We start from the raw sequence: 72,089 nt of genomic DNA, 5'->3' as shown, positions 1-72,089 counted from the left end.
AAAGCATACCGTAGCGTACCCCAGGGTACAGTACAGCTATGCCATAGAAAGCATACCGTAGCGTACCCCAGGGTACGGTACACCTGCCCAGAGGAGATGTTGTACTTATGAGTTCTGAATGTTAGAGCCCCGCTGTGCCTTGCTGCCATAATCTGTCTCTGAGACATTTTGCCAGTTCTGATGACAGACAACGTGTGTGTGCTGCCTGTCTGTCCCTCTCCTGTCTGTCCCTCTCCAGTTCTGATGACAGACAACGTGTGTGTGCTGCCTGTCTGTCCCTCTCCTGTCTGTCCCTCTCCAGTTCTGATGACAGACAACGTGTGTGTGCTGCCTGTCTGTCCCTCTCCTGTCTGTCCCTCTCCAGTTCTGATGACAGACAACGTGTGTGTGCTGCCTGTCTGTCCCTCTCCGTTCATTAATTGCCATCTGTGTTTGCAGTCGCTCAAAGAAGGATTATCCTCAGCCAAAACTGCACACATCGCGGACAGATTGCGAAACATAAAACAATAGAAATCACCAGTGCATCAAAGGGGGGGGGGGTCTGATCAATCACATACACAATGTTCTTGCACCTCCAAGATTATTTTCAAACTAGCCGATCAAAATTCGGAAAAATCTTACGAGGATTTAGACAAGACATTTTTTTAAATTTCGACGTGCAGGCCTAAATGGGTTAATCACAGTTCAAGTGGCGCTGGCAGCAGAACACCTTCAACATCAGAACAGAACAGAACAGAACAGGACAGGACAGGGCAGGGCAGGGCAGAGCAGAACAGAACAGAACAGAACAGAACAGAGCAGAGCAGAGCAGAGCAGAACAGAGCAGAGCAGAGCAGAGCAGAGCAGAGCAGAGCAGAGCAGAGCAGAGCAGAGCAGAGCAGAACAGAGCAGAGCAGAGCAGAGCAGAACAGAACAGAACAGAGCAGAGCAGAGCAGAGCAGAGCAGAACAGAGCAGAGCAGAGCAGAGCAGAGCAGAGCAGAGCAGAGCAGAGCAGAGCAGAGCAGAACAGAGCAGAGCAGAGCAGAACAGAACAGAACAGAACAGAACAGAGCAGAGCAGAGCAGAGCAGAGCAGAACAGAGCAGAGCAGAGCAGAGCAGAGCAGAACAGAACAGAACAGAGCAGAGCAGAGCAGAACAGAACAGAACAGAACAGAACAGAACAGAACAGAACAGAACATACTTTTTACACATGGTGCAGCTCTTCTTGGGGGCGGGTTTGTGTGAGAAGGCGGAGAGGCAGGTGGTGGAGCAGAACAGGTGAGTTGACCCTTTACGCTGGTACGCCGTCTGCCCCTTCTTCAGAGGCTTCTTACAGTTGGCACAGGTGACCTGATGGAGACAGGGACGGACAGAGAGTGTTATAGAGACACAGGTGACCTGGAGACAGGGACGGACAGAGTGTTATAGAGACACAGGTGACCTGAAGACAGGGACGGGCAGAGAGTGTTATACAGACACAGGTGACCTGGAGACAGGGACGGACAGAGAGTGTTACAGAGACACAGGTGACCTGAAGAAGACAGGGACGGGCAGAGAGTGTTATAGAGACACAGGTGACCTGAAGACAGGGACGGGCAGAGAGTGTTATAGAGACACAGGTGACCTGGAGACAGGGACGGGCAGAGAGTGTTATAGAGACACAGGTGACCTGGAGACAGGGACGGGCAGAGAGTGTTATAGAGACACAGGTGACCTGGAGACAGGGACGGGCAGAGAGTGTTAAGGCCTATTCATAGTCTGGATTTTCGGTGGTGAGGTGACCACCGCTCCGGTGGTGAGGTGACCACCGCTCCGGTGGTGAGGTGACCACCGCTCCGGTGGTGAGCTGACCACCGGAGCTGAAATAACATTGAGCGGTGGTGGTGAGTAAAAACTGAGAGAAGGGCTGGAGCGGTGGCGGTGGTCTGCTCTTCACCGCGGCTCAGTGATGTCATGTTGTAGTTCGGTGGTCACCTCAGTGACGTCATGTTGTAGTTCGGTGGTCACCTCACCACCGAAAATCCAGACTATGAATGAGCCTTTAATAATAATAATAATAATAATACATTTTATTTATAAGGCGCCTTTCAGGGCACTCAAGGTCGCCGTACAGTCAGTCCCTGAAACTAAGAGGAAATGCCCCCCAGCTTGGAGTGAATTGGGTTTCCCTTTCGCTGACCAAAGCAAAGGAAGCCAGAAATATAAAGAAGAAAGCATGATTGAGCAACAGGGAAAAAAAGAGACATGAAGCCGTGGGACGCGTTTCAAATACGTGAGCCACCGATTCTCAAAGTGGGGTCCGTCCGGGGAGACCATTTGGTTCGGTTCCATTTGGTTCCATTTATACACTCGGAGTCAAATGAACACGGAGGATTATAATTAGATGATATCAAATGGGGGGGGGGGGGGGGCAGTGGCCTAACGCATATCAAACCGGGGGTACTTTTGAAATGAAAACATTAGTAGAAACACAGAGTGATTAACGAGAGGGTTTACAGATAACGATGTCCCGATACTGTATAGGTATCAGCCCTTATTTGTCATATTGGTATCTGTGAATATGCCAGTCTAACCACCGATCCGACACAGGAGGAAGGGGTTGACTCTATGGCAGGTAAATAAAATGTTGGGACATGTGGGGTTTGCTTTGGAGTTGCCCCAAACTGCAAGTGCACATTTGAGTGAGGAGTCTGCTATAAACACAACACGAGATATTATAGCTAGATAGCTATAAACACAACACGAGATATTATATCTAGATAGCTATAAACACAACACCAGATATTATAGCTATAAACACAATACCAGATATATAGCTATAATCACAACACGAGATCACACTTGGAACACTTGGAACACTGGTATCGGTATTCAGTATTCGGTATCGGCGAACACAGAAATTGTGGTATTGGGATCGGATACGAAAAAAGTGTACGAGGACATCCCTAGTTAACAGAGGACCGTAGCAATCACAGCGAGGGGAGGTGGGGGGTACCTTGACTGTCCTGGGCTGCTGCTGAGCCCCTGAGGAAGAGGAGGAGGAGGAAGAGGCCGACTGGCCGGGAGGCTTGGTGAGGGAGGTGGCGGGAGACGGAGAGTCCACCCCGGGCTGCTTCTGGTTGCGAGGGAACGAGGCCGACTGGGAGATCCAGGAGTCTGCAGGGATCAATACATACAGGAGGTACAGTACAGGTGCAAATCAGTGTGATGGGAAATCTGACAAGAACTCTGATGAATGAATGCGTGTGTCTGTGTGTACGCACGCACGTGCATGAGAGTGATCTTTGTGTGCGTGCGTGTGTGTGTGTGTGTGTGTGTGTGTGACTGCACCTGTCAGTTCCTTGAGAACTGCAAGAAACTGACAGGTGTCTCTAATTGTGTTCGTGTCAAGCCCGGTGCGTGCGCGATAAAGGGGTGCACTGGTTTACGGTTTCAAAAACCCAGACGTACGGTCATGTGCGCCCTGCCCGGTTCAATATGCCTTCATGGACTCCCCAATTTTTTCGGGTTTTTTGCAAAGACAGAAAGAAAAAGTATAATTGCAGAGTTCACTGCGACCCGAAAGGTTGTCGTCGCGATCCTAAAAGCATCACGACATCAAGGAGGGGGTATAGGAATAAATAACACTTTACTTCTTACTGCTTTTTGAACTTCAGGTGGAACAAGATCAATGATCACATTGATGTCGTTATATTTTGTGTGCGTGTGTGTGTGTGTGTGTGTGCACACACACTGTATATATATATATACAGTGTTTTTTATTATTATTATTTTACATGAAGGTTCAAAATAAAGATGATCAAAACAAATCAAATCACATCACATTGGGAGCCTGTAGATCAGGGGTGCCCAAAAAGGTAGATCGTGATCTACCAGTAGATCACATGACATGCCCCTAATAAAGAATATTTAATTTAAAATCTAAAAACTATTTTTGGCATGAATTAAGCTCATAATGCAATGCTTTGTTTGAGTGTATGTTTAAGATGGGTGTAGGAGTAAATCAGTTTTTACTTCTTCCTACTCCTTTTTGAACTTCAGGTGCAAGACCAATGATCACATTGTTGTCATTATAATTTTCTTATTTCATTCAAAAAAGAAATATACATGCATTGTGGTTATATATATATATATTGTTTTTTTCTTATTTGACTGTCTTACCTGAAGGTTTCAAAATAAAGATAATCAAATCAAATCAAAAGTGTTGCTGCGCACAAATGTTGGTAGATCAAATTATTATTATTATTATTAATTAAATACAAAGAAAACTCTACCTATTCCATTTCAGCAACGGTATATTTTCAGGTGGGTAGATCTGGTTGAGCTGGTCATTTTGAAGGTAACTCTCAAGTCAAAAAAAGTGTGGGCACCCCCCTGCTGTAGATTGTCTATATTCGGATTATTAAATAAGCATATTCATATTCATTAGCCCAGTGATTCCCAAAGTGGGGTCCGGGGACCCCCAGGGGTACCTGAGGGAGTTCCATGGGGGTCCCCAGCTAAATTATAGTTTGGAACCAAATGGACCCTTATGGGTCTGTAACTCAGAGTCTGAGTTAAATTAACATTGATTTTACAATATAAATTGGGGGTCCCAGAGATAGAAATGGGGTGTCCGTAGACTAATGCATGTCAAACTGGGGGAGTCCTTGAAATTAAAGGGGTTGAGAATCACTGGCTTTCACTGCTAGAGCAGTCAAAATCTTCTCTTATGGGGGTTCCCTAGGCTGGCATATATTTTTTCAAATGGGGGTCCACGGGCTCATCAGTTTCAATGTGGGGGTCCCTGACATGAAAAGGTTTGGGAACCACTGCATTAGCTTATACCTGATGTTGCTCTCCACCCAAACCCAACCAAAAAGCAGAGAGTCGGAAATCGAACCGTGGGCTAACTTAACCCGCTGCACCCCATAGTGCCCCACCATGACACGCATATTATTTCGAGAGCGTTCGTTTGGTTTACCGGTCCTGGCGTGCGTCCCCGTGTCCCCGTTCTGAACGGGCTGTCCTCCCGCGGCGGTGGAGACGACCCGTCCCGGGTTGAAGGAGGCCGTGGGTCGGCCGGGCGACGCGTCGGTGTTCAGGCTGAAGGCGCCGCTGATCTGGAGGTCGGTGGGGCCGAACGTCCCGCTGATCTGCAGACCGTTCTCCTCCACTTGACCGTCAGCACCCTGGGGTTACACAGAACAGGACTAGTTAACCCTGGGGTTACACAGAACAGGACTAGTTAACCCTGGGGTTACAGAGAACAGGACTAGTTAACCCTGGGGTTACAGAGAACAGGACTAGTTAACCCTGGGTTTACACAGAACAGGACTAGTTAACCCTGGGGTTACAGAGAACAGGACTAGTTAACCCTGGGGTTACAAAGGACAGACTACTGCCTCCCCCTGGCCAGCCGGGGCGCCTGATGGAGGGGAAAGGAACTGGTTGGAATAACGTGTTCCTTCCACGCGCTATACGTCCGACCAGGGAAACTCCCCCCTGTCAGGTGTAAAGGAGCAACTTGGACACTCAGGCATGAAGGAAGCATGAGTTCAAGTCCGTTGCTCTCCCCTTGTCCCCCATACGTATATGGGGACTATAGGTTGGTGGAGGGTGTGTAGAGCCCAGGATCACATTAGATGATTGACACAGGGGTGAAAAATGGGTTACAATTACAAAATTGTGGGATAAAAAATATATAAAAGAAAAAACAAAGAACAGACTAGTTAACCCTGGGGTTATAAAGAACAGACTAGTTAACCCTGGGGTTATAAAGAACAGACTAGTTAATCCTGGGGTTACACAGAACAGGACTAGTTAACCCTGGGGTTATAAAGAACAGGACTAGTTAACCCTGGGGTTATAAAGAACAGGACTAGTTAACCCTGGGGTTATAAAGAACAGGACTAGTTAACCCTGGGGTTATAAAGAACAGGACTAGTTAACCCTGGGGTTATAAAGAACAGGACTAGTTAACCCTGGGGTTACACAGAACAGGACTAGTTAACCCTGGGGTTATAAAGAACAGGACTAGTTAACCCTGGGGTTACACAGAACAGGACTAGTTAACCCTGGGGTTATAAAGAACAGGACTAGTTAACCCTGGGGTTACACAGAACAGGACTAGTTAACCCTGGGGTTATAAAGAACAGGACTAGTTAACCCTGGGGTTACACAGAACAGGACTAGTTAACCCTGGGGTTATAAAGAACAGGACTAGTTAACCCTGGGGTTATAAAGAACAGGATTAGTTAACCCTGGGGTTATAAAGAACAGACTAGTTAACCCTGGGGTTATAAAGAACAGGATTAGTTAACCCTGGGGTTATAAAGAACAGGACTAGTTAACCCTGGGGTTATAAAGAACAGGATTAGTTAACCCTGGGGTTATAAAGAACAGACTAGTTAACCCTGGGGTTATAAAGAACAGACTAGTTAACCCTGGGGTTACAAAGAACAGGACTAGCTAACCCTTGGGTTATAAAGAACATGACTAGTTAACCCTGGGGTTATAAAGAACAGACTAGTTAACCCTGCATAATTATTGTTTATACCGTATTATATCGGTCGATACATACAAACCCCATTCTTTAGGGATGCACAATTAATTGGTCATCATATCGGTCGATGTTGGCTTAAAATACAATATTGGCATCGAACCGATGTCAAAATAATATATATTTTATTTTGTTTGATATATGAATATATATTATTTCAGAGCGAAGGTTTTTAACTCAAATCTTTGCTTCCATTCTGGGGGGGGGGGTCCCTGGCTGGAACAATATATTTTCAGATGGGATAGGGGGGTCCATGGCCAAATACAGATAGTTCTGGGGGTCCTTGACATGAAAAAGGTTGAGCACCAGCGCTACTCTATGCCCAATTGAAGTGGACTCGGTTGCAGACTTTTTTTTTCTTTTTTCCTCCCTGGAAATAAAAAGTCTGTGTTTCCGAGGCTATAGTGGACTCAGTGATATAATGCTGTACAAGACTATACAAGTCTATAAATATAGTATAAGTAATAGTATAAGTATATATGCATCTGTCTGTATATGTGGACCGGTACCGGGCACAGTACTGAGACCGGTCCTTACAGGTCGACTGTATATGTGGACTGGTACCGGGCACAGTACTGAGACCGGTCCTTACAGGTTGACTTCCAGAGTAAAGCCAAGTCCACAACGACTCCATACCGACTCCATGGCATCACGTGACTCGCAAAGAACTGCACATTTCTTTCCGCCCGTTTACGCTCTTTTTCCACCTCAGCAGGAGTTTAACCCATTCTGACCTGAGATCAGATTCTAACGCACAGAAGAATGGTGGTTCTTTAATGCATTTTGACCTGAGATCAGATTCTAAAATAATGTCTTTATAAAAAATAGCAGACCTACAAGCTCGTAGCGCGCCACCGAGTGGCGCGCTACGAGCTTGTAGATCTGCTATTTTTCCAATATGGGTTCCCGCCCCCAAAATGGGTTAAGAAACAAAGCACCCAGGTTGGTCTGAAAGGCAGGGCTTTACTCAATAAGCTCTCTCAGACTCAAAGTACAACAGGAACAGCTTAGTGTGCTTTTCTCCTGCCGTGGTAGCATTGTTCATTGTTCACCTGGGGAGCCTGTGTAGCTCTGGTCCATAGCCTTCTACTGCTTCTATGGTTCTGTTCACCTGGGGAGCCTGTAGAGCTCTGGTCCATAGCCTTCTACTGCTGCTATGGTTCTGTTCACCTGGGGAGCCTGTAAAGCTCTGGTCCATAGCCTTCTACTGCTTCTATGGTTCTGCCCTGCATTAAGGCTATGCTACTTTCGCTTTTAAATCTCACATGGAACTCAGACCAGCCTCTCCTTTTTAGCGTATTAAAAAAACGTTTTTGCTACTCACCAAAACAAAAGGCGGGTCGTGTCATTAGAAAGCCTACTTTCCTTAGTGGACGCACTCTGAGCATGCACACGTATGAACGGTACTTTTTGGCCAGAAATGGATTTTTCTTTCACCGGATGAAAAATATTCTCGATGAAGAAGTTATCTGGGCAATATCGGTATTGGAGTATTGGAGTAAACTAAAAGTATTTTTTTTCCCGGTGGAAACAAAATCCCTTTTTGGCCAAAAAGTACCGTTTATACGTGTGGTGGGGGGGGCTCAGAGTGCGCCCGCCTTTGTTTTGGTGAGTATCAAAAACCTTCTTATTAAAGAAATATATGAACAACCGTTGTGATTAATGACATGTCACTGTTCATGCGAATATGAAGGGACATAGAGCACCGAAGTCTGACGTCACTTTCAGTAGAGGGCGTCAGTCCCATGGTTCATGTATTTTTGTTGTTGTATTGTAATCCCCATAGGGGGGATTTTAGATTGCTTCATATAAGAACTGTGTTAAACATGTCATCCCGGCCGTTTCACTCATATGGATATGAAGAATCAACTGACTGAGAGAAAACGCTAATGTTACTGCTGCTGAATTAGTTAGATTTTCGCTAGAAGCAGACTGTATCATATATGAGTGACTGACTGTTGCAAACGATACAGAGACACCTCCCTGACAATAACGCTGAGACAGCTTGTTTATTTTTGGACCACAACGCTTCTAGTAGACGATATTAAGATCACCCCATGTTATTCTCCATAGAGAAATTACTTCCGCGAACCAGGGGAATGAGCGAGTTACATCAGGACTTCGGTGCTCTATACTCGAGCGTTACTCACCGCTACGATGGCCGAAGCTCCGCCCTGCAGCGACGTCACCGAGGTGATCTTCAGGTTCATGTCCACCTGCTGAGGCTCCGCCTCCTCCACGTCCGCCGCCGTGGCGAACACAGAGGAGGAAGAGGGGGCCGGGGGGGAGGAGGAGGAGGAGGCTTTCTGTGGCCTGTTGGTGGTGGTCTCCAGAGTGGTGACGCTGGCGATGCGGATCTCAGAGTCCGGCTCCGTGCTGCTCAGCGCCGCGGCCGCTCCCGCTGCCGCGCCGTGTGAGGACGACGAAGGAGAAGAGGACGACGAAGACGAGGAGGACGGCGCCGCTCCAGACGGCGGCGGTGGTGCCGCCGCGGCCGCGGCCGAGGGAGAGCAGGAAGAGGAGGAGTCTCTGTTGTGCTCCGAGGCGGCAGCGGTGTCCTCCTCGTCGTCTATGACGATGGGCTCCGTGGTGGTGATGGAGGTGGAGGTGGAGGTTGGGGCAGCTTTAGGGGCAGCTTTAAGGGCTGCTTTAGGGGCAGCTTTAGGGGCTGCTTTAGGGGCAGCTTTAGGGGCAGCTTTAGGGGCTGCTTTAGGGGACAGTGACGGTGGTGGTGGTGGTGGTGATGCTGTGGAGGAGGAGGAGGTACTACTGGGGGTCTTGGACGCCGCCGTTGTTGTTGTGACACCCGTTGTTGGCGTGGTGGTGGCGGGGGTAGAGGAGGGGGGGGGCTGGGTGGTGCTGCCGCCGGGCGTGTCTTGGTTGGAGGTGGCGGTCCTTGGGGGGGCCTCCCCCTCCCCCTCCTCCTCCTCCTCGACAAGCATCACCACGTCATCATCGTTATCCTCCTCCTCTCCTCCATCTTTGGCTTCTCCTCCGTCCCCCGTTGCCATGGGAACCGCCTCTCCCAGGGCCTCCTCCTCCTCCTCCTCTCCCTCCGCGGGGGCCTGCTGCTGCTGGGAGGAGGGGGGGGAGGAGGAGGGGGAGGAGGGGGGAGGGGTGGCGCCGGCGGTGGTGGCGTCCGGCGGCTCCACCGCCACCCCCCGCGGCCCCCCTTCCTCTTCGGCTGCCGCCGCAGGCTTGGGTTCCGACTCCTCGTCCATCGCTAAGGCAAGCACCTGGACGACAATTAGGACCGACACAAAGGGACCACAATTAGGAGGAGGAGGAGGCATATGGGAGGAGGGGGGGGGGGGGGTTAAGGGGTGTGACACAGTGCTTACAGGGAGCTGGAACAGCCCTCCATAGGGATCAGATGTCTGTCTACCTCCACCAAATTACCTTACCTGTCTTAAAACCCATTCTGACCCGAGATCAGATTCTATAAAATGTCTTCTACATCCTGACAGTTTTCTGAAAAAAGCTATGTTTCTATGTCAGTCGTTTTTCAAAAATCACACCTGTGTGAACCGAGTGGTGCAACTCCCCTCTCTCTCTCCCTCCCTCGTCTATGCCTTACTCATAAAGAATTCCTGGCTCCGCGCCTGGCTAAGACACACCTACTGTAAATACATTTTTAATCTTTCTACAAACCATGTCAATGATAGGAAACCTGCACAATATCACAGACATAGGGTAGGATTCATAAATGATACAATATGCCAATATGTAAATGATATGGATTCATATTATAGCGCCTTTCTCCAAAGCACCTTACATTACAATGTACTGTAGCCTACTTCACATTCACCCATTCACCAACCTGCTCATCGGGAGCACTTAGGGCAGGGTTCCCCAAATAATTTTCCTCAAGGGCCATATTTTGACTATAAATAGGGCTGGGGGCCGAGTCGGCACGCGCGAGGTCGAGGTCTTGCCCTGAAAATTAATTTTCAGGGCAAGACCCCATTTGAAAAGGACCCCCAGTTTGACATGCAGAGGCTACTGACCCCCATTTAATGCCATTTATATCTGGGACCTCCCCCCCCCCCAGAAGGCGGGCACTCTACCTCCTGAGGCACTCACATCTGGCTGAACTCACACACAACTGTCTGAACTCACACACAACTGGCTGAACTCACACACACACACACCTGGCTGAACAAGTCAATATGGCCAAAAGATTATGACTCGCCGCTTCACTTCACTCGCTGACAAGAACTGATTTCAAGCTAACGACGTGTTGCATGAGGACATGAAAATCAATTATTTTATTTTTTTCATATCATTTTTATCCCACAATTTCGCCCAGTGTCACTTTATATAATGTAATCATGGGCGCTACACTTCCTCTACCAACCTGGGGGCTGCTTCCTTCTATGCATGAGGAGTCCAAGCTGCTTCTTTTCACCTGACAGGGGGGGGGGGACACGGAGAGAACATGTGAGGGTACCTACCCTAGGGGACACGGAGAGAACATGTGAGGGTACCTACCCTAGGGGACACAGGGAGAACATGTGAGGGTACCTACCCTAGGGGACACGGGGAGAACATGTGAGGGTACCTACCCTAGGGGACACGGAGAGAACATGTGAGGGTACCTACCCTAGGGGACACGGGGAGAACATGTGAGGGTACCTACCCTAGGGGACACAGGGAGAACATGCAAACTCCACACAGAAAGACCCTTTCGCTAACCCCACCTGTCCTCGGGTATGGGCACTGATGAGATAAAATCAATTATTGTTGGTAATGACTGTGGGATTCATGCACCTGACCTTTGCCATCAACTGCTAGCGGTGGCACCTACAAAATAGCACCACCTACAGTGCAGGTGAGGCGATACAGGCTCAGTTTGTCACCTACATCATCAAGAATATTCCTGCAAACTTTCATGGGTTTCTGAATATGGGAACATGCATGGTCAAAATGTAGCAAATGCCAGAGAGCTAAATAATAAATGTAAACAATATACAGTAGGAGACCTGCTACTGTAGCACCTGCAATGCTTAGCCGGCATACTTAAAACCTCACTCTGCCGTGCTAACAGCTAAGTCAACGGTAAGCTAACATGAGCCCAGAGTGTAGCATACTGCAGCCAAGAGGCGAACTGAAACTGTTGGACAAGGCATTGAACCCCTACCATGAAATGTTCTATATGAGCAGGGCCTGGCTGTAAACAAGTTCTTGAGCTTAGTCCAGTTACCCTGGGTAAACAACATAGTACCTTTCCTTTCCTTATAGTCCAGTTACCCTGCAGGTAAACATAGTACCTTTCCTTTCCTTAGTCCAGTTACCCTGGGTAAACATAGTACCTTTCCTTTCCTTAGTCCAGTTACCCTGGGTAAACATAGTACCTTTCCTTTCCTTAGTCCAGTTACCCTGCAGGTAAACATAGTACCTTTCCTTTCCTTAGTCCAGTTACCCTGGGTAAACATAGTACCTTTCCTTCCCTTAGTCCAGTTACCCTGGGTAAACATAGTACCTTTCCTTTCCAACGCCCAGTTCTCCTTCCTCTCACCTGCTGAATACACCTTCCTCGTCCTCTCGTACCACCACCACCACCTTCCCCCTGTGGATGAGCGCCTCTCTCTCGTACCACCACCACCACCACCACCTTCCCCCTGTGGCTGAGCGCCTCTCTTTACCCATTTGGTCTAACCCAACAGTTTGGTCTCTGTTGCCACGGGTGACGGCTGAAGCTACACCTTGGTTGCCGGGGCAACCATCAGCCTGATGGCCACAGGGACGTGTATACTAGTACTCTGTCTGCGCCGCGTTGGTGCTGCTGCTCAATTAACCCATTTTGGGGGGGAATTAACCCCTTTTGGTGTTTTAAGCATTATGTTATGCTTTAGCTATTGAAAAATAGCAGATCTACAAGCTCGTAGCGCGCCACTTAAATCTTGAAAATGTGGCGCACACCTTTGAATATATATATTCTTTCAGAGCGAACGTTTTTAACTCAAATCTTTGCTTCTGAGGGGGGGGGGTCCCTGGAACAACATATTTTCAGATGGGGGTCGGCGGCCAAATACAGATAATTCTGGGGGTCCTTGACGTGAAAAAGGTTCAGCACCACTGACATAGAAACATGGGGTATTTCAGAAAACTGTCAGGATTTAGAAGACGTTTTTTTGATTTCGACGTCAGGCCTAAATGGGTTAAGTTGTTTGGAATCGTGCATAACACCATCTTGGTCTCCACAATTATTAATAATGACTAATGACGGGATGTTTGCATGTTGATGATGATGCTCCCCCCCCACCCCCCCCCCACCCCCCTCTTCTTCCCACTGCACAAAAAAAAGATTCACCCACTTTTTTACTTGTGGCAAATTAATAAATGCTTTAATTCTAAAGCAATTGATTTCATTCAGAGTCTGCTTGCAGGGTAAACATATCAAAACATGTTGATATGAGATGATATTTTTGCCCCCAAATCAATGCTAATAATTGTGATTACCAATCAATAGAAATTAAATAAATAATAAAACTAAAAGCCATTGTGTAAGCTGTTGGTTTGTGATAATATGGAAATGTCCTGCATCAGATCTTAGAAAGCTGTGACCTGACTGACCTTTAGTATTTAGACTGTACCTAAAGACTCATTTATAATTCATCTCACAACCCTTTGGATAAGCGGTTAGTTTTTTTTTTCCCCAGTTGAAAATGTTTTTTGTTGCATGAAAATGCTAAAAAACTAATCACACCCGTGTGAAGTGAGGGGCGCTAATATATTATTAACCCATTCTGACCTGAGATCAGATTCTAAAAATGTCTTCTACATCCTGACGGTTTTCTGAAAAAGCTATGTTGCTATGTCAGTCGTTCTTCGATTTTTCAAAAATAGCAGGGGGGGGGGGGGGGGGGGTTCATTCATTGGGAGGAAAGGGAGACACTTTATTGTGAAGGGCCCTTCACGGCACAGGCAGGGAATAGAGTGTTTAAACTGGGCTGCTTGGCTGCACGTTAAGGGTTTGCTCCGGTTTGTCTGGTGGCTGTATATATATATATATACAGTCGTTAGCCCTGCTCTGCAATCGCCTGATAAAAGGCGAGTTTTGATTCTTTGAACAGTCACTCAAAACAAGACGTAAAATGACCACAGGCACTTTCAAAAGAGGGCAAGATAGATGGAGTAAAGGTGGAATACAAAGAAACACAACAGCACTGAGTGGAGGTGAGTGAGGTCGCATGAAAGGAATACCAATTAGACAACAACAGTATAGCCTAATCAGGAAGACGGACGGACATGCCCACGTGAACTTTCAATACCACTTGAATTTGAAACGTTAAGAGACTATTTAATCAACTTTCCCGAATCCCGAAGCCGTCCCATTCATCACAGCCATGTACAGACGGCAGGCGGCACAACTATGTGCGAGTACGTAGCAGCCTTACACCCTCCAGTATTTGATTGTAATGAATTGCATTTTTATAGCGCTTTTCCCCCAAGTGCTCAAAGCGCTTTCACAATGGTTCAGTCGACGCCTGCAGCGTCCTCACTTCCCACATTCTCACACCGACGGTGGCGAGCTCACACAGACCGACTCACTGGAGGCAGTGTGTGGGGTTCAGTGTCTTCCTGCCCAAGGACACTTCCACATGTGGACAGGAGGAGGAGGAGCCGGGATTCGAACCGCCGCCGACCCAGGGATCATTGGACGACCTGCTTTACCTCCTGAGCCACAAGTCGCCCGATTTAAGCTCCGTTAGGAATGAATGGTTATGGATATTTCCACAATAATGTAACGTGATTTTCGATATGCTACATTATGTGTATTCATTGCCTCAGGTATTAAACCCATTCTGAACAGGAACCTCAATTTGGTGTTAGCATCATGTTATGCTTTAGCTATTGAAAAATAGCAGATCTACAAGCTCATAGCGCGCCACCGAGTGGCGCGCTACGAGCTTGTAGGTCTGCTATTTTTGAAAAATCGAAGAACGACTGACATTTTTTAGAATCTGATCTCAGGTCAGAATGGGTTAATCAGACCAGTGTGTGTGTGTCCAGTGGAAACCTCGTATGAATCTGATCTCAGGTCAGACATTAAACCGGTGTATAGCAGGGGCTAGCGTCCCTCAAAGGGTTTATCAAGCCGCAACACAACACAAAGCAAAGTATAGCTTATTACATCGTGCTCTTGCTAAACAGTCCACCTATCAGACAGGAGCAGGAGGAGCCCTGGCAAACAGTGGTGTGTATAGGTTCAAATAACTAGGTTAAATAGCTCTATACACTGATAGCAATCATTGCTATAAGACCCTTGTTTCACAGTCAGTTAACACTCTATCTATAATAATACACTTTATTTATATAGCATTATATTTTCATACATAAAATGCAACTATAGCATAGATAGTGTTAACTGACTGAGGAACATGGGTCTTCTCTATACCCGTCTCTCCAGGTAGAAAACATTTTTTAAGGTCAGGACACCAATTTTATCCAATCAAGAATTACAATAAAATGTAATTGACGAACACAATAAATTAATAACACAATTGGAAAACGATCAAATTTAAGCCTCGTGGTTTTCTCTCCCGATTGGATAAAAATTCCTGGCCTGAAAATGTATTTTCATGAAACAGCTGTAGAGATACAGCAGCTCTCGAGACTTAAAGATAATATAGTCTAAAAAAGATATGCAGGAGACGAGTTCAAATATAGCCTACAGGGAATCACTGTTATGTTTTTCAACAGCATTCAAAAGCTTTACTGGAGCATTCATTAAACATCAACTAGCGTCATTTCACCAAATGATTATTTTTCTCTTTTCTCAGCTGCATAAGAATGCATTTTTCTTTTCTTTTTTTTAATATAATTTTTATCCCACGATTTTGTAACCCATTTTCACCCCTGTGTGTCAATCATCTAATGTGATCCTGGGCTCTACACACCCTCCACCAACCTAGTCCCCATATATGGGGGACATGGGGAGAGCAACGGACTCATGCTTCCTTCATGCCTGAGTGTCCAAGCTGCTCCTTTACACCTGACAGGGGGGAGTTTCCCTGGTTGGACGTAGCGCGTGGAAGGAACACCAACCAGTTCCTTTCCCCTCCATCAGGCGCCCCGGCTCCAATTCATTTTCAATGGGAGTCACATGGTTTGACCAAACATTCGTGTTTGATTGCTGATTGCTCCCCCCTCATCAAACAAAACTGTTTGGTCAAACCATGCGACTCCCATTGAAAATGAATTGGAGCAGCAATCAAACAACAATCAGACATTGCACGCGGACCGAACATGTGTTGTGTAGGTGTGTACGAAGCCTGAGAGCCACTAGTAGACACACTGACACTGGTACTGATTTAAGCAATATTACACGAGAGGGTGTGGGTCAACGTGATTATTGCCACGACAGGGACGCGGTCAGGAACGAGACGGAGTCGAGTTCCGCAAGCATCACTGAAGTGGCGATAATCACCACAAATGTCCCAAGAAACTAGCTAGCCTTAGCCACCGAGTTTGCTAGCGCTCTGGGAGAACAGAGCAGCTGAATTCTTTGTTTTGATTAGGTGGTGAACGGTGCTGGTTTAACCCACGGCTAGAAGGCTGTGGGTGACGTCAATCAGATTGCTTCCTAGTCGAAACGACCTGTGGTAGAATATTCAATAATCACTGGTACCTTAAATCTGAGCAACTATAAGAGAACGATACATTCGACGGTGGAGGTGAAGTGTACGTATAGGTGAGTCATGTACACTAAATACTCGTGCAAAATGTCCCTCGGAAAAACAACGTTGGGAACACCAGGACGGTCAATCGGGGAAAAAAGGAGCATTCTCTATTCAGCCTTCCTGACTATTTTTTCCTCCCACTGTGCGGCAGCGAGGATGGTGCTGAGACCAACATCACTTCACTACTGACAGCTGCAGAAGACAGACACATCGCCCAAACACACACACACACACACACACACACACACAACACACACACCTTCAACCCATTCAGGCCTGACGTCGAAATAAATAAATAAAAGTTTTCTAAATCATGACAATTTTCTGAAAGATTTGAGGCACATTTTAACGATTTCTCAAAAATAGCAGACCTACAAGCTCGTAGCGCGCCACTCGGTGGCGCGCTATGAGCTTGTAGATCTGCTATTTTCCAATAGCTAAATTATAACAATGTATGTAACCACCAAAAGGGGTTTAATACCGCTCAAAATGGGTTAAAAATCATATTTAGGTGTTGACTTCTACAAATCACCTTCCATCTTCTACTATGCCCTTGAATCTCAAGCGCATTGCTTTGCAACACTTTGCCCTTGAAATGTGCATTAAAGTACTGAAGAGCCACGACATTAACCTATCGATATTAAGGCATCAATTGTACAGCTGTGCTGAAGCCTCTCCCATGATCCTACACCACTATGTGTACTGTACGTACAGTAGGCCTCGTTGCTTTGGTCCGACAACCATTGCATCCCGAGGAAAAATAGATAACACCGGAAAAGGCTTACAGTAGGTCGAGACAAACCCATCTTGACCTGAGATCAGATTCTAAACATGTCTTCTACATCCTGACAGTTTTCTGAAAAAGCTTGTGTTTCTACGTCATAATGTCAGTCGTTCTTCGGTTTTTAAAAAATAGCAGACCTACAAGCTCGCAGCGCGCCACTATGAGCTTGTAGATCTGTTATTTTTCCAATAGCTAAAGCATAACATAATGCTAACGCCAAAAGGGGTTCCCGCCCCAAAATCGGGTTAAAGCTGACTTCAATAGACAGACAGGCTGTGGTATCCTGCACTGGTGTGTTTTTGACCTCCCCTGCTCCTCTGGTTGACTTTCATGTCTCTGTGGGCTATTTTAAGACTTTTTGTCTTGTCAATTAATGATGTTGTTGTATTGTATTTATTGTGCTCCAGTGTTGAATGACTTTGCAACGCTGCATGTAATCGGCATCGTTGACGGCAGACTGCTGGAATCAACATGGAATTAATTCTGTAACTGGCCATATAAGGAGCTTTGTCTTGAGTGTACAGGGTTTGATGAGGTCAGATGATCAACATATGGAATGTCAGAACTCGGGTTCGGCCTCTATCCTTTCATTGCTCTATGGTCAGAACAGGTGACAGGTCAGCTCCATATATGGAGATCTAAGGGTGGTAGCAGGGACATTATCTAGAGTGTACAGGGTTTGATGAAGGGCCTTAATTTTGCATCCTCACCTTCGTCTTCAATGTGTGTGTGTGTGTGTGTGTGTGTTGTTTATGCAATGTTTGTGTTTACACAAACATTAATTATCAATGGCATTTAATGTTTGTGTTATAGGACAAAGTTTGTGTTTACGCAAACCCTCAAAGCTGGACATAGGAGAGGGGCTCAAAAACAGCACAGTGTAAAAGTACAGTGGCATATTTAAACACAAATATTTAGCTAGCCTACATCCAACCCTGGAAATAGAACAGTGTAATTATTATGCATATATATATACACAATTGTATAATGCATAATCATTAAGCATAGATTTCCAAAGTAATATTCTAAAATAATTATGTAGGATATTCCAGTCTGGAATATATTTTTCACAGTTTTTTTGCACAGGGACCATGTGACAGGAAACCAAATCTGAAGCGGCCGGTGATGTTCAAGATCACCGAGCAGTTCTCCTAGTGTTCAACAAAAGAAACAGACTAACCCAGATAGAGTGACACGGTTTCCTTGAGCATTTAATTTGCTTTACATAATAGGCTAATATTATGGGCACTACAATTAAAATAAATAACCAAACCTAACATTACGCATGCATGTTGTAACCATGCATGATGCATACACACAGTATAGTTGGCATACATAAAATATTGTGCCCCTCAATGTTATAAAAGCCCCCTCAAAAAGTTACAACACTCTTCCCTAAAAACCTAAATAGACCTGCAAGGCAATACAGTCACGCCTGGTATATCATATACTGTAGCTTCAAAAGGGGATTATGATGGGACTTGATGGTGCACACTGTCACCATGTCACACAGCAGTACAGAAACATCATCAAGTCTAGACTGTTCAGACTGCAATGCAGAGCTGCCTGCTACGATCAGTCAGTCACCTCACCGTCCGTTTCATGTGAATCAGAGAGGGAGACATACATGGAAAATAATAAGCCCCGACACGAGCAACCTTAATTATATCAACACAACGAACGAACGGTGGGCTATAGTGCTGGAGGGGGGGCAGAGTGTACCTGTGCACCCACATCGAGCGGACAAATGATCAAATCGCCACACACACACCGTCACCACCACATGTCATTTAGCCTACAAAGCAGCATAGGCGCACACCCGGCTCTGACTATACCTTTCAATCCAGCCTCGCATCAATTTGCACCATGACTCCTCCTGAATCGAAATATAATCATGTACCGGTAATATACACCGTAATGGCCCATAACACACACACACACGCACGCACTCCTACACGCGCACATGTGCGCAGTTTGCGCAAAGAACCATGCCCCCCGTCTAGATATTAAGCAAGCCGGTGGTTGGTGATAGCATCATCATCATGAATCAAATGCGTATAATTAACATTATATAACAAGACAAACGACACAGTGGTTATAAGTGGTGCGTAATGCGCAGCCAGCCGGTCAAATGACCCGTAAACTAAAAAAAAACAACACACACACAGCTGCTGAAATTATATTATCGCGATGATATGAATGAACGTTTCTGGTTATTAAACATCTGCGAATGCAACTCACAAAACCTCAAAGGGGGGGGGGGATACACAGCACTATATGTTGTTGTTCTATGCAGCCTCCAAAAGCCTGTCCTACATATCTTATTTATAGTATATACACAATCCTGCCTACCACGTTTTTCTTTGGGGGGGACCCACGACTGGACAGAACTTCCTCCCAGCAGCAGCCACTCCAGGCCGGGCCGGGAAGGGCCCTTGATTATGAAGCGGGTTTGAGCAGGCTCTGCTCCACCATGGCTCCGACTGACTGACTGACTGACTGAGTAACTGACAGAGGACCACCGACCACCACCACCACACAGCTCCCCCTCCTCCTCCGAACCGGGGAGAACGACTCTCTCCCTCTCTCTCTCTCTCGCTCTTTTAACAATCTGCAAACTTGGTCCAAAAAACTTTGCACCGACACTAGTCAGGAACAGTCCTGGATGGATTACTGGAGCCCCTAAGAACCGTAGCCCCTCTCTCTCTCTCTCTCTCTCTCTCTCTACCCGACTCCTCCTATAGGGAGCCCCTCCTCTGTTAGTCGGGCTTGGGGTAAATTGGACCGAAGAGAGAGAGAGAGAGAGAGAGAGAGAGAGAGAGAGAGAGAGAGAGAGAGAGAGAGCGAGCCAACTAATACCACATATAAACGTGGTTCTGTTCCATTCCGTGCCGTTCCTTTCCTTTCCTGACTGTTCCTTCCTTCCTCCCACCCTCGTCTTCCCCTCTCTCTCTCTCCCTCTCTCTCCCTCCACAGCCATTGGATCAGAGGAGAGAGCAGAGCAGCAGAGACTGCGCCATTGTTGTTAAATACTGGAAAAATGTGTGCATAATAAGTTATATTCGGTATACTACTGCTTCTTGACCAACAACAAACAACAACGGCAATGTCAACAGCATGCTTGCAACAACAACAAACAAACAAACAAAAAAGGCTCTCAAATACAGTTTTCCTTAACACACAACACCCCCGTCCAGGTTAATTTAATCACATTTGTATTAATTTATTTCCCTCTCGCACATGTTATGTATTACAGTGGTTTTAAACATACCTGTGACGCCATCATGTGTTTTTTTTTAATTGGAAAGTATATATACCCCAAAATGAGACCAACCCTGTGGCAATCAAGTGGCAAATACCAGTGGCTACCACAGGGGGCGCCCCCGGCAGTGTTGCCATATCTTTGCGACAGCAATAAGCAAAGAGGTCTATGAAAACAAGCCCAAAAGAAGCCACTCCACAAAATGAGCAATTTTAATCAATAATCAGCTAATAGGCAAATTAAGACAATAGCAATAGGTAAATAAATAAGCCTATCCTCGCGACGCGTTGTTTAACAACATCAGGGAACAAGCCTAAATAAAATAAGCAATTACACTTTAGAAACAAGCCCCCCCCCCCCCTAAAAAACCCAATTACCATTAATATTTCCAATGAACTTCACAGCAAAACAAGCCCCCGAAGTCACTTATAATAAGTGGACATGGCAACCCTGTCCCCCGGCCCTCACGTTAACATATCATATGAACTGCCTTAATTTGTGTGTCATGGTGGTGGTGGGGGGTATTCCTTCCTTATAACGACATTAAATAAAACCGAACACTAGTAAAGCCAAGAAGTTAAAAGTCTCCTCCACCACCGGCTATGATTTGCCCCCCCACCACCACCACCCCACCAATACCCCATGCACTTCCCCCTCCCGACAGAAAGCAGCACTGCCTCACGTCCGCCATTAGAGCGAGCTAAACAATACGAGGCTAATAGAACCCTACCACACACACACACACACACAGTCGCACACACACACAGCGCGCACACACACACACACACACACAGTCGCACACACACACAGCGGTGAGTGGGGGGGAGGGGGACAAACCTCACAAATCAACTGTGGATTTCCTCATGATGAAAAACGTGTCTTCTACTGTCTGGAACCTCACGGGACTCGCGCGTGCATGCGTGAGTCTCAGGACATATTATAACCCGCCCCGGCGGCGTACCCTGTCCCTACCCCGACCACCCGGTACTACACAGTTGCTGAAACTTTGACTCATTAAGAGGGAGGGGGAAAATGGCGTTAAAATTGGGAATAAAAAAAAGAAGAAGAACCAACCCCACAGCGTGTGTTTCTTACCGGAGGAGGAGATATAGCGCCACTTTTGTGCCCGTTGACATTAATCCGGCGAACGACGCATGCGCAGCGCACCACCAACTAACTAAGACACCAACCAGGCGAGAGAGAGAGAGAGAGTCTAGCTGTTGCCAGACCTGGGCAGACAGGCGCGGCCGTTTTCCGCTGTCTGCCGGCGTCTCTTGGGTTTTTAGACAGCTGGTGGATTGAAAAGAAGCTCCACCCACGTGGCAGAATGCCGCTGGGGCAAGCGTTTCCGGGAATCTGGCTGTCCGCGGCATTCAACCGTGTGGGTGGAGCTTATTTTCCATCCACCAGCTGTCTAAAAACCCGGAAGAGACACCGGCAGACAGCGAAAAACGGCCACGCCTGTCTGCCCAGTTCTGAATACACTGAGAGAGATAGAGACACCACAACAGCCCCTTTCTCGATTTTCCTTCTCTGCGCATGCGCAGAGTGGTCAATCAGGTTAGGCCCGGGTATGCAATTAAATGTACCCATCCATCCATCCACCCGCTTATCCGTAATCAGGTCGCGGGGGCAACAGCTCCACCAGAGAGCTCCAGACTTCCCTCTCCAGAGCAGGGTTCATTAATATATAAAAAAAAAAAGTTTTAATACACCATTACAATGTTCTTATTTTGATAATTGATTGAAATTGAAATTATTTCACAGTATGCATGGGTAGCCTACATTTAAAACGAAGTCAGTACGAAAACTCGACGAACCATGATTAAGCAGACTTGTTTACAACAGGGTGCGCCATGTTCAATTCATCAGAATAATTACACGTATACACTTCTATAAAAATCATATCATAATCATAAGGCCCAATTACTGAGTGCCAGGTATGATGACACTATATTCACATTAGGACTCAAAGGGGTTTAGGGTCGACGACAGAGTAGGTACAGCATCTTGCAATGGGTCTGACTCTGGTCCACACGATTCGATACATCATCCAAGATACCCATGTACCTGTCTAAATACTTCCTCATGTCAGTGAAGTCCACACCCACAACAAACCATGTGTAACCCAGATTAGGCACAAATAAGGGACTACATTATTTTCGCTCCTATATGCCACCAAAATGTGGAAAGCCCTACCAACAGTCATTAAGACATGCGAATCCCTTGACTCCTTCAAATGGGCACCTACGGACGGCTGCGATTCGAAACTGCACCCCGTAAAATCTGATTCCCCCACCCACCCTTTTTTATTATTTTTTTTTTCTTCTCCTTTATGATGATTTCCTGTTTTTTGGCTATATATAGTAGTGTGTCTCTAAATGTTATGATGAATTTAACATGGTGGACAAACAAGTGTAATGCTTTGTGGTGTCATCCAGTTTTTGAGTTGTTAACAGATTGTAATTCTCCAATCTGTTAATAAATCTTTCAATCAATCAATCAATCAATCAATCAAAAAGAGTCCATAGTAGGCTATTCTCAAATGTTTTATTTGCAAGAACCTAATAGAACCCCTGATAACTCTGAGAGTGTATCCTAATGGAACCAATGAATCTATAAAGGTATAATATTTATATTGTCCACTCATTTTGTATGGACCGTGGCAAAATAACATGGGCGTGGCTATCTATTGAGTTATTTTTTTCCCCCAACACTGGAAATCTAACGTCTTTAAAACACACACACACACACACACACACACACACACACGTTTCAACTGCAATGTTGATGTTACATCAGCTTGTCTTGAAATAAGGCAAAAAAACGGTTTTATTAGGCTTCTGACATCTGTTTGATATCGAATATCTATTCCCCCAACAGTTGCTGATCACACCCTATTATTTGTTCACAAATGTGTTGCTGATCACACCCTTGTTCACAAAGTTGTTGCTGATCACATCCTATATTTGTTCAAATAAACAACAAATAAAACACACACACACACACACACACACACACACACACACGTGTGTCATATGTCAGAATCCGTTAAAAAGGTTTGTTCCTATTATGTTAGATTCGTTCGTTGCACATTAAGCAACCGTTTTGATCGAGGTGGAGTTTAGTCTACTCTAGACCGTACATTAATACACTAGACATAGGGCATTGAGATTGAGGGCAATTGTACGTCCAAGAAAAAGTGAAATGTGCTGGATTGGAGGGCGACTAAATATGGCGGATCAGGTGCGCTATTTTATGCCTGATAAAATGTGGCCGTTTCAAGCGAGGAAAGAGCAAACCATTTAAAAACCACCAGGAGCTGTGTTCAGTTCAGTTTATGGTCATTTCCAAACTTACCGAATTAGTGCTGGATTAGGATATATAGGCTATACTTTAATGTCAAACTTGATAAATGTGCGGCCGATGTGCACGATCATCAATTCTCGGCTGATTAGTTCGGATCCGCCCAGTCCAATCCAAACCGGGACTTGATCAATAACAAAACAATCCTGAAACTGACCGGACTCCGGGGGAAACAGACAAATCCTTTGGTGAATCCTACTCCCCCCAGCGGTGCTTGGTGGGACTGCTGTGTGAGTGTGATTGACTATTACCGGTATGTGTGTAGGATATGAGAATATGTCTGTCTGTCTGTCTGTCTGTCTGCCTGCCTGACTGACTGACTGACTGATGGTGGGGGCCACATGCGGCCCCCACCATCACTTAATGTGGTCCGCAGGTTAATATCAGAATACTGTGATATATTATTGATTTCAGTTGTAAATATGCAAACATGACTCGCTTTAATGACTTAAGTCTAAATTAGTAGCTTAATGAGTAGTATTGGAATGTTTTTTTTGTAAATGTCCAATGTATTTGTATTCAGTTCATAACGTTAACATAACTATAATGTAGGGCATTTCAACGGCATTTGAAATAAAATAAAGATATTACTTTGCAGGATTCCAATTAAAAATAGCAAAAGATTCAATTATAGCAAAAATAGCTGATCTGTGTGAGCTCAAAACGTGTCGCACTGCGACACGCTTTGAGCTCCTCTTACCATGTATCCCTTTCTTGTCACCTATTATTACATTATCTATACGTTTGATAATGATACTGTAGACACCAGAGAGCTCAATGAAGCATATCTCACACATAGCCTGCAGTATGTGTTGTGATCTAGGTTGACCGTCTGAGTGGTCGGTCCCTTATCATGAGTCTCCATCTAACCAAACCCAGCAAGCAGGGTCAGGACCGTGACTTATTAGTGACCTCTCTATTGGGGCCAAATCAAGTTAAACCAAGACTAGTCAGATCTGGCCCAGAATATCACCTGATTTCAACCAACATAAATTCTGCCCACTAAGATAGATGTCCCTGGATGAATCAGAGTCCGATAGAGGCCACATGAACTTAAGTCATATGACTTAAGTTCATGTGGCCTCTGATATCATAACTACTAGTCAGATCTGGCCCAGAATAAGCTATATTATTTTAACTGGTGAAGACGTCCTGGAAATGACGTAAAGATCATCCCCATATGGGCTGTGATCTGGCCTAGTCCTGAACGTAAAGATCATCCCCATATGGGCTGTGATCTGGCCTAGTCCTGAACGTAAAGATCATCCCCATTATGGGCTGTGATCTGGCCTAGTCCTGAACGTAAAGATCATCCCCATATGGGCTGTGATCTGGCCTAGTCCTGAACGTAAAGATCATCCCCATATGGGCTGTGATCTGGCCTATAGTCCTGAACGTAAAGATCATCCCCATATGGGCTGTGATCTGGCCTAGTCCTGAACGTAAAGATCATCCCCATATGGGCTGTGATCTGGCCTAGTCCTGAACGTAAAGATCATCCCCATATGGGCTGTGATCTGGCCTAGTCCTGAATGTAAAGATCATCCCCATATGAGCTGTGATCTGGCCTAGTCCTGAACGTAAAGATCATCCCCATATGGGCTGTGATCTGGCCTAGTCCTGAACGTAAAGATCATCCCCATATGGGCTGTGATCTGGCCTAGTCCTGAACGTAAAGATCATCCCCATATGGGCTGTGATCTGGCCTAGTCCTGAACGTAAAGATCATCCCCATATGGGCTGTGATCTGGCCTAGTCCTGAACGTAAAGATCATCCCCATATGGGCTGTGATCTGGCCTAGTCCTGAACGTAAAGATCATCCCCATATGGGCTGTGATCTGGCCTAGTCCTGAATGTAAAGATCATCCCCATATGAGCTGTGATCTGGCCTAGTCCTGAACGTAAAGATCATCCCCATATGGGCTGTGATCTGGCCTAGTCCTGAATGTAAAGATCATCCCCATATGAGCTGTGATCTGGCCTAGTCCTGAACGTAAAGATCATCCCCATATGGGCTGTGATCTGGCTTAGTCCTGAACGTAAAGATCATCCCCATATGGGCTGTGATCTTGCCTAGTCCTGAACGTCACTGGAGGACGTCATCATGACGTCATTTGGCTTGCTGGGTGAGGATCAGCTGAGTCACACACACAGAGAACATTATGTCAACACCAGGCCTCATTCACTTCTGTTATTATGAGTGTTCTTCAGTACTGTAGTACCACCTGGTATGGATGTTTGTCTGCAGCCCTAAAGTCACAACTGCTGCAACAACTGAACATTTTGTTCAAATATTGTTGGACAACAACTTCAGAAACGTTATACATCCACGTATGATAACAGCATCCTAAGATTAGCAAGGAACATCACCTCTAATACTAAGCATGTGTTGTATGGAGAATATAGGTTGCTGCCTTCAGGAAGGAGATATGGTGTACCAGCATACAATAAGGTCAGACTAAAGAGGTCTTTTGTCCACCAGTCGACCTTGAGGCTTAATCAGGAGTTGTAGTAGCCACGGGGTAATCTAGACGGTGGATATTGCTTGTCTTCATGTATGTAAATTGTCTTGTTCTTTGTTATGTCAAATGTGTGTATGTGTTGTGTTCTGCATACTTGCCTGCTGTGTCGCAAGACACATTTCAGTGTGAACTGACAATAAAGTACTATATCATATCATTGCACATACATTCTATAGTTTATTAGACACAGAGAAATGTTTTGCTTTATTTAGCTAGGACAGTAGAGCCAGGAAATGAAGGGCAGAGAGGAGGGTAGTCCTGATCGAAGACATTGCAAACATGTGCACACACCCCTTACCCTTGTTTTTTTATGCATGTTTCTACCTCCATTTTTAACCAAATGAAACTCTTTCAAAAATAGTAAAAATTGTGCAATTTATTGTATGGCCAAAATATATAGGGCTTAAGTGGCTAAGGTTTCTAGTATGTTTTGACATAATACAACATGATGTATTGATTGTCATGGATTCAAATTATTGTCTCCACCAGGCCGAAGGCATGAGGAGAGAGTATGTTTTGCACTCTGTCCGTCCGTGAACAGCTATTCTCCGGCACCGTTAACCGGGTCGATGCCAAATTCTATTTATTCTATTTCACCTCCTAGTGCATTTCAGCATTCCATCATTTCAAGATCATAGAAATATTGACAGGACACAAATTTGACCCTTATTGCCGCTCATACTATAGGTTTGTCGCTTTCAATATTATTGATCTATTGAAACCTTCTCTGCGCTCACAGAAACTATGTAGAATAAACATAAATACAAAACACAAGACAGAAACTTGTTAAATAAGTAAACATATTTACAGAACATTTTATTTAAGGTAAAGGAGTTTCAGGAGGGTAATGGACCCTACATATTCACCCAGTCTCACCCATTCGTTCATATCAGAGTGCTTATTATATTGTTCATCAGCATAGGATTGAAAAATGAAACCGTATGAAAATGAAATTAATTCCATACTAGCGGTCATATTAACCACATGAACCCTATAGCACTGGTTCACAACACGTCCAAACAGCAGATCTACAAGCTCACAACACGTCCAAACGCAACCTGTGAGCTCGTAGATCGGCTGTTTGCCGATGTACAACAACGTATATAGGGCTTAAGTGGTTATTTTGTTCCTCGCTAATCGGAATAAAAATTGCCTTAAGATGATGCATTTTAATGTTAAATAGAATAGCATACTTTATTGCCAACCATAAAGAGAACATACAGTATCACAAATTAAAAGCGGCAAAACATGGATTAAACACAAAAAAGGTTTACGCTAGTTTCCATTTTGGTGCATTATTAATTTTTTTGTATGGGCTTTACTTTCTTGCATATACTTGTTGTGGGTGTCACTTTTTTTAAATTATAAAATGTATTTTTGTAACTAATCTCAATTTGCATGGTTTGCATGGCCTCAACACAGGTCAGTCAGGTGATCACCTCCATCAGATGGTGTAAAGGCTCATACATACTGGATTTTGGGTGGTGAGGTGACCACCGAACTACAACATGACGTCACTGAGCCTCGGTGAAGAGCAAACCACCGCCACCGCCCCAGCCCTTCTCTCTGTTTTTACTCACCACCGCTCAACGTTATTTCAGCTCCGGTGGTCACCTCACCACCGGAGCGGTGGTCACCTCACCACCGAAAATCCAGACTATGAATAGGCCTTAAGGCCATCTGCCGTTACTTCCATGGTGACCACTGTAGAAAAACTACATGACTTTATATTACGTGGTCACAGTTGTGCTATGTTTACACAAGATACTAAATCAGGAATTAGTATTTCAGCTAACGCCACATCTTTTCATTAGTTATTTTATTTTGCACGCCATAATTTACATATAATAATCCAAGGTGGGAAAGCAACCATTAAGTTAATTACAGGTGTAAAAAAAAAAAAGTAAGGCCAAACATGGGAGTGTGTTGAGATGGAGTCTACAGTTACATTTAATGCAAAGACATTCTTCCAGATGAAACGTGAGCAGCAAACATCCCTCTTCCATTTCCACATCCTTGCTTGTACAATAATTGGGAAAGGAAAGTGCACAACATTAACGGACAGATGTAGCTCTTACTTAAAGCATATTGGAAGCCTCGTTTGTTTAGAGAAGCATCCTGGCCGCGACAGAAACTCCTTCACGTTGAATAAGACAGTTCTCTCATGAGCCAATGACACGCTGAGGAAATCCGTTTAGCCCAACATGGTGAAACACCGTCGGTTGGTTGTGACGTGAATAATGAGGCTGACAAAGTGCCTCCTGTCCCACCAACAGTAATGTTGTAGTTGGTAGCAGTGAAATTAAATCTAAACTCTTTGCATCTATTTAACAGATACACGTTTTGTGTTTACATATATGAGAAGGATGAACCAATTAAACTGTGAAAATGGGGAGGGTAACCACTAACCAGACACGCTTAGTAAATGAAAATATTTTGATTGATAATGTCATAAGCAGGAATGTCCTGCAGCCCTCCAGTAATTAGGTGATTCAAAAGCTATTATTAAAAAAAAAGAAAAAAGTTTAACAAACCAAAATACACATAAACGTATATCTCTGCACGCCAGCTAACTCAACCCACAAAAAAAAAAAAAAAAAAGGAATCCATCTTTAATAAACGTTGTGGGGAGTGGGAAAGGCAATTTAAAAAAAAGGAACGTACATTTCTGATTAATTATCTGTGACGCCATTTAGGGCAAAGCAGTGGGCTTGGTCCAAGAAAGAAAAACTAAATAAACAATCTTAGTTCAAATGCACTCAGACTGCTAAATTCAAAGTAGGTACTCTACGCCCACGTACACACTAAGCTACATTTACAAACCTGTCGAGACACACACACACACACACACACACACACACACACACACACACACACGGAAGGCACAGACTGGAGGAGTTTTGGGGAGGGGGGTTCTCCATAGCGAGGAAAAGACAGACTTTTCAGTCAGACTTTGCAAGGCGACTAACTTCCATGCAGGAATATTAATGTTGCAATAGACGGTTGTTTGTGACATCCGTGGGGATTTGTGCTGTTTTCACTGCCTGGCACGGGAGAGGGCGATGAGCAAAGGGTCAACGGTGTGTAGATGTGGTCAGTGTGTGTGTGTGGGGGGGGGGGGGGGGGGCTTTGTCCATGGGGTCAGAAATGAATCTTACAGTTACACCATAGAGAAGCTTGTTGAATTCCACTAGCATGGTCCGATGACCACACCTTCTAACCATTGTAGTTGTACTGTATGTCTAGGCGCAGTGTGTGTGTGTGTGTGTGTGTGTGTGTGTGTGTGTGTGTGTGTGTGTGAATGTGTGTGTGTGTGTGTGTGTGTGTGTGTGTGTGTGTGTGTGTGCGTGCGTGCCCTTCGTGTGACCTTTGACACCATCTGTAATGTCATCCCTGTAATTGGACCTTGTATGCACAGATAAGAAGCTTGACCTAAGACAAGAGGGGGGGGAAAAAATCAATTAGAATTACTGCTGCACCATATATCTGTTAATAAGAACTGCTGCACCATATATCTGTTTATAAGAAAACATAGATCGCCTCATATAAGAACTGTGTTTGAAAAATAAACAAATCATCCAGCCTGTTTCACTCATATGGATATGGAGAACCAACTGACTGAGAGAAAACACTAATGTTTCTGCTGCCAAATTAGTTACATTTTCGCGATAAACAGACTGTATCAAATATGACTGACTGTCTTAAACGATACAGAGACAACTCCCCGACAATATGGCCAAGACAGTTTGTTTATTTTTCGACCACAATTCTTATGAGAACTAGTGAAAATAGCAGATCCACAAGCTCACAACGCGTTGTTTTGCGCCACAGTGTGAGCTTCTACATCGGCTATTTTCACTCCTACTTAATCATTTCGTTTTCAAATGTATGGAATTTCTTGGATTTCTCTTTGATTTCTTCAGGAAATTACTGAAAAATGTTTTTAATACATGAATTTGTTTTCGTCAAATAATTTATAAGAAGAACAAAACAAATAGTGTTGTCTCCTGCCTTTATTTTCTTCTTTCTAATGATTTGATCGGCCCCAAAATATTGTGTTCATTGTAATGATTTGTCACCATCCTAGTTGGCTTTGTCCGCGGCGTAACCGTCTTTAAATAAATACTATATGGGAGAAATGCATTGCATTTCATTTCCTGGGCCACTCGTCGTTCTGAAAGGGGGAGGGACTGCGACGCTCTATAGGAGGTTAATCGATTCATTCATAAAAATAAAAATAGCACGTCTAAAAGCAAACAAAGTCATCCTACTGAGCATAAAGCGAGCATCGGTCTCACCTTGGCTGTGGGCGCGTCTGCAAAGCGGATGAACAGTTTGTTGGTCCCTGGGGTCGGACTGAACGAGTAGATGAAATGACTGTCCTGTGAGAAAACAATACAGCGTGAGATAAGGGATTATGGGAGCATTATGTCATACTTTAGCTGTTGAAAAATAGCAGATCTAACAAGCTCGTAGCGTGTAGGTCTGGTATTTTTGAAAAATGTGGTGCAAATCTTTGAATATATGTTCTTTCAGAGCGAACGTTTTAAGTCAAATCTTTGCTCCTGGGGGGGGGGGGGGGGGGGGGTCCCTGGAACAACATATTTTCAAATGGGGGTCGGCGGCCAATTTCATACATTTTTGGGGGTCCTCCTTGACATGAAAATGTTTGAGAACCACTGACATAGAAAACTGTCAGGATTTAGAAGACATTTAAAAAATGTTGACGTCAGGACTAAATGGGCTAAGAGAGGATCATTTGACATGCTGACTGGTGAATAACTTGGCATAATAATAATAACAATAATTTGTAAAAAAAAACCATTTCAAGATACGACAAATATTTGGAGAGAATGGAAGCCCTTCTACTGGAAGCGAACCGAACTGTGAACTGACCAGGAAAATGACCAGGACTGTGTGAACTGTGAACTGACCAGGAAAATGGGGGCAGTTGGAACTAGAAGCAGTGTGAACTGTGAACTGACCAGGAAAATGACCAGGACTGTGTGAACTGTGAACTGACCAGGAAAATGGGCAGTTGGAACTTGGGCAGTGTGAATGGGCAGTGTGAACTGTGAACTGACCAGGAAAATGGGCAGTTGGAACTAGAAGCGAACCGAACTGTGAACTGACCAGGAAAATGGGCAGTTGGAACTTGGGCAGTGTGAATGGGCAGTGTGAACTGTGAACTGACCAGGAAAATGGGCAGTTGGAACTAGAAGCAGTGTGAACTGTGAACTGACCAGGAAAATGGGCAGTTGGAACTTGGGCAGTGTGAATGGGCAGTGTGAACTGTGAACTGACCAGGAAAATGGGCAGTTGGAACTAGAAGCAGTGTGAACTGTGAACTGACCAGGAAAATGGGCAGTTGGAACTAGAAGCGAACCGAACTGTGAACTGACCAGGAAAATGGGCAGTTGGAACTTGTCGTTGAGAACCACGGCGTGAACGCTGCAAGGCCCGCACAGCCTGGCCGTCACCTCGGACAGGAAGTTAGCGTGAAAGATGAACAGGAGGACGCCGGAACCTGGAGAGAGAGGGGGGGGGGGCAGCAGAGAGCACGGAGAGAGAAAAGCAGCAGAGAGAGAGAGAGTCAATGAACACCTTAACAACATCACAACCATCAACAAAACAGACCTCACCTCTCGCAGTAACTAACTAACTATTGTTTCAACTCTGATTGACCACAATAGAGCATAGCATTGGGCATGGTTTTCTGGTTAAAATCCATTTATTTAGGCCTGACGTCGAAATTTAAAAACATTCTTCTAAATAAATCTTTCTGAAATAAATATTTTCACGATTTTTCAAAAATAGCAGACCTACAAGCTCGTAGCGCGCCACTCGGTGGCGCACTATGAGCTTGTAGATCTGCTATTTTTCAATAGCTAAATTATATTATGTCGTACCCTCCGTTGGTGGTTGTTGCTTGAAGGAGAAGTCCATGGAGAAATCTGCTCCCTCACAGAGACGGTGGCAGGCCAGGGGAAACACCGCCTCTAGCAGCGTCAGACGGGACTCGAAATACGCCCGGATGGTCTCGTCCGCTACCGTAGACAACCTGAGAGAGACAGAGGCATAGAGAGGAGAGACCAGAGAGAATTAGACAACCTGAGAGAGACAGAGGGATAGGAGACCAGAGAGAATTAGACAACCTGAGAGAGACAGAGGGATAGAGGAGAGACCAGAGAGAATTAGACAACCTGAGTGAGACAGAGGGATAGAGAGGAGAGACCAGAGAGAATTAGACAACCTGAGAGAGACAGAGGCATAGAGGAGAGACCAGAGAGAATTAGACAACCTGAGAGAGACAGAGGGATAGAGAGGAGAGACCAGAGAGAATTAGACAACCTGAGAGAGACAGAGGGATAGAGAGGAGAGACCAGAGAGAATTAGACAACCTGAGAGAGACAGAGGGATAGAGGAGAGACCAGAGAGAATTAGACAACCTGAGAGAGACAGAGGGACAGAGGAGAGACCAGAGAGAATTAGACAACCTGAGAGAGACAGAGGGATAGAGGAGAGACCAGAGAGAATTAGACAACCTGAGAGAGACAGAGGGATAGAGAGGAGAGACCAGAGAGAATTAGACAACCTGAGAGAGACAGAGGCATAGAGAGGAGAGACCAGAGAGAATTAGACAACCTGAGAGAGACAGAGGGATAGAGGAGATACCAGAGAGAATTAGACAACCTGAGAGAGACAGAGGGATAGAGAGGAGAGACCAGAGAGAATTAGACAACCTGAGAGAGACAGAGGCATAGAGAGGAGAGACCAGAGAGAATTAGACAACCTGAGAGAGACAGAGGCATAGAGAGGAGAGACCAGAGAGAATTAGACAACCTGAGAGAGACAGAGGGATAGAGGAGATACCAGAGAGAATTAGACAACCTGAGAGAGACAGAGGGATAGAGAGGAGAGACCAGAGAGAATTAGACAACCTGAGAGAGACAGAGGGATAGAGGAGAGACCAGAGAGAATTAGACAACCTGAGAGAGACAGAGGGATAGAGGAGAGACCAGAGAGAATTAGACAACCTGAGAGAGACAGAGGCATAGAGAGGAGAGACCAGAGAGAATTAGACAACCTGAGAGAGACAGAGGGATAGAGGAGAGACCAGAGAGAATTAGACAACCTGAGAGAGACAGAGGGATAGAGGAGAGACCAGAGAGAATTAGACAACCTGAGAGAGACAGAGGGATAGAGGAGAGACCAGAGAGAATTCACAACCAGACATAAGCATGATTAAAGGACCACTTCACCACTTTTCAACCTATCTTCATATAATAGGTCGTCACTAATAATCACTGTGTCTCATAGGAGGGCTGTGGGCAGTTTAGAAACAGTCTTCCAGTGACATCATCATTAGGCAGATTTTAGGCAGATTTTTTTTTAAACAAGACTTTTTTTACAAAAAGGTTTAGATTTTCATCAACTTTTCAGGACTAGAGAAAGCCTGCAGTTTCTATTAGCTTGTATTCCCCATCGATGATGTCACTGGAAGACGGTTTCTGAACTTCCCACACAGCCCTTCTATGAGACACAGACCGAGTAGGAAAAAATTGTGCCATTCTTTCACGATTATTAGTGAGGACCTATTATATGAGGATAGGTTGAAAAGTGGTGAAGTGGTCCTTTAAACACTTTTAGTGCCGGAAGTGCATCAAAATAGGAGCTCTGGGGTGCCGGAGTTGTCTGAGCGCTTTTACTCTGAAAGCCATGAACCGGAAACACTTTCCTAAAAAAGTTGACTTGACAAATTGACCTAAACATCCCGATCATTTTAATTTATACGATATATGATCCAAAAAGCGTTCATATTTTGAGACGGATGAGGAGCAGAAATGAAGCACCAGCATATCGATCCATTCAACACCACAGAGAGCGCCCTGGATTAGGAGATACGATTACACGATATTCTTATCTCGCCCCGTATCTTTGAGGGTGCGCTAGGACGGCCACAGACGTCCAAGGCACCTCTCGGTTCGAATCCTTATGACGGTCTGAGGCGTCCTATGTAAAAAACTGTGTTAATAACTTGGACCAGGATCAGACCGGGGGCTCAGTGGTCTCTCAACACTCACATGTTGCTGTGGTTGGTGATGAGGTCGCTGACCGTCAGGTTGTTGCTGACCTTGGCGAAGTACATGGCGTTGTGCTTGTGCTTGGACAGGATGTTGCAGTCGGCGCCGTACTCCAGCAGGAGGCGCACCACGTCAGCGTTGCCTCGCTTACAGCCCTGGAGCGAGGAGGGGGAGAGAGAAAGAGTTTAACCCATTCTGGGGCGGGACGAACCCCTCTTGGTGTACTTTCAAGCATTGTTAATACATTAGATATTGGAAAAAATAGCAAGCTCATAGCGTGCCACCGAGTGGCGCGCTATGAGCTTGTAGGTCTATTTTCTTTTAGAAAAATGTGTCGCAAATCATTAAATATATATTTTAGAGCGAACATTTTTAACTAAAATATTTGCTTCTGGGGGGTCCCTGGAACTACATATTTATATTTTGAGATGGGGGTTCGTCCGTGGCCCAATAGAGATAATTCTGGGGGTCCTTGACATGAAAAAGGTTGAGCACCACTGACATAGAAACATGGGGTTTTCAGAAAAATGTTAGGATTTAGAAGCCTTTTTTTTTTTTTTTAATCGACCTCAGTCCAGAATGGGTTAATTTCTATAACAGTGGCTCTCAACCATTGGAACGCAGATCAATGGTCCGCGTTCCCAGGTGGTCCCCAGCTAAATGATGGTAAGTTGGTAACCAAAAGGACCCTTATTATTATATAGATTTTTAAACTCTTGAGAGCATAAGAGTTACATTATTGTTAAACATCTGCATGACTTAAGACTAACCTACTGTACGCACCATGGGTGAGCGGGCCTTCTGCTCGGTCGCCCCCCCAAACTGTGGAACGCTCTCCCCGCCCACCTGAGAGCCCCACAGTCGGGCGACACTTTTAACCCATTCTGACCTGAGAACAGATTCATACCAGGTTTCCACTGGACACACACTGGTCTGATTAACCCATTCTGACCTGAGATCAGATTCTAAAAATGTCAGTCGTTCTTCGATTTTTCAAAAATAGCAGACCTTCAAGCTCGTAGCGCACCACTCGGTGGCGCGCTATGAGCTTGTAGATCTGCTATTTTTCAATAGCTAAAGCATAACATGATGCCAAACACCAAAATGGGTTCCCGTTCAGAATGGGTTAAGAGAGGACTCAAAACTTTCCTTTTTACCAAAGCATTTTTATAGCCTTGCCCTTATGTTTTAAATGTTCCTGATCTATTAGATGTTTTTAATGGTGTGTGTTGTTTCTTCTGCTTTTATTCATTTGCTGTAGCACTTTCTGAGATTCTGACGAATATAAAGTGCGTTATAAATAAAATCCATTATTAGCATTACTCAATTTACAAGAAGTCTACACAATTTGCCTGTTTTCTCTCCTATGGTACCAACCAACATGGATACAGCACGTTTTGCGTCTGAGAGGTTTGTCTCAAATCATGGTCGGTATGAAAAAGGTTGAAAACCACAGTTTCCAGAATACTCTCGTCAGCGAGATCGTTATACTGCGTTTCACACTTCAGAGGCCCTCCTCTGCACCCGTCTTCCTTCTATCGTGACAGCAGCCGTCTCTTTCTACTATTGTTTTCTAAAAAGAAAGTCATTTGATTTTTTTCTGATTCCAATTTCACCTTCATCAGAGCTGTTTCGCCTCCCATCGTCTGAGCGTTGACATGAGAGCCCGCCTCCAGGAGAATCGCAACCGTTGTCAGGAAATTCTGATCAGACAGAAAAGGAAAAAAAGATGAATATTTGTCAACAAAAAAAAGAGTTTACCACCAAAAAGACATCTGGGGGTGTGCACGAGGCATCCAAACAAAAGCTATCAGAAATTCGGAATGACGTCAGAATGTTGTTATCCGATCATTTAGATTAAGTATAATCTGTGTTTGTGGTCACTTCTCCGTTTAGAATGAAGAGACTCGTGATTCATGCCAGTTTGCCGTGTCTTTGTTTCATCCTACCGTCTTTGGTTAAAACCCATTCTGTTACACTAAGCATTATGTTATACTTTAGCTATTGAAAAATAGCAGATCTACAAGCTCGTAGCGCGCCACTCGGTGGCGCGCTACGAGCTTGTAGATCTGCTATTTTTTGCAAAAATCGTGAAAATGCGGCACAAATCTTTGAATACATGTTCTTTCAGAAGACCTTTTTTTTTAGGCCCAAATGGGGTTAAATTCAGACTTTTGCAGGTTTACCTTTTCGGCGGCGTGCATCAGGGCCGTGGTGCCGTTCTTCTGCCTCCCGTTGACCCTCACGCCCTTCTTGATGAGCAGCCGCAGGATGTCGTCCTGACCTCCAGCTGCAGCCAGCATGCACAACGACATGCCGCTGGAGTCCTGCGTGCACATGGTGAATGGTGCATTTATATTATAGCAGCCTTTATCCAAGGCGCTTTACATAGATTGTGCATTACATTCACCCATTCACACACACACACACACACACACACACACTCATACACCGATGGCGGCAGAAAACCATGCACGGCACCAACCAGCACATCAGGAGCATTTAGGGGTTCAGTGTCTTGCTCAAGGACACTTCGACACTTAACTCTGGGTTGTGTTCGAACTGGCAACCTTACGGTTTCCATCCGGTCACTCTACTACCCCTGAGCCACTGCCGCCCCACATGCACACACACACACACACACACACAAACACAACACAACAGGCACTCACGGAAACAGACACGCAATCACCACCACACATCAGTCAACTCGATCCATTTTGGTTGTGGCTGTGATCCGTTCTCAATGTGTCGTGTGTGTGTGTGTCTGAGTTTGTGTGATATACCTTTGTCTTCTATGTAAAACACAGAACCCATTTAGGCCCGAGTCCGGTTCTACAAAATAATGACTAATAAATATACACACCAACGGTTTTCTGAAAAAACCTACGTTGCTATATCTGTGGTTCTCAAGCTAAATTATATCAAGCAAAAAATATCTTGAAATAATAAAATTGTATTAAAAATAGTAATTTAAAAAACATATATATATTCAACGATTTGCAAATGTTCCCGATCTTTCAAAAATAGCAGATCTACAAGCTTGTACCCATGAGCTTGTATATCTCCTATTTTTGAACAGCCAAAGTATAAAATAACACAAATGATTTACTATTACTAAATTCTGAAAGGGCTTAAGCGCTTTGTTGTGCCAAATAGTAAGAAGTGCCCATCGGGCACAGGTCTCCACCAGGGCAGGTCAGGTTGTGGCCTCCTGGTGGCGCTATAATAGGCCAATGTGAAAAGGGTGCCATTTCTTGGCAATTGGATGATTTGAGGCATTTTGTTCCAAAAATGTGTTTTGCAATAATCCACCTGTTGGTGGCGCTATAACAGGCCAATGTGAAAAGGGTGCGATATATTCCTCAGCCTAGTAGGAACGTCCGTGAAAGATTTCACGTAAATTGCACGCTGCGTTCATGATTTGAGCCAATCCTGCAAACTTTGAAAGCCAATGTTAGCCAATTAGGATGGAATATGAAATATCGGACAGATCCGGCTTGAACACATTACTATAGAGATGGTGTGAAACGATTTCACCGCTGTAGTGCCGAAATGATCTCGGCTTTTCAGTAGCACCGAAGAGACAACTTTAGGACCCCCTTCCGAACCTCAAACGACGTCACATTGTAGGCTCTACAGAGCCGAACAAGAGCCGAACAGACTTTTATTCTGCTCTAAAATAGGAGTATGAATCGCGCCATACTCTCTCCCCATGCCATCGGCCTGGTGGAGACAAAAATGTCAAAAGCTTAATCCAAGGAACGATTTATTGTCCAAGCAGAAGATATAGGTTCCATACAGTAACTGATGAGTAACAGAACTGAAGGCAACATGATTACATGAAAAGTGACACACCGTGTGCTCATAACGTCATGAAATAATATAACATTCTACTGTACAGAAACTCTGTGGGGGGGGAAGGGGGGTCCATGTGGCATCAAATCACCCCGTTACTTTTCCTCAGTCGACACCCAACATCAACGCTAACATCTGAATGACCATATTGTATATTAGATCAAATACTGTATAGACCTGAAACCTGTTTTTTTTTTCTCTAGCACTAGAACCGTTTCATGGTCTTAAAAAAACTGTACATAACACAGGAGGCCTAAGGAGACTTACTGTACTGGTGGTACCAATAGAACTAGAGACTACCAAAGGAAATGCAGTAGATCAGGATTGTGCCGACTGTGACACAGATTAGTAATAAAGAGCCCCTATTAGGCCAGTATATTAGTTTAAAAAAAAAAAAGATTAGCATAATCATGGTAGTCTAGATTGTAGTAATAAAGAAATTCAGACAATATGCGTTCGTCATATTTGAAGCCAATTAAACAAAAACAAATATATATATATATTATACAGTATATAAATTATATAGTCATCACTTGGCTTAATCTCGTCACCAAAGAAATAGTACGATCCACGTGCTATACAGAATAGTGGATCCAAGGATTAATAACCGGTATTTCCCATTATTTGGAAACAGTGAAATCCAATGAAAGACGATTTCATTGCCCCCGTCAAAGTGGCTGATTGAACAGGCAAGCAGACACTGTGCTATTGTACTGAGAACAATCTACCAGCATTCTTCTCTAAGGATTGCGTTCATTTCGTACCCCGTTTGTTTTTTTTAAGCATCTAATGGTCAACAAAAATAAAAATCACTTGAATCTGGGTGGCTGGGCAGGAGGGCCTTATACAAAGACGCATGGCACAATTCCTATCGCAGGTGTCATAAAGTTTCAGAGAACAGAGAGAGGTTTAACCCATTCTGACCTGAGATCAGATTCATACGAGGGTTTCCACTGGACACACCACACTGGTCTGATTAACCCATTCTGACCTGAGAGCATCAGATTCAAAAAATGTCAGTCGCTCTTCGATTTTTCAAAAATAGCAGACCTAACAAGCTCATAGCGCGCCACTCGGTGGCGCGCTGTGAACTTGTAGATCTGCTATTTTTCAATAGCTAAAGCACGACATGATGCTAACACCCAAAATGGGTTCCCGTTCAGAATGGGTTAAAATAAAAGCATTACAAAAGTATTCTGGAAAAAAGAAAGTAGAAGCCCGTACAATCTGGGAACTGTATCCATCGGGTGCACCGTTGTTACAAGTATTAAAACAAACATAATGAAAGCACTCACAGCTCAATCTATTGAAGGCAATAATTATAAATGTTGCCTTCAATAAATACACGTCTATCCATGAGTGTTGGTATTCTGGTTGCTTTAACCCATTTTGGACGGAGGTCGATTAAAAAAAAAAAAAAAAAGGCTTCTAAATCCTAACATTTTTCTGAAAAACCCATGTTTCTATGTCAGTGGTGCTCAACCTTTTTCATGTCAAGGACCCCCAGAATTATCTCTATTGGGCCACGGACCCCCATCTCAAAATATGTAGTTCCAGGGATCCCCCAGAAGCAAATATTTTAGTTCAAAATGTTCGCTCTGAAATATATATAAATATATATATTCAATGATTTGCGCCACATTTTAACGATTTAAAAAAAATATTAGCTAAATGTTTAAAACACCAAAAGGGGTTCCCGGCCAAAATGGGTTAAAAAAAAAAGGTAGTTCAAAGAAATCAAAAATACAATAAAAGGCTTGGATCAAAATATTGATTAGTGATAAAAAAAATATATATATAACCAAACTTTTCTACTCTTTAACACATGTAATTAAAAAAAACACACAACATTATACATGATTAATGTTAAAATGAGGAAATAATACGGTGAACTAATTATTCTGTAGTGAAAATTAAGTTTCAGCATTTCGCTGAGAGGTGTGTATATATATATATATATATATATATACACATACACACACACACACACACACACTGAGCTGTAGTGCTTTAACAGCAGGAGGAAACAGAGACCATTCCTGCCATGGGTTATTAAGGGCTATCTACAATCGAAGCTTCTGGCTAACAGTCTAGTAGTAAGCCCATAAAGCCCCATCGTGAACCCGGACATGTGGAGTACACCCAGGACTTATGTTGGATCCCCAGCATGTAGATTGTAGAAACTGCCGGAAGCTAATTTGCATTATGTTGAGCAATTTTCATAATTGGCATAATATGTGACCTTACATTAACCCATTTTGTACGGGAACCCATTTTGGTGTTAGCATCATGTTGTGCTTTAACTATTGAAAAATAGCAGATCTACAAGCTCATAGCGCGCCACCGAGTGGCGCGCTACGAGCTTGTAGGTCTGCTATTTTTGAAAAATCGAAGAGCGACTGACATTTTTAGAATCTGATCTCAGGTTAATCAGACCAGTGTATGTCCAGTGGAAACCTCGTATTAATCTGATCTCAGGTCAGAATGGGTTAACAAAAGGCAAAAAAAAAGCTAAATTTCATCATGCTTTATGTAGCATGTGACGTGTCAAACTAGGGGGTTTCGATCCATGATGCTGAATCCATTTCAATTAGTTTAGCAAAAAAAATAAGTTTTCGGGCTAAAAACGGCCAAAGCCACTGTGCCAAATATGCTGATGTCTTCACATTTGTGACGACGGCTAAGGCCGTTTTACTCATACACACCCATACTCAACATCTCTAACATGAACCCTTGGTGTGCTCAACATGTCCGTGTTCACATTCTGGCAAGTGGACTATAAAGTATATATATATACGGTATGTATACACTTGGGCCAGTATATGTAGAAATATTATTTTGTAAGGGGCAGCGAAACTTGATTGCATAAAATCATTATTATTATATGATCAAATTAACTGAAAAAGAAAAACATACAAAAGAACACTAAACAAACATGACAGGTAGAATTACATCAACTTTTGAACAATGTTTTTTTTAGGCATCCGTTTGGTGGAGAATAAAGAATTGAGTGTTCAAAGACAATATGGATACATCGATAAGTAAATGTTAGGGCTTTCATTCTCCGATGGCTGAAGTGGCTAGGTCACTTCAAAAACAGCCTTTACTGCTTCACCAAAAATGCATTTTGAATACAAAAAGGGACCTGGTTGAATATATGCCCCGTGTTTATTGGCATTTGTATCGAGGTGTATTAGGTGCATAAAATGCAACACCTATTTTTGTTCAGCTTCTTCAGACATTTGGTTGGTGGCTACTGGCTAGAGCTAATTTCCCACCTTGGCTTAACAAGCATGTTTATTACATGTTTAAAAAGACGGATCAGAGCTTTCTCCACAAAGCATCGACTAAATTCAAGATATTACATGAATGCAAACTGATAATATTAAACTTAAATATTAAACTTGCTTTTTCTGAGCAAAGCTACAAATGTTCTTCAAGAATCAAGATAATCGAGAGGGGTTTATTTCTCACCACCCATTATATTATGTGTATTATTCATGCAACAGTACACTTGGTCCAATGGATATATCTTCTGATTCCTAGCAGCTTTGCAATCCTCACAACTTCAAAAAAACGATCATTTGAATTCAGAGGGCATGGCCGAATTTCAAGCCAAGGAGCCATCCATAGACTCGGTCCAGGTTGAACTAGCGTTCATCGCATCCATAGACTCGGTCCAGGTTGAACTAGTGTTCATCGCATCCATAGACTCGGTCCAGGTTGAACTAGCGTTCATCGCATCCATAGACTCGGTCCAGGTTGAACTAGCGTTCATCGCTAATGTGTGTCAGAACAGTTCATGAACCTATAATTGTCAAGCTTGTGCATTCCAAGCTTAGCACCAAAGATCGCTCACTCCTCCCCTGACCCCCTTTTTTTTGCAGGGCACTGAATCTTTCCTATGTTTGTGAAAAACATTTACAGGGACAGATAAACAGGGGCATCCCATTCCATGCCAGAACTGTGACCTTCTTGATCACGTCGCCTGGGTGTGACACCTCTCTTTTTAATGGACTGGATGGTGTTGTGTACAAAGTACTTGACCTCCCTCCACGACCTGCTCCCCAACACGGGTTCTGCGGCTAAACACGCCTCGCACTCGTTTTTGCCCGGGACCTTCGCCATTTTACACGGGTCTCCTAGCTGACGCCGTACGGCGGCCTGCTCTGGCTCGCTCCATATCCTTTTGATTCTCTTTTCGGCGGTTATAGAAGAAGAATCTTTATCTGTCTTTTCAGAATCATCTTGTGTCTTTGCAGGAGGGAGCACGGGGGTATTCGTTTGCACTACTGGTGGCCTGTCGGGAACCATGGGTGGTGGTGGTGGGTGTGTTGGTGGCATCACCCGTGCACCTGGATGCGCTGGTGGCATGACCCGTGCACCTGGGTGTGTGGGTGGCATGACCCGTGCTCCTGGGTGTGTGGGTGGCATGACCCGTGCACCTGGGTGTGTGGGTGGCATCACCCGTGCACCTGGAAGGGCTCTGTGTGAACTTGAAGGGTACGGAGGTGTACTCGAATGGTTCAAGGGTGTAAATGAAGAGACCATAGAAGTGCTAGGATGGTTTAACGGTGCAAAGGACGACACCATAGATCTACTTCTCTCAATCATACGACTGTAATTGGGAGCAATCGGTGGGCTGGGAGCGTTCAGTGGCGTGAACGTAGGGACCAGTGGTGGGTTTCTAGTGTCCTGTTGCATGTACGGAGTAGACATTACTGTGCTTCTACTGTTATGTGGCGAATATGCATGAGCCATTGGTGGAGTTCTAGAATTGTGTGGTGAATACCCAGAATGTGTTGGTGCACTCCTGTTGCCGTGTAGCATGTACACAGAGGCCATTGGTGCGTGTCTAGAATGTTGTGAATACATCTGCCCCATTGATGCGTTGGCAGCATTCAACGGCGTGAAAGTAGGAACCATTGATCTACTTGTATGGGCCATGTTTGCACTGGCAGCACCCATGGGCGAATACCCTGACATCATTGAGGTTATCTGTTGTGAGAATGTTGAGGCCAAGGGATGTGCTGCATTAGCCAAGGGATTCACTGTCATATCCAAGGGATTCACTGCCGAAGCCAAATGATCCACTGTCAAGCGTCCTATACAGTCATTTTGTCGCACAGGATGAGATGTGCCACCTAAACTCTTGTCCGGAGAGTCTCTCCTTACAGAGGGGTTTCCTTCTCTCTGTCTCTTGGGTTCAGAGAATACGGCTTCGTCCTCCGAGTTGCCTTGGCGCCTCTTTCTCAGCGACTGCATCATGTTGTGAGCGTAGCTTTTGACGTCTGTCCAAGACCTGCCGAGCAAAGCTGGTTCAGCAGAAATGCAGGTATTGCATTCCTTTTTTCCAGGGACTTTGTAGATTGAAATCAAGTCACCAAGGCCGCGCTTCACAGCCAGTTGTTCTGCTTCACTCCACGGTCTTTTCTTTACATTCTGTGCCGTTGTGCCTGAAACAAGATCAAGTCAGGGGGAAAACAATATTTAGCGTGGTAGCCTACACAGCCTACAACACGAAATGTTATATTGTTAACACTGGAATATATCAGTGGTCATCTGTGAGCCTCACACCACCAATGCTGCACAGAACAGCCTGTGTGGTGTTATTATTATAAGTATACGAGGGTCTGATAATATGCAAGCAACTACTGTGTACCAATTACTTGCACACATTCTGTTACCCCAAAACAGATTTTCAGTCAATATTTAGACTTTAGAATTACAGTAGACATACACTTCCATGCATCTGTAATAAAAGACCAATGCACCAATGTATGAAACTAAGTGGTCCTTTGCAACATACTCACCATCGTTTGTCTGGTTTGCAGTATCCGATCTCACCGCGCGGTCCAACTTGAGCAGCCGTACGCTCATTTCCTCCAACTGGGTTGTGTTTTCTGAGAGCTTGGGGCATTCCTGCATGTCGAGTTCCACCAGCTTGGCCACTTGAGCCAATTCTTTTTCTCCGAGGCTCAGCAGCTGCCAGTAGCTGGAAACCTGCTCTCGTACCGTTGGCGACAGAACAGACTCTGGATTTTTGGCCTTGCATTCATGTGCAGCTCTTCTGCAACAGTCCAATCCTCTAATGTAGGATGTGCCTTCATTTCGGGCAAAGACATAAGGGTTGTCTTTCGCCACACCGGCTTGCTCTCGGTTCTCTACAAGCACATCAATCAACGCCACCATTCTTTGCGTTAGCAGGACCAAAGTGTTCCTTCCAAACTGGCCTTCTAGTTCCAACTTTATAAAGCTGTCACCGAGCTCCAACTCCAATTTTGTGCTCTTCATAATTTGATCAGCAGATGGCACAAATGTATTCTTAGTCTTACAAATGGTGTAAATCTCCAAAACCATTCTGCCAATATTCCCTATCCTTGCTCTGTTAAAGAGGCACACCTCTGAAATTGTCGCCTCACTGAGCTTTCTCCATGTTGAAAGATTGGGGCTTTCTTTGAGCTCTTTCCTTGCTTTGTCTCCTTCCTTCTGAACAAATTTGTGTAGTTTTATCAAATCTTCAACCAGGGTTGATTTGTCCACTTCCTCTTTTATAGCCTCCGGTTTTCGGTATGAAGTCCCGAGAGCTCTACGTGAAAAACGGTCATTCCATTCGGTATCAAGAAGATGAATGAACCGCTTCACTTGGCTCTCAGTTTCATTGTCTTCCGTCATTCGACTTTCTCCAAAAGCGATTTCTGCAGCTCGTTTCAAAGAATATCCGATCTTTGAGACAAGGGAAATCGTTTTAAATCTACTGGAACTTGGGTCAAAACCACTAGCTTTCTTGGCCCCTTCGACAGCCAAATTAAATTTGGACGGCACACATATTTCATGAAGATATTGAACACTGCTGTCAAGCTCATTCACAGCGAGCACAAATCTACCCAGTTCCCTCATTTTTTGTGCAACGTAGGTATACTGAGACTTCACATGGTCATGTTTCGCCGACAATGCTTTGCCATACTTGCAAATTAGGGGGTCATTCCTGACATGCCTCGAGATGTCATCTTGATGCATGATGTCTATGATTTCATCACAATCCCCTGCGAAAAACTCTACATTTGGGTCAAATCGAGAGCCCGGACTCTGGGCGGTGGCTCGTCCCACACCGTCGGGCGGCCTCTGCTCTCCCCTCTTCACTTTACATGCACGCTCGTGTTTCCACAACTCAGTTTTGCGATAAAACGTGAAGCAGTGTTGGCAAGGAAGGTAGTCACGCACAGATATTGCGGCATCCGATGACTGTCTCCTAGCCACGATTTCCCTTTCTACACTTTTCAATGCTTCAGAATTGTGTTCATAATTTCCTCTATTGCGAATTTGGTCGAGCAAGGTTTGTCTTATTTTTGAGCCTTTTGGAAAGTGTATTGCATGGGCAACATCTGTTTCATCTTCATGCCTTCTTTCTAAATGTCTTACGAGTTGAGAGAAGGCCATTTTGCAGTATACACAGAAGTTCTTTTTCCGCGACAGTTCTTCTTCGTCACTCTCTATACCAGGTGGTGTGGCAAGAACTTTCTTGCTGGTCCGTGAACTGGATCTGGTCGGTTCCTTCCTCTCCCAAGTTCTTTTGCGACGCGATTGGGTTTTCGCAATTTCCTTTGAGCTCTCGGCCGATGGCTCATCTGCCGTGCCATTGTCCGGCACGGGAACATGATCTTCTTCATTAGTGTCACATTCTGCCATGTCTTGTGGCTTATCACTAGTGCCATTCCCTTCCCCAGCGCAACTCTGTTCTTCAGTCGCAGCGCCATTCCCTTCTCCAGCGCAACTCTGTTCATCAGTCGCAGCGCCATTCCCTTCCCCAGCGCAACTCGGTTTTTCACTCTCAGCGCCATTCCCTTCTCCAGCGCAACTCTGTTCTCCACTCGCAGCGCCATTCCCTTCTCCAGCGCAACTCTGTTCTTCACTGGCAGGTTTATGCTCTGTATCCAACGTCTCTTCCGCACTGACTGGAGTCTTACGTCTCTCATCTGTCATTCCGGCATCGCTACTCAAGCTCTCGTGTGCAAAATCTAAATTGAGTTCACTGGACAAACCGATATTTGTCTCTATCGGCATTCCAGGTTCGTCTACGAGACCGTCCTGATACGTGTTCCGTTTTGTTGAGTTGCTTTCACCGTTCCCATATCCTGAATTATCCGCATCCTCTCGGAGCATCGGCTGCTCAGTGTGTGTACTTGCGAGTCCTCCTGGAACGTCGACATGATCTCTTGGGCGATCGGAAACCTTCTGAACATTGTCTTTAACACTTTCCTCTTGGGAATTGTCCATGTTGAGATTCGACCTAAAAACACCACTTGAACTTCTCTCTTCAATCAAGCTCTTCTCCCCTTCAACTGATCTCCTTTCGCCAACCGCACACGCCTGTAAGAGAACAAGTATATGTAAGACTGATGCCAAGTCCAACCCCATTATCAATTTAAAATATGAATAAATATAAATAAATGGTTTGGGGGGGGACCTCTTTTTCTTTTTAAGTTCTTTCACAAGATGTAAAAGGTGTCAACTAAATTATTTAGTATTCCCTTTGAAATCATCTGCAACATTTAGTTGCACGCACCTTGGTAATGCCCCCGAGATTGAAGCCCATTCAAACAGAATTCTAAAGCAATGCCAACACATCACCATTTAGCCTAGCGGTGGGTGTGACGGCTCACCCCTCCATCCAAAAGCTTTCAAATTTTCGATACAAAAACCACATGTGACCCATTCAAGAAATAGTTCATGGCTTTATTGCATCAAGCAGCGTCTACAACGTTTTGACAACATTGTAAATGTCTGACCAAGAATATTGATTCATGGGATGTTGGGATGAAATAGTGCATGGGAGGCCGGGTACAGAACACAAGATGCATTGCAACTAAACCTACAACTAGCAATCAAAAGATAGGAAAAGAAAATAGAAAGAATGTGTGATGTCCAAGTCCATATACGTATTAGGTATAAAAGAAAAATACAATAATTGTTAATTGTGACTTTGGCCATCACAAACTCTTTTCCATTTAAAGGGATAGTTCAGATCTTTTTTAACTTAAGGTGTATGAAATACTTGCCATTAATATAGTGGTTGCAACCGTATTCATTTATTGCCCCGAGTCCCGTGACGAGAGTTCTGCTCTGTGTTTGGTGAAATATGAAGTAGTTCCGGTCATTTTGTGTGGGGCACAGGGGGCCACGCAGTAAAAGTAAATGAATTCACAAAACTAACGTAATTTGTATTGTTGAGCTATTTCTAAAATATTAGTGCAACTTTCGTTCATTTTTACCCCTCTATCACACGGAACTATGTTTTTTGTGTCCATATCACTACGCCAAAAAAGTAGTTCCATGTGATAGAGGGGTCAAAGTTGAACGAAAATTGCGCTAATATTTCGGAAATGGGTCAACAATACAAATGCGTTAGTTTTGTGAATTAATTTACTTTTACTGCGTGGTCCCCCGTGCCCCCCACAAAATGACTTAATATTGACCAAAACCAGAGCAGAACTCCCACCACGGGACTCGGGCAATCAATGAATGCAGTTGCAACCACTATATTAATGGAAGGTATTTCATACAGCTTAAATTAAAGAAATCTGAACTACGCCTTTAACACTTTATCCAAATCCAGGACTAGAGCGAGCACACACACACACACACACACGGCATCAACAAAAGAAAACACTTTAAATAAATTTCCATTTACATAAAAACAACTAAGCTTCCAGAAGATAATCAGGAATACATTATACTCATAAATGGTTCCTGACAAATATTAATGCTAAATAAGCCAAATATGTTTTAACATTATACATTTATAATTGTCCTCTGACCTCTACTGCAAACTAAAATGTAAAAGTAAAACCACTTTAAATATTTTAGAAATAGTCCATCTTTCACTCAATTAGGGACAACTCCCGTCATGTGTGGTCCAGCCCAATGGAATACATGTGCTAATAAAAAAATATTTTGAATATTACATATTAATATTAATATATTAATATTACATAGAATGTATTACGTTGTTTTATAACGTTTTTTTTAGTTAGCAAATGCATTCCATATTCCATAGGGCTGAATTCATGAACTTGAATGATGTGAGCTGTCCCTATTGAGTGAAAGACAAACTACTTATGAAATAAATAAAATATTTAAGCTGTTTTTAATTTCACATTTGTGTTATATATAGGGCATTAAGGCATATGACGCATTAAGGCATATTTGTCTTATTAGCCAGGGATTTCTTTAACCCATTCTGACTGGGAACCCATTTTGGGTGTTAGCATCATGTCGTGCTTTAGCTATTGAAAAATAGCAGATCTACAAGCTCATAGCGCGCCACCGAGTGGCGCGCTACGAGCTTGTAGGTCTGCTATTTTTGAAAAATCGAAGAACGACTGACATTTTTTTAGAATCTGATCTCAGGTCAGAATGGGTTCATCAGACCAGTGTGTGTCCAGTGGAAACCTCGTATGAATCTGATCTCAGGTCAGAATGGGTTAAAATAAAGAAATAACTTTCTTGCGGCTGACATTTGTAAGCGCATGCCAACGGCCTGTGATGAGTGCGATACGACAGGTGTTCTGAGAGCAAGAAGTACCTGTTTATCAAAGGCTGCTTCATGTGTGCACTGTCGTCTTCACCAGCTTCTTCCCCCTGGAAGAAACGGTGGAGAAAAAAACATACAACAGTCTCTAAGATTCATACTGTAGTTCCATGACAAATATATTATGTAATACAAGAGAAATATGTCAACTCAAAGTAATGTTAAACGTACAGGCTAGTATGGAGACAAGTGTTTTTGAGATGCTGAGGTTATGGCAATCTTTGTACAATATAAAAGGTGCCTTTAGAATATTGTTTAAATCCTTCAATTACCACACCTTATGCTTATAACTAGACTCAAGAAATGGTATTATATTACATTTAAATGTCAATAACAAACAAGACCTGCTGATATTGATTTTTATCATACAGCAATGATCAAATAAATGTTTCGATTCAGACTCTTACCTTAGATTTGAAGAAGTGATCGGCGTGGGAGTCCTGCAGGATATCATGTAATTTGGGAATTGAATATCTTGATTTTTAAAGTTCTCAATTTTTCTAATATGCACAAAGCGGGGAAATTCTGCAGGTGATGATCTTGAGATCACAGAATCCTTGTATGGTTTTCGAAAAACATCCTCGTTTGCGCTGCCGGTAGTCCAGTTTCTGTTGTTCGTCTTAGGTCAAACGCACAAGAGTTTCTATAAATATGAACATTGTGGTTGAACTGTGAAGTGTGAACCGACCTAATAGTGGTGCAGCCTCGTGTGGTTGGCGTAAACTTGGCGTAAACTTTAGTTACTAACACGTAACTAAAGCCTAAGATGTGGGGAACTACGGCGATGTGTGACTAACAGAGCTGAAAACCTACATCGTAATAATACATTTTTGAATACTTTTAGGTTTCTATTACAAAGTCAAAGTCATACGATATTGTCACACATGTAACCGCAGTGAAATTTGTTCTCTGCATTTGACCCATCTCTTGGAGCGGTGAGCCGCAGCCGTGCCGCGCTCGGGAATCATTTGATTAGTAGATTTGACCCCCCCAATCCAACCCTTTGATGCTGAGTGCCAAGCAGGGAGGCACTGGGTCCCATTTTTACAGTCTTTGGTATGACCCGGCTGGGGATCGAACCCCCGACCTCCCAGTTTCAGGGCGGACACTCTAACCACAAGGCCACTGAGCTGGTATTACTGCGAGTTCCAACTGGTCACCTAGAATCTAATCTGTAATCTATTTTTTTTTATTCTCTGGACCACATATCTAGCCACCAACGTGTAAGAAAACATTTGTTCTTGAGACACACCTTAACCCATTTTGGACGGGAAGTTCGGGAACCCCTTTGTGTTTAAAGCCTTACGTTATGCTTTAGCTTTTGAGAAAATAGCAGATCTACAAGCTCATAGCGCGGCACGAGCTTGCACATCTGCTATTTTTGAAAAATCGTGAAAATATGGCGCAAATCTTTGAATATATTCGTTCAGACTAGCGAACGTTTTTTAACTAAAATCTTTGCTTCTGGGGGGGGGGGGGGATCCCTGGAACAACATATTTTCAGATGGGGGTCGGTGGCCAATTACATATATTTGGGGTTCCTCCTTGACATGAAATATTGAGCACCACGGATATAGAAACATACTGTAGGTATTCCAGAAAACCAGTCGTGATTTAGAAGTCATTTTTTAAAATTTCGACGTCGGGCCTAAATGGGTTAATGCAGACATCCTTTAAACAGAGTATTGAACCTCAAACCTGTTTTATTTTTTGCTCTACCACTTGGCAAAGCAAGTTTGAATTCATCGTCTATATGATTTTGTTGAACCACGACTGCACAAAGCTCACCCACCCACCCACACACACACCCACACACAACACTCTCTCTCTCTCTCTCTCTCCAGGGGTAACCAAGGTGCAAGCCTATGTCAGTTCAGTTTGGATTCTGATGTGAAACCCTCAGGAAGTCAAGAGTAATACTCTGCAGACACATTGCATGAACTGTTTGTCTAAAGTGATAGAACGGAGCACAATGCAACCATACAGGTTGTTTTTATTTTCTTGGGAACGGGCACTCGGGTCATAAATTATGACCGAGTGCCCGTTCATGACTCATAAATCATGTTAACGGGAACCCCTTTGTGTTTTAAACATGTTATAATTTAGCTATTGAAAAATAGCAGATCTACAAGCTCGTAGCGCGCCACCGAGTGGCGCGCTACGAGCTTGTAGGTCTGCTATTTTTGAGAAATCGTGAAAATGTGGCACAAATCTTTGAATATATATATATTCTTTCAGAGCGAACATTTTTAACTCAAATCTTTGCTTCTGGGGGAGTTCCTGGAACAACATATTTTCAGATGGGGGTCGGTGGACAATTACCGTACTTTTTTTGGGGGGGGGGGGGGGGGGTCCTTGACATGCGTTTCAGAACGACTGACATGGAAACATAGTTTTGTCAAGAAAACAGGATTTAGAAGACAGGATTTAGAAGACATTTGTAGAATCGTTCCAAGGTCATAATTATGTTAAAGGGGAAAACGCCACGCACCTCTTGGTCCAGGTTGTAGTCTTCTTTGGAATTCAGTGCGAGTTTCACTGACATGTAGTCTCCACTTTTAACAGCATCCCTCAGTTCGCCTGAGAACGACAGAGAGGAGGGAGGATATTATTAGGAAGAAGCTGAGAATTGCATGCGAGTAGCCTTGCCGAGCCATGAGGCCCATAGGGGCAGGAGCCTATCTCCTGTTTCTGTAGCCACGAGGCCCATAGGGGGCAGGAGCCTATCTCCTGTTTCTGTAGCCATGAGGCCCATAGGGGCAGGAGCCTATCTCCTGTTTCTGTAGCCATGAGGCCCATAGGGGCAGGAGCCTATCTCCTGTTTCTGTAGCCATGAGGCCCATAGGGGCAGGAGCCTATCTCCTGTTTCTGTAGCCATGAGGCCCATAGGGGCAGGAGCCTATCTCCTGTTTCTGTAGCCATGAGGCCCATAGGGGCAGGAGCCTATCTCCTGTTTCTGTAGCCATGAGGCCCATAGGGGCAGGAGCCTATCTCCTGTTTCTGTAGCCATGAGGCCCATAGGGGGCAGGAGACTATCTCCTGTTTCTGTAGCCATGAGGCCCATAGGGGCAGGAGCCTATCTCCTGTTTCTAAAACGTGAGGCAGCTTGATGTACAAGTACACCCCCTGGACATGACGCTAGTATGTCGCAGGGACAGCTCAGTGGCCTTGTGGTTAGAGTGTCCGCCCTGAGACTGGGAGGTCGGGGTTCGATCCCCGGCCGGGTCATACCAAAGACTGTAAAAATGGGACCCAGTGCCTCCCTGCTTGACACTCAGCATCTCAGCACACTCAGCATCAAAATCAGTCGAGGCACAACAGCTTAAGTTAATGGAAATACTTACTGGGAGATAAGGGAGGACCGGAGAGCATCTCGTCTTCGCCGTTCAGATGTTTCTGGAAGTCGTCCAGGGTCATCCAGTCCAGGTTCAGGTCCATCCCCAGACTCAGCGTGGCCTGGCCCTTGTCTGGAGTTCATGAGAGACCAGAGAGAGAGAGAGACAGATGGTGACAACATTTAAGATACTTTACATTTTCTTAAACATTTTCATGTCAAGGACCCCCAAAAATATCTGTAATTGGCCGCCGACCCCCACCTGAAAATATGTTGTTCCAGGGACCCCCCCCCAGAAGCAAATATTTTAGTTGAATATGTTCGCTCTGAAAGAATATATATTCAAATATTTGCACTACATTTTCATGATTTTTCAAAAATAGCAGACCTACAAGTTCATAGCGCGGCACTCGGTGCCGCACTAAGAGCTTGTAGATCTGCTATTTTTCGAAAGCTAAAGTATTAATATAATGCTTGAAACACCAACAGGGGTTCGTTCCATGGCTTAAATCAATGTCTGCCAAGGACTTAATTAACTTATTTTTTATCAATGAATCTGAAATGTTCCAAATAATCATGTTTAGTAACTAAAAACATTCCAAAATTATTCCGAGGTCAATAACGTTTATTAGGGAGTAGGGGAGGCAAACGTGTGATTAACTGCACTACAGATAATAATAAACCAATTCATGTCTAAAGCCTGCTTGAAAATCAAACAAGGCAACATCAAGTTGTGCAGTAGCACCCTCTGGTGGACAAATGTGCAGCACAAAGTGAAAAACAGTGGCTGTCTATCAATCAATGGAACATAATTAAGAAAACCTGCCCAGATCTGAGATCAGGAATCATCCCAGGGGCTCGCGTGATTGGTACAGATTTATTTCTTTTTTGGAGGGGCCACCTATGTCCAGCTTTGAGGGTTTGTGTAAACACAAACATTGTTTTGCTACCGTTTCCTATAATTATTAAGTATGAGCAAAAGTGAGGACACAAATTGTGATTGGCCAGAATGAGATGATGTTTGATATAAGCACACCCCTCACTTCACACAGGTGTGTTTTTTTTTTAAATCCTAGAACACTAAACATATTTTTTTTGTTACACCATCACTAAAACACGGGTATATTTTACCCAATATAAAATATTCCATAAAAAAACATTTATCATCCAAATATATTGCAGTACAGCAATACATGGCAACTTGAGGTACTCTTCTTTAATATTTCATCATGACTTTTCACAAAAAATAGATAAGGGCCCTATCATGGGGGGGGGGGGCAGAAGTGCATATTCTTTTTTTAATATTCCTAAAAAGAAAGAGAGAAATTAAGTTGGGAACTTCTCCTTTGGTCCACCCATTCCTAAGACATGTGAGAAGGGTCCAGTGAAGAAAAAAAGAAAAAAAAGAAAGTCCCTTTGTGGGTGTATTGGATTTTCTCTTATCACACCATCACTAAACACAGGTGAAATTCACCCCAACACCTGCCTGTAGGAAAAGCCAGGGATGTGGGCAGGGAAACAAACCTACCTTCTAATCGATGATGTCACTGAAAGACCCGCCCACCTCAGACATCAGCAACATTATGATGTCACTGAGCATCATGAAAGTATTGAAAGACCCGCCCACCTCAGACATCACCACAACATTATGAAATTTACAAAAAATATAATTGTCCTTGTGAAAATCACCCATGTTTAGTGTTCTAGGGCTAAGAAAGCTGATTGTTTGTTTGTAGTGTACAAATCACACTTGTGTGAAGTGAGGAACACCCAGGATGTTTGGGGGCATATTGTTAGTCTCATTCTCATTTTTAATAATATGATTTTAGTCGACTAAATCTACAGTTGATTTAGTCGACTAAAATGTGTTTTGACAGGCCTTGTTGAAGCCATCATAATGGCAGATCTTACACGCAACGCGAGCTTGTAGATCTGCCATTTTCAGCATGCAACCTAGCATAAAACTGGATCTCTTTTCCACTAGTCCCTCCCTAACATCCTCCCTAACATTTCAGTCTAGTTTTTATGCGTTGACGAAATTTTCAATATATTTAGTCATCATAGATTAGTTTCCCTCAGTCTTAGTTTTTAGTCGACGAAAACAACACCGGAAGAAGGGCGGCGTGATGATCATACCAGCCTTATCGCCTTCGAGGGGGTCCGTGGGGTCCAGGTTGTCATCGCAGGCTATGAAGAGCCTGGGCTCACTGTCCTCCCTCTTCTTCCTCTTGTCATCGGTACCGGTGGGGGTCCGCCGGTCCCAGCTGGACCTCTGAGGCTCCTCTACCCTCTCCCTGCGCTCCCTGGACTCCTCGGAGAACCTCGACCTCGGCGTGAACTCATCGCTCTCCTTCTCGTCGCTGTCCAAGTTAAAGCCGTGGCTCTGGCCGGTTCTGGAGGCTTGAGGGGAGGGAGGAACGAAAGACCAAACGTTACAAATAAACTCATTCGGGACGTGAATGTTAACAGCTGTCATCTTTTACCTATGGTAAACCAGGGGTGTCAAATAACAGGCCTACGGGGTGGGGTGGGAAGGGGACAGAGGATAAATAAAAGCTATATTCAATTAAAAATATTCACGTCCAAACATCGGCCTGTGTGCGAAAGCCACCGTCTCATCTAGTTGTCCCGATACAAGTACGAGTACTTCATTCTTAGTACTCGCCGATACCGGGTACCGTTAAGAGCACTTTAATTTGTTGAGTACCCACTTATTTTACCCCCTTTTTCTAATTATATGCAGATGGATCTCCAATCAACACTTCATGTCATTTATGCTTGTAGATCAGCTGTTTTTTACCAAAAAGGTTGCCCTACACAGAAAACAACGGGGGCAGCAGGTTACTGCTTGCTGTGTGTATGTGTAAGCACGAAGGAACCACTTTTGGTGTTTTAAAGCATTAGGTTATGCTTTAGCTATTTGAAAAATAGCAGATCTACAAGCTCATAGCGTGGCACCGAGTGCCACGGTATGAACTTGTAGATCTGCTATTTTAGAAGAATCATGAAAATGTGCCTCAAATGTATATATTATTACAGAGTGAACATTTTAACTCAAATATTTGCTTCTGAGGAGTTCCGTGGAACATCATATTTTCAGATAGGGGGCAAATAACATCATTTTTGGGGTCCTTGACATGAAATATTGAGCACCGCTGATACAGAAACATAGGTTTTTCGTCAGGTCTAAATGGGTTAAAAGATCTTTTACTGTTCTCTGCCCCCAAGGTGTCAGAGCTAGGCAGCCAGATAAACATCATAAAGGACCAGGAGGAGACTGTTTGCCATTTGAAAGAGACTTTTCCTTTCCTTCATTTAATCCTTATTTTAATTTTGTATTACTGAAATGACATGAAACACAATGCATTTGTTACCATGTGTAAAGAATAAAGCTTCCCACTGTAAATAGTGTATATACTTTTTTTTACCAATGCTTTTAACTACATGAATTATTTGTAACTTGCAAACGTTAATTGCAGCTACACATTTTCGATTAAATGAAAATTAGCAGGTACATAATCCATATAGCATGATCTGCTGTTTTGAACAGAATCATAAAATATAAATAAAATAAGGAGTACATTAATAACATGAATTACTATTTTCAAAATCCGAAAATAGTCTTGTTCAAATCACTCCCGATATTCACAAATAAATCACTGAAAAGTCAAAAGAAAAATACACCATCTCTGTCTGAAAGCATTAGAATTGGCTCCAAGGCGAATAGCATACAAGCTAACAAAGCACACAGTGGCCAGTAGGTAAACAAGCTAAAAAATAAAAGGGCTAGCATGCTAGGCCACATGACTGAATAATAACAAAACACGACGTTTTTTACTACAGAGAAAATACACGGTTGGGTTGTCAAAAAGGAGCTCGCAATCATGTCTCGGGTTCTAAAGCACAAACACAGTACTTACAGACGGATATTCAACAACTAGGAGACGGAGTGAGACGAGAGGCGCTACACTGCTTTGTCAACTCAAAAACAGGAAGTGCATGATGACGGAGAAAATAGTGGGGGGGCAAGTCCCTGGAAGAGACCAGTAGGGGGCACTGTTCCACAAGAACCTGTCTAGCAGAGCTCAAAGAGCTGAACATAAATTATAGTCAACTAAGTAATAAGAGACAAAGTGAAGACATTTATTGTCTTCTCTCTTGCCATTGACGACAGCACCAACGTGACAGATGGAACTCAATTGGGAATATTAGCCACTCGGTGGCGCGCTATGAGCTTGTAGATCTGCTATTTGCCTATTTTTCAATAGCTATTTTTTCTTTTTTAAAGCAAGGCTTTTGCACACTTGGAGGCGACAGGTGCCTAGGAGAGGGTACGGTGCCCCAAAAATGAATCAGGCTATCTTTATAAAGATCGCCTGATGAAAGCCGCCGCATGGGCCGAAACGTTGCTGTATCCCTGAAATAAAAGTTGGTCACTCCATTTGAAGACAGCTACATTTTAACATAATGTTTAACCCATTCTGAACAGGAACCCGTTTTGGTGTTGGCATCATGTTATGCTTTAGCTATTGAAAAATAGCAGATCTACAAGCTCATAGCGCGCCACCGAGTGGCGCGCTACGAGCTTGTAGGTCTGCTATTTTTGAAAAATCGAAGAACGACTGACATTTTTAGAATCTGATCTCAGGTCAGAATGGGTTAATCAGACCAGTGTGTGTCCAGTGGAAACCTCGTATGAATCTGATCTCAGGTCAGAATGGGTTAAACCCCAAAAAGGGTTCCCGCCCCAAAATGGGTTAAATTGAATGTGCTTAACGTCAATATGAAAGGCCACAAAGTTGTCACGGACAGTGCAGTATTCACTGGTTCTTACGTTTGTCTACCTGTGTACCCTCTTATTTTTATATACAATTGCGCATCTGTAGGCTGCTTTGAATTTTGCCACGGGGAAGAAAAGGAAAATCATGCTAAATTGTCAAATAGCAAAAATAGCCGATCTACAATGCATGCATCACAATGCATCAGAGCTTGTAGATCAGCTGTTCTGCCTATTTTAGCTGAATGTTCACGATATGGCCAGAACAGGGACCGTAAGGGTGTTGTGTGGTTATATAACATGCATGCAGAGAAAGTAATCTGGCCCAAATGATATTGCGTTTTGGCCAATCTTTTTTTACTCATCCAAATTGCGTATGCGATCTGCTTGTATTAAACAACGATAAACTCACCAACATTGCAGCTGTAGTCCAAGCTTGAATTATCCTCTTTCAATCTGCCGAGCTTGTTTTTCATAAAAATCCCCCGTAGACATGTTATGAGCAACTTTCTGTTAAGAACTTCTCTGCAGGTGATAATTTTAAAGTGCTGGAGTTTGGAAGCACTCGTCGTATGTCACTGAACGGCCCTAGTGTACCACCTGTTTCGAATTTGCACATAATGCAGGAGGCAGCAGCGCGAGCTGTTAACAAAAACGAGTGCTTCCAAACTGCAACACTTACAGAAAGAATCACCTGCACAGAATGTCTTGACAGAAAGTAGCTCATAACATGTCTACGGTGGATTTTTATGAAACAAAAGCTCGGCAGATTGAAAGATGAGTTTAACGTTGTTTAATATAAGCAGATCGCAAACGCAAATTGGATGAGTAGGGAGTCAATGGAGGGTATTGCAACTCTACATTCATCCCACTATAAAAAAATCTAGAGTTGCAAATTGCGGCTAATCAGACTCATAATTGTAATTTCCTCCTACAAATGAGGACATGTTTGTTTGTCTAGCTCTGACAGAAAAAACAACAGACGAATTGCCATGACATTTGCTGTGTATACATTAATTCATTCACGCTCGCAAGCGGAACACCACCACAGACTTTGGTCAACCCATGGTCTTTGCAGTGCACTTCATCATATATATCCTAGTTATTAATGGTGATTAATCGTAATGTATAGCAAAGCAAACTGAAATGTGTCATTGATGTGTTCTGCTCGCATGAGGCTCTATGTTTCTCACCATCCGACTGCTTGGTCTTCTCTTCTGCCTTCTGAGCTGGAGAGTCTTTCGATGTCTTGGATCTCTTCTCAATTTTCCCTACAAGCTGACATTGGAAATTAAAAAAATAAATAGGTATTTCAGAAGGCATCAAATAGTAGATGTTCAGATCAAAGTTCACATTTTGCATTACAATGTGCATCAGTGAGTGCAATTACCAATGATTCTTTAAGGGATAATGTAAGTAAGTAAGCAAGTAGCCATGCCGAGCCATGAGGCCCATAGGACAGGAGCCTATCTCCTGTTTCTGTAGCCATGAGGCCCATAGGGCAGGAGCCTATCTCCTGTAGCCATGAGGCCCATAGGACAGGAGCCTATCTCCTGTTTCTGTAGCCATGAGGCCCATAGGACAGGAGCCTATCTCCTGTTTCTGTAGCCATGAGGCCCATAGGGCAGGAGCCCATCTCCCGTTTCTGTAGCGTGAGGCAGCTTGATGTACAAGTACACCCCCTGGACATGACGCTAGTATGTGCGGTCATACAATAAAATATTTGGTTGATCCAATTCCAAGCGATTGTGTTCAAGTTTCACTTTACTCTTTCACATTGGAGGTGAATTGTCTGTGCCCAGAGTTACTTTAAAAGGCTGTCTCTCCTGTGTCTACCTCTCAGCAATCCTTAAAGCCCGACTACTCATTAGAGGAAAGAGTCTGCCACGACTGCTCACATTCCTTAGAGACATAAAAAGGTAACTCCCCTCTTGTTCTGGGGACATGCTTCCATTCCAAACCTTATTAGAGACATAAAAAGGTAACTCCCCTCTTGTTCTGGGGACATGCTTCCATTCCAAACCTTATTAGAGACATAAAAAGGTAACTCCCCTCTTGTTCTGGGGACATGCTTCCATTCCATACCTTAGACTTGTTGCCGCCGTCTGTGGAGGTGGGCGGGTGAACCGAGTGCCTACGAGGGGCGCGATCCTTGGCCTCGCCGCAGCCCAAGAGGAACTTCTCAAAGAGGTTGGTGGAGCCCTGGCCCGCGGCGTCCTCCTTCGCCACCTCCTCGTCCTTCGCCTTGCTGCCGCCGCTCGTGGCCGCGGCGGTGGTGGAGGAAGACGAGGAGGACGAGGAGGCGGATGAAGAGGGGACTTTGGCGCCGGGCGGCGCCACGGAGGAGGCGCCGCCGTCCTGTCCCTTGCTCTTGGCCTTCTTGTTCTTGCTCAGAGTGGAGCTGTCGCTGGAGTCCGAGGAGAGAGGGGTGGTGTCTTCGCGCGCCTTGGAGGCCAGGGTGAGGGTCTTCAGCTTGGCCAGGGTGTCGGACTTCCCGCTCTTCTTGTCGCGGATGAGGTCCTTGATGCCCTGCAGCTTCAGCTCCTTGTTGCCCTTCTTCTGTTTGGACGACAAGTCTAACGACGACCGCGACGACTTCTCCTTCGCCGCCGCGGCGGTGGCGGCAGCGGCATCGTCGTCGGCCTGGGCCTCGGCGCTGGCCGGCCCGTCGCTCTGGTGGTCGTCCTCCTCCGCGTGGGCCGGGGGTGGGGCCGACGGCGGCGCCTCGTCCTCCGACGACTCCACCCTCCTCTCCTTCTTCCCCCTCTTCTTCTTCCCCCCCGCCTCCTCCTCCTTCCTGTGTCTCGACCCGTCCTTGGCCTTGTCCTTCCGGTGCTTCTTGGGCGGAACCGTGTCCTGCTCCTCGTCCTCCTCCGAGTCCACCAGCCTCTTCTTCAGGTCGGCCTGCTTCCTGCCCTCCCTGGGGGTGGAGGGAGGCGAGGTGGCGCCGCCGCCGCCGCGCTCCTCGTCCTCCTCGTCGTCCGTCTCCGGCGCCGGCCGCGGCTTTATGACCTCCTCCTTCTGTTTGTCCTTCTTCTTCTTCTTCTTCTCCTTCTCCTTCTCCTTCTCCTTCTCCTTCTCCCTCTCCCTCTCCCTCTCCCTCTCCTTCTCCCTCTCCCTCTCCTTCTCCTTCTCCTTCTGATGACGATGCTGCTGCTCCTCCTCCTCCTCCTTCTTCTTCTTCTTCTTTTTCTTCCTGACGGGCATGTCGGTCGGCCGGTCCATGTCGGAGTCACTCTCTGAGTTCGCGTCAAACACGTCACTTTTTGTAGGCAACTTCTGGATGGTCAGGAAGAGGACAAAGTGATTGTTTTAGTGATTTGTTTATACAAGCACAGTGATGCAATTTAAACCCATTTAGACCCGACGTCGATTCTACAAATGTCTGTCTAAATCACGAGCGTTTTCTGAAAACCTGCATGTTTCTATGTCAGTGGTTCTCAAACATTATCATGTCAAGGACCCCCAAAAATATATGTAATTGGCCACCGACCCCCATCTGAAAAGATGTAGTTCCAGGGACACCTCAGAAGCAAAGATTTGAGTTAAAAACGCTCTGAAAGAATAAATATTCAAATATTTGCACCACATTTTCACGGCTTTTCAAAAATAGCGGATCTACAAGCTCGTAGTGCGCCGCTCGGTGGCGCGCTACGAGCTTGTAGATCTGCTATTTTTCAATAGCTAAAGTATAACACCAAAAGGGTGTTACTTCCCGCCCCAAAATGGGTTAAACCAGATGTTTGTGTCTTTATCGTGACCCCCCCAGCACCAGACTCACCATGGTCTTCTTATTCGCCTCGGCGGCCTTCTTGGCCTTGGCTTCCACGATGGCCCTTTTATACGCCAGGAGGACCTCACGACAGTCCTCCAAATGGGCCTCGGGCTCCCAGGTGTCATCATCAGAACAGTAGTTCTTCCACCGGACCCGGTACAGCACCTCTCCCTGGATAGGAAAAAAAAAATAGACAAAAGGTTTTTGGACAGCTCCAGGTATTTAATGTGGCATTGCATAACATTTGATTCCTGGTGTGTAAATCTAATTGTATGGGTAGAAGGAGGGGGAAAAAAGGGATGGTATGGGTGTGAGCATACGAATTCAAACTTATAACATAAAATATCTTCGTGCTGCTACACTGAATTAGACAAAAAATAAATGCCTGCGTATTATACGTCTTCTCTTCTACCGAGTTCGGCTCAACACAATAAGCTAATTATCTTCAAGGTACATTTTTTACAGCACTGCCAAGCATAGACCATTCACAAACCATCACAAAAGAGACTTCACAAACCAGTGGCGTTTCCAGGAATTAAATTTTGGGCAGGCAAGAATTACATTTTGGACAGGCAAGAATTACATTTTGGGCAGGCAAGAATTACATTTTGAACAGGCAAGATGTGTTAATAGAGCGTCGCAGTCCCACCCCCTTTCAGAACGACGAGTGGCCCAGGAAATGATTCCCCGTTCATTTTCTCCATAGGCTTTTTAAAAAGTGTTTATATAAACTAAAGACGGTTACGCCGCGGACAAAGCCAACTCGGATCGTGACAAATCATGACAACGAACACAATATTTTTGGGCCCGATCAAATAATTAGAAAGAAGAAAATAAAAAGGCAGGATACAACACTATTTGTTTTGTTTTTCTTCTTCTAAATTATTTGATCGGCCCAAAACATTGTGTTCATTGTCATGATTTGTCACGATCCGAGTTGGCTTTGTCCACGGCGTAACAGACTTTAAATAAATACTTTTTGAAAAGCCTATGGAGAAAATGAATGGGGAATCATTTCCTGGGCCACTCGTCGTTCTGAAAGGGGGCTGACAGGCATGCATTTACATTCCAACGGGTGATTGAGGCTCTACCGCAACAGTTAATCAGCTGTCCACTAATAGTTCTCTTGTAGGTCTTGTTTTTGTCCTCTTTTTTTCTCATTGTATGGATTATGGCCAACAGGCAGAAATGGATTTGAACAATTTTTGTAGATACGCCTCTGTCACAAACTAACTAGTGGATGTTTCCTGTCTTACTCTTTTCCCTACTAAAGTACTCTTAAAGGGATTGTGACATTAAAAAAAAAGGTTTTGGAATTGTTCTTATTTTTTTTTAGGTTTTCTAATCTCAATTGCACCCAAAAAACATGAACTTTTAACATTCAGTAGATTTTCTGGCTCAAACAGGTGCTGCAGTTTGTGATGTTAAGAGCCTGCAAAACCCATATATGTCAATGGGATTTGCCAGCAGATGTCACTGTGTTGCCTGTTTTCATTGTAGAAAACTTCAGACCACAGAAAATCCACTGAATGTTCAAAGTTCAGGTTTTTGGGGTGTAATTGAGGTCATAAAACCTAAAAGAAAAATGAATGTCATAAAACCCTTAAAAGTCATTTCCAGCTAAATGAGGGAAAACACGGCTAAACTTGCCCCGCTGTCAGCTTATGCGTTGCACCATGTTTATGCAGCTCATGCCTGATAGAGCCAAGATAATCAGGCCCACAGACGCACCAACAGACACATAGACCCAAGATAATCAGGCCCACAGACGCACCAACAGACACATAGACCCAAGATAATCAGGCCCACAGACGCACCAACAGACACATAGACCCAAGATAATCAGGCCCACAGACGCACCAACAGACACATAGACCCAAGATAATCAAGCACCAACAGACACAACTTTCAGTTTTGACCGTTGCATCAGCCTGGAATACTGCCAGTAAAGTGACTTCCTCAATGTATCCGATTTCACAAACCGCAATCTTCTCCTCTCTTTCCAGGCTTGATAATATGGCACTGGAGCAGAAATAACATAACCTAGAGCAACGACGTCGACTCTGTGGGGGGCTATGGGGCTACAGCCCCCATGAAGAATTAAATAGCCCCTTTTAGCCCCCATGAAGATTTTCGTGGACATTTTATATTAACATTGCTGACATTACAACAATTATTGACCCTGACCGCAAACCTCCAACATGCCACAGTAGTATATCGCTTGGAGCATGTTAGGGCTTCAACTAGCGATTTTTGTCTTTGCACATTTATGGCCTTGGTTGTCATCATTTTAATATCACTCAGCCTACACTTTACCAGCACAGTGGCCTTGTGGTTTAGAGTGTCCGCCCCTGAGACTGGGAAGGTTGGGGTTAGATCCCCAAAGAATTGATCATAGGCCAGAACATAATCACAGTGGGTCATTTAACCCATTCTGACCGGGCACCCATTTTGGTGTTTAGCATCATGTTATGCTTTAGCTATTGAAAAATAGCAGATCTACAAGCTCATAGCGCGCCACCGAGTGGCGCGCTACGAGCTTGTAGGTCTGCTATTTTTGAAAAATCGAAGAACGACTGACATTTTTTTAGAATCTGATCTCAGGTCAGAATGGGTTCATCAGACCAGTGTGTGTCCAGTGGAAACCTCGCATGAATCTGATCTCAGGTCAGAATGGGTTAATTGCTAATTCGATTAGAGATAATGGGCCATATCGACAGATATTCACTCTGATCGGTAATCGGCAATTTACCTTATCTGGAGAAACTGACCTTTTACACCATTTGTGGTAAAAATGTCAATCAGACATAGAGAATAATTTAATTTTGCATTTTTGTCACAGGCCTAAACATTGTCCCCTTCCTCCCCACACACACACACAGGCACAGTTTTGACATATAATAATTTGGGAAATATTAAAATGTGCAACATTTCACAAGATCAGTATCGGCCCTATCGGTATCGGCTAATCATGAGAAAAACAATCAGTGATCGGTATCGGTTCCAAAAAACCTGATCGGAGCATCCCTAAATTCTATAAATGTTAATAGATAAGAGTGGCATATCAGTGCCCCACATTTGTGCAAACAAATGAGTTACAGTGTGTGTAAACAAACAAATGTAATAACAGTGGTAGATAAAATGAGATACAACAGCAGAGCAAGGTCTCTTCTTGACGAGATGGAGAGAAACGGTGTATTGCTAAGGGTCGATTCATACTCCTATTTTAGAGCCGAATAAAAGTCGGTTCGGCGCTGTAGAGCCTACAATTTGACGTCATTTGAGGTTCGGGGGGGCGGGTACCGTCCTAAAGTCGGCTCTTCGGTGCTACTGAAATTTTCTGACGAGCCGAAATCATTTCGGCACTACAGCGCCGAAACAGGAGTATGAATCGGCCCAAAGCCTTACATGTAAGCCCATCATTGTGAAACTCCTACCCGTCATTCACTCTTAACAAGGATAAAAGCATTCTTAAGCTGGGGGCAGATTCTCCATTTGGACATTATTTATAACCCGTGTGTCAGTGGCGTTTCCAGGAATTACATTTCTTTGGGCAGGCAAGAATTACATTTTGGGCAGGCAAGATGTGTTAACTGTCGTCTCCCCGCGCACAATCGTAGCACTAAAGGTTTTCAACGAGATATACCTGCCAGACGAGTAGGATACAAAGGCTGAAAGGCATGCATTTACATTCCAACGGGTGATTGAGGCTGTCCACTAATAGTTCTCAGGTCTTGTTTTTGCCCCCTCTTTTTTTCCTCATTGTATGAATTTGAGAGATATGCCACGGATACATTTTACAGAAAATTGATTTGGACAGGCGGACGGACGCCTGCCCTAGTCCTTATTGTAGATACGCCTCTGCTGTGTGTGTGGGACAGTCAGAGAGAAGAGTGTAAATTATTGACTAAATGAATTTGCAGAGACAGATATTATCACTGGCAGGCAACAGGACAGTTCTGGCCCACGGGCATCCTGTTGCCTGCCACCTGGTCTGTATCTGTACGTGACCAGCAAGGTTATGAATATAACCCATTCTGACCCGAGATCAGATTCTAAAATTGTCTTCTACATCCTATGTTTCTATGTCAGCCATTTTTAGCAGACCTACAAGCTGCGAGCTTGTAGATCTGCTATTTTTCAATAGCTAAAGCATAACATAATGCTTAAAACACCAAAAGGGGTTCCCGCCCCAAATGGGATAATGTTAGGGGAGCCACTTGATTGACACACATCAGAAGAGGCCTGATCAGAGGGATTTCTTTCTACGTCCGAGCATAGAGACGGTAACGCCAAGCCTGCCTCCGATTGGCCTACCATAGACATGGTAACGCCAAGCCTGCCTCTGATTGGCCTACCATAGACATAGTAATGCCCCGGCTGCCTCCGATTGGCCTACCGACACTGCCCGTCTTGCCTGTCCTCCGAGATGACTTTAATTTGTATAAAGAATAAAGATCAAGGGAAAAAGAGTCCTTTTTACAGTACAATAATGTTTCAAGTTCACAAATAAACAGGCCAACGGCATAAACAATATTAAGGCCTATAGTCAAGGTAGTAGTCTGGATTTACGGTGGTGAGGTGACCACCGCTCCGGTGGTAAGCTGACCACCGGAGCTGAAATAACGTTGAGCGGTGGTGAGTAAGAACAGAGAGAAGGGCTGGAGCGGTGGTTTGCTCTTCACCTGGTCTCTGTTTCAAAAGTCTGTATGATCCGGTCGGGAGCTCTTCTACAAAAATTAAAGTTACAAGTTACTGTCGCGTGTTGCCATTCTCTTGTACTTGTATTATTTCCCACCACGGCGTAGCCTTGCATCTCGGCGGACAGGCAAGAGCGGAAGTGTCGGTAGGCCAATCAGAGGCAGGCGGGGCGTTACCATGTCTATGCTCGGACGTAGAAAGAAATCACGCGCCTGATCAAGGCCTTTAAATGACACATTGTGTCCCAGTCCAGCCCTTGGTTTGGCTGGACATTTTTCATTTAATCTAAACATGCCGTGACCTCGGGAGTCAGCATGTGGTAATGTTCATTCCATCATATGATTAGTTCAACAAGAACACGTTTTATGAAAATGTGTACCATGTTACAGTTGCCGATGTTTAACTTTGACTTATCGTACTACTATTGACACAGGCTGTGAAAGTTACAGGGAACCGAAACACGTAGGCAGCTGTTTTGGACTGGAGAGGTAGCAGCGCTGGCTGTGACTGTAAACAAACAATGCTTACTTGTTAAGAGTTATGGTGGTAATGGCAAAATGACATAACTCACTATTTAACTTTAAAAAAAAAAAATCTTGTGAAAAACAATCGGGGTGGTGGTTGCATGTCTCCCTGCTATTGTATCGAGACATTTTCCATCATGTCAAAGGTCAACAAGGCTCCAGACCTCCCAAAACAAACTGGTCAGGCTCCTACTTGGCCTCAGCCCCCGAACCCACCTCACCCCTGCCCACTTTGACAGGCTGGGATGGCTTAGGGTCGACGACAGAGTACAGCATCTTGCAATGGGTCTGGTCCACAAAATTCGATACACCACCAAGATACCCATGTACCACCTGTCTAAATACTTCCTTAATGTAAACGAAAGTCCACACCCACAACACCAGAGGGACAGTCTTTGTATTGAGTTTGTGCTTGAAATGTACTGTAATTCTGCAAATTTCAATCAATCAATGTCTCACCTCCTAGACACAGGATCTGACACGAATTTTGAGCTGATGGTCAAGAATAAATTTAACCAGGCCGGCTCAGCTCAATGGTTAACATTTCAGCATTTATATTTTGAGCAGGTTCAAATCCGGGGTAGGGGGAAAGTTACATAGCGCTGCAGCCTTAGGTAGTTAATACCTAACATACACAAGAAACTGGAAGTCCATTAGATTTACATGATAAGAGTTTTTTTTTTTAAAAGGCCGTTTCTTTGATTGCTCGTCTGAGATTTGCGAGAACAAAAATCTTTTTATTTTGATTCGGTGTCGGGAATGGGCTTCTCTATAACTATAACCAACCATATGGCTATAGTAGTCTGCTCTGGCTCTGCATTAAAAAATAAAATAAACAAACACTGCGACTGTGCTAACGGCCGTTAGCTAGCTATCAATATTACACTTAACCAGAGAGACAATAATAAAGGGACATTGTTGTTGTTGACATCCAGATCGAGATCAGCATAAAAAAAAACGTGCACGGACGGACGGTGCACTGTCTGACTGACTGGGCATGGCCATTGTTCAGTAAAAATGCATGTTATGATATGATTACCGTACGTATATGTACAAAGCCTGCAAACGGTCCTGCCTTTATTTGCCTGGCTGTAGCGGACATCATCATGGCTTAAGTAAAGTTGTATATACCGGTACTATAGTTGTACAGTACGGTCGGTGGATGTGTTGCTGCGTGCGGGGTGTGCGCAACACACACGCACACACAGAGTCACACTCACACAGACTACACTAGTGTGCTTTTGCACATCCCACGGCTGTGTCAGTCAGACAGTGTGCCTACAGTACACACACACACACACACTACAACAACTGCCTGCAGTGCGGGCCTCATCGTGGCGTGAATAATAATACGGAACAATGTCGTACCCACAGTAAAAAGTGAACACAAACACAACGTGTGTCACTGTGTGTGTGTATTATTGTCCGATCGCAACAACAGACAGAGCAAAGTGAAAGCAAGCCAGCCATGTTTGTGTGTGTGTGTGTGTGTGTGTGTGTGTGTGTGTGTGACCCAGCAGCAGCCCTCTATGGAGCCTCCTTCTCTCTTTACCTCCTCCACCCGCATGTCAATGATCCTCTCCACCTCGTACTGAGCTTCTTCCACCTCATCGTCCTGGTCGCTGTCCGCGCCGCCGGCCTCCACCCGCACCGCTTCGCCCGCCATGACGATCCGATTCGCCGCCGCGCTGGTTCCAGCAGCAGCAGCAGTCACAGTGGTGGTTGCGCTGTGTAATGTGTGTGTGTGTGTGTGTGTGTGTGTGTGTGTGTGTGATGTGTGTGCAGCAAACAAAGCCAAAAAAGGAGGGGGGGGGGTAAATAAATAAAAGAATGAATGCAGCGATTTGTCCCTTTTTGTTTACTCCGTCCCCGCCGCCGCTGCAACTCGTCTGTCAGACAGTCAGGTGAGGCAGGCCCGAGGTGGTGGTTTAGCTAGTTACTACTAGCTAGCTGCTAGCATCGGGCTACACTACAGTAACAGCAGTATGTATTCTCAATCTCTCTAACCTAAACCTCGCGTCACCACCACCACCAGGCTGAGGCTTCCCTTCCTTCCTTCCTTCCTTCCCTCGCCTCCCTCCTCAGAACATGCATGCAAAGTAGAATGACCGTTTCCGTATCCTGCCGTGACTCTCCAGAGCGGATGTGACTGTTAAAGTGGCCAAGGGAATAATTATGAATCTGCTGCTGCAGCCCGCTAAACATTAGCCAGCGAAAAACATGGTGGTGGACTCTTAAGAGTATATGGACTGGGTTTCTGTTTAGTTCCTATAGTCTTAGGAGGACGACGTCATTGTGATTGGCTGAACTGATGAAATTGAACAAGGTGGACCCTCTTGTAAACAAGTGTAATGCTTAATTTGGTCGTCCACTCACAGTTAACAGTCTTTGTATTGAGTTTGTGCTTGAAATGTACTGTAATTCTGCAAACTGTTAATAAATATTTCAATAAAAATTGGCTGATCACTCGATCAATCCATTGATTGATTTTGATTGATTGTATACTTTATTTATTGACAGTTTGCAGAAGAAGGCACAGGGAGGAAAGTACAGTTCAATACAAGGTCTGCCAAGGCAATTAACCCGAGAAAGCACTATAGTCTTGTTTCCATTGAGGTCCTTCTTATTCAATTATTCCTTCATATTCAAATCATCAGAACATTAATGACATACAAATATATACCTAGGCTGCACATTAGTTAGTCAACGTGCTTTCGTTTTGAAATGTACCCATTCTAAGTACTGTGAAATTAAAAATAAATCAATCAATCAATCAAGTAATGCTTCTGTATTGATCCCCCTAGACCCATAGCGAGCTATAGAGCGCAGTCTGATTAATAAAACAAGCTATAGTGCTTTCTTGGGTTTAATTCTAAGCAGAAACTGAACTGCGCTTTTTTTCAGCAAACCGGTAATAAAGTATTCAATCAACCAATCAAAGATACTGTACAGTGCAGTGTGGTTTTTGTCGACTAAAACTAAGACGAAAAATGTTCGTAGACTGCCTTTTTTCACTGACGAAAGCTAAATGGAAACTATATGAAAACTAAGCTATGATGACTAAAACTAAGACTAAGTATACTGCCAATTTCGTCAACAGATAAAAACTAGACTAAAATGTTAGGAAGGGACTAGTGGACAAGAGATCCAGTACAAGTCATTTTACACTTGGTGAAAATAGCAGATCTACAGATCGGCTATTTTCAGCAAGTGTGGAAAACAGTCATTACGGTGGCATCAAGTCGACTAAATCAACTGTGGATTTAAGTCGACTAAAGTCTTATGATATTTAGTCGACTAAAACTAGACTAACACTAAGACATTCCAGGTGCCTAAAATATGACAGGTGTGTCCTAGTACCTCCTCCTGTTGGACTTCATCTCTTTCTTAACATCAGTGCTGTCATAAAGGCTCGTCTCGCTCATCTAAAGAAAGAAGAAATAAGTCATTTATCTAGCTATAGAGCGTCACAGTCAGAACAACGAGTGGCCCAGGGAACAAATCCCAATGCATTTTTCCTCATAGGCATTTCTTAAAGTTATTAAACAAATAGTGTTGTCTCCTGCCTTTATTTTCTTCTCTCTAATGATTTGATCGGCCCAAAATATTGTGTTCATTGTCATGATGAACTGTTGGCTTTGTCCGCGGCGTAACAGTCTATAAATAAATACTTTAAGAAATGCCTATGAGGAAAATGAACGGCGATTTATTTTCCGGGTCTCTCGAGGGGGCGGGACTGCGACGCTCTATAGTGGACTATATACAGACAAAATGTGTCCGTAATAACGACAAACATCACACTGTATTGCACGCACGTGCACGGCACTGCACGCACACATTGTATACCGGCTGAACAGAGGTGTTCATCTTAAAAGTCATATGTTCACTGAACAAGAACGTTTAAGGGTCAAATATGTGTATTTGTTGTGTATGTTTGTTGTCCGGTGTTGCATTAATACCTTCTTCCTAATGTGAGCATTTTTATCCGCAGCATCGAGGCCTACAAACAGATAGACAGGATGACAATGACATACAGAGAGATAGACGGGTAGACAGGTAGACTAGTACACATCCATTTATAAACATGGTGTTGACTTTCTTACATTTGCCAGAGGAATGCCACTCAACAATGTGTGTGTGTGTGTGTGTGTGTGTGTGTGTGTGTGTGTGTGTTGGCAGGAACCTTCAAATTCAAAGTCTCCAACGCTCTTAGGCACCAGTCGAGCAGCACACCCAAAGTTCTCTAACCTCCTCTGGTAGAGAGAGAGAGAGAGAGAGAGAGAGAGAGACACACACACACACACAACACAGAAAGAACATGAGAGAGAGAGAGAATGGGTGGTGATCTTCATGGAATCTTCTTCACTTCCTGCTTGTTTATCTCAGTGGTTCTCAAATACGTGACTGTTGGGGTGACGACCTGCAAAAAAGACTTGGCCGCAAGCCTTGTGAGCCAGCCATCTTTCTCGACTCAGCGGTCTAGCAACATAAGCACTGGACAAAAACAAACAAAACAGAATAAACACAATGGGGCAAGTTATATTTATGCGTCGATGGCGAGGAGTGAGTCTTGGAGCCAGCATGATCGGTCTGTCGTACGCTGAAGCCATCGGGTGTCCGTCAGCGTCAACGCAGGGAATGTTCCCTTTTTAATCAACCGTCGGTGCTACACTGCCGACGGTTGCGTTTGGACGGTATCTGGCCCCTTCCGCCCTGGTTCATCGTTTCACACCGTCCAAACGCAACAGGACGCAACGCACTCAGTGCAGCCTTAAAGCGAGCACACACATACACACACTTACAAGTAAGACGCCTGAGGGCGGGAAGCTGCACTAATAACTTTGGGGCAGGTCCGTCTAGAGTTTGGAATTTGAATGGACAGGTATAAGTCAAAAGGGAGACATCGAAGAGGAAGGATGGATGGGGAAGGATCAACATATGGAATGTCAGAACAGGTTCTGATGGAGTTCTAAGGGTTTGAGGTCAGATGTAGAGTTGCTGGCCAATATTGATGACATCAGGCATCTCCATATATGGGCTTGGCTGCGACAGCAGGTCACATTTACTGTATGACATCAGGATCTCCACCTCTCCATCCCTGATGATGTCACATGATGTCACAAGACCTGGGCACCATATACGGTGCCCGGTTCTTCTGTCCGCGTCCCAGAGACAGACAGACAGACAGACAGACAGACAGACAGACAGTTACCACCAGTGGTGTTCCCTGGACCTTTGCTGCCATGACAATGGCTTCCTTTAGTGGCTTCTTGTACTCCTTAGAAGCTGTCTGTAAACATAAGATCAATAAAATATCCCATTACATCCATATAAATGCAATACAAATAATGCATAGGCTGTATTTAAATTATATAGTATAAAATAAGTCATGTAAATGTTGCACTTTTACAGGAATCCTGGCAGCAGGGCATTCCACACCTGAGTGTCAGTGCTGTGGAAGGTGAATGGGCTCCCTCTAGTGTCGTTATGGGAGTTGCTCACCTTGTTGAGGTAATGAGTCAAGGAATTAATGGTCACTGATGGCTGCATTTACAATTTTGAATGTCGGTCCCATTTTGAATTTGAGATCTGGCTTCGGTCGGGGCTCTAATGTCAGTGTTAGGGTATTATACATGTGTATGTAAGTGTATACTCACAGTCAGGACGTAGTTTATATATACATCATGTTATTGTTATTAATATACATGTGTATGTAAGTGTATACTCACAGTCAGGACGTAGTTTTCAGTCAGGTCTGTGTACAGCTTGACTCGACTGCTACGTAACCAGGACACACTGACTGGATTTCCTAGAAAGGTGACGTGGTACCGACACTGCGCGCACACACACACACACACACACACACACACACACACACACACACACACACACATTATTATCATCATAATTTACTGACCATTGGTGATTATGATAGTATCTTACAAGACTGTTAATTTGTCTGGCTTTGTATTAAACAGGCAGTACACAACATGCTGAGGTACAGTTTGATTCTTACATGCTGCTCGTCTGTTAACTTGCAGCAAGTGTTGGTGTCTGGGTCCTTTTCTATCAGAGCAGGCCACCTAGAAGGAGAAAGAAAGATAAATTGATCAAAACAGAGATGAAAAAGCAGGTCATCGGGGGGGGGGGGGGGGGGGGGGGGGGGGGGGGGTAAACCTCCGGGCAGGGAGGATGATCTGATTGATTGATTGTTTATTTATTTTCGTGTCATGCACAACCCAACCCTCATGGGTTTATTAGACACCATTTCACATTTGCAATTACAGCATGTTTTACAATA

General features: G+C 44.3%; 2 protein-coding genes across 4 annotated transcripts in view; both read right to left on the bottom strand.

Moving 5' to 3' along the window:
* zmym2 (zinc finger, MYM-type 2) overlaps nt 1-21,390 on the bottom strand; it is a gene marked incomplete at its 3' end in the record, with an annotated part of 61,012 nt that extends 39,622 nt beyond the window's left edge. The window contains exons 1-5 of the mRNA XM_080785238.1: nt 21,351-21,390; nt 8,674-9,759; nt 4,946-5,153; nt 2,978-3,138; nt 1,184-1,332 (exon numbers count right to left, since the gene is read on the bottom strand). Of these exons, the coding sequence (XP_080641364.1) occupies nt 1,184-1,332; nt 2,978-3,138; nt 4,946-5,153; nt 8,674-9,744 (1,589 nt within the window). The 5' untranslated portion in view covers nt 9,745-9,759; nt 21,351-21,390. The remainder of the gene's footprint in view (nt 1-1,183; nt 1,333-2,977; nt 3,139-4,945; nt 5,154-8,673; nt 9,760-21,350) is intronic.
* Nucleotides 21,391-29,414: 8,024 nt separating this feature from the next.
* mphosph8 (M-phase phosphoprotein 8) lies at nt 29,415-67,851 on the bottom strand. 3 transcript variants are annotated; one of them, XM_080786181.1, is made up of 14 exons: nt 67,341-67,851; nt 60,570-60,734; nt 58,874-60,067; nt 57,982-58,066; nt 54,148-54,411; nt 52,022-52,144; nt 51,169-51,257; nt 36,415-36,555; nt 35,845-35,931; nt 34,229-34,383; nt 32,054-32,205; nt 31,547-31,671; nt 30,443-30,526; nt 29,415-29,576 (listed from the first exon to the last, which is right to left on the bottom strand). In XM_080786181.1, the coding sequence occupies exons 1-14, from the start codon at nt 67,452-67,454 to the stop codon at nt 29,532-29,534; spliced, it is 2,823 nt and encodes a 940-aa protein (XP_080642307.1). In that variant the 5' UTR covers nt 67,455-67,851; the 3' UTR covers nt 29,415-29,531. The 3 variants fall into 3 exon arrangements, with proteins under 3 accessions (XP_080642307.1, XP_080642306.1, XP_080642305.1); XM_080786180.1 differs by lacking the exons at nt 29,415-29,576; nt 30,443-30,526; nt 31,547-31,671; ... (2 more) ...; nt 35,845-35,931; nt 36,415-36,555 and adding exons at nt 41,995-42,531; nt 42,562-43,542; nt 43,900-46,456; XM_080786179.1 differs by lacking the exons at nt 29,415-29,576; nt 30,443-30,526; nt 31,547-31,671; ... (2 more) ...; nt 35,845-35,931; nt 36,415-36,555 and adding exons at nt 41,995-43,542; nt 43,900-46,456.
* Nucleotides 67,852-72,089: the final 4,238 nt, after the last annotated feature.

Source organism: Protomyctophum bolini, assembly GCF_963924005.1.
Source record: "Protomyctophum bolini genome assembly, chromosome: 16".
NCBI lineage: Eukaryota > Metazoa > Chordata > Actinopteri > Myctophiformes > Myctophidae > Protomyctophum > Protomyctophum bolini.
This window is presented reverse-complemented; position numbering and strand designations above follow the sequence as displayed.

Bases quoted from the DNA above. Each gene is read 5' to 3' on its own strand.
- mphosph8 (XM_080786179.1), bottom strand. From the start codon at position 67,454: ATGGCGGGCGAAGCGGTGCGGGTGGAGGCCGGCGGCGCGGACAGCGAC. The intron at 60,068-60,569 runs GTGAGTCTGGTG...CTGACCATCCAG, and splicing joins AGGCGAATAAGAAGACCATG to AAGTTGCCTACAAAAAGTGA. The intron at 54,412-57,981 runs GTGAGAAACATA...CCTCCCCTCAAG, and splicing joins GAAGACCAAGCAGTCGGATG to CCTCCAGAACCGGCCAGAGC.